This window comes from Papaver somniferum, chromosome 5 (genome assembly GCF_003573695.1).
Source record: "Papaver somniferum cultivar HN1 chromosome 5, ASM357369v1, whole genome shotgun sequence".
Taxonomy (NCBI): domain Eukaryota; kingdom Viridiplantae; phylum Streptophyta; class Magnoliopsida; order Ranunculales; family Papaveraceae; genus Papaver; species Papaver somniferum.
Genome location: NC_039362.1, coordinates 166,289,772 through 166,361,860, shown reverse-complemented (window position 1 = coordinate 166,361,860; position 72,089 = coordinate 166,289,772). Strand labels below are relative to the sequence as shown.

The following is a 72,089-nucleotide window of genomic DNA, read 5'->3' as shown; positions in this document are numbered from 1 at the left end:
CCAGACTTTTGTGTAAGTTACTATCGATTTCCATCACCTGGATCAATCGTTTGATCTGATCACCCGTTTATATCGTAAATCAGGAAATCAATTATATGCTTAATTTGTGGGAGGCATATTTGGTTTAAATTATTCAATTGAGTTGAAGCAACTCTTAGTTGTGGGTGATATCAGCTAAGGGAATCAATTGCAGATAGTCTTGCGAGATTCAAGAGGCATAAGGAGCGTGACTGTACCTTAATCGGTGGATTTCCTTTAAGGGCTCAATTACATTTCAGATTGAAGTTAATTGGTAGTAGGCTAGTGCCTGAAGCGGCTTAATACAGTTTGGTGTTGAATCTGCACTAGGTCCCGGGGTTTTTCCTGCATTTGCGGTTTCCTCGTTAACAAATTTTCTGGTGTTTGTGTTATTTTTCTTTTCCGCGTTATATTGTTTATCTTTATAATTGAAATATCACAGGTTGTGCATTGATCAATCACAGTAGCTAAGTCCAAACTTGTTAGTTGTAAAAGACTTGATTGATCCTTGAAAATTGGTCTTTGGTACCGTTCAAGAACTCTCTTTGTAGTTAGGTTCACAGATCCAATTCTGTAAACGTTCTAACAACAAGAGAGAGGGATATAATTCTAGGTACTTTCTTTGATTGAGTTTTTACTCTCGCAGTTGTGTTGATTTTTTCCATACATATTGCCTAATAAAAAGTTGATGGTGTATCTTGGTACCCCCTGCCTTTTCAAAAAGAGCTACATCAACCACGAATGTTCCAAAATGATGTCTTTGTTTTTTCACATCCCCTGTTTGATTTGGTTTCTATTATGAGTTCTCAAAATTGAGTGTTTGTAATCGATTAAGCAATCACCGTAAACAGGTAGAGAAGCTTTCCCATGACCAGAATGTAGTGTCTGCTTATGAACGACTTGATCATTTCTAATCAATATAGTTATTAATGTTGGTTTTTAATCTCTTACATATTTAGGTTACACAACTTTGGATTCTGCATGTGATGATTATGATTTTTGTGAATTTCATCATTCCAGACGCAGATTGGTTTTGGTTTATTCAACTTTATTTTAAATTGAGGGGTTTTGCATTGTACAAATATTACTGTGGGGTTGTTTTTCAGTGTTTTATACAATTACTAATTATTCCGTGTAATGCATTGTTCTTCTCACAACATTTGATATACAATAGTAACTATGTCTCTTTCTTGCTCTTGCTTTCCAAAATTTGATTACAAATAGAGCTAATATGTGAATTTTAGTTGTATGTGTGCGAATGCTCTTGGAATCTAATTATCTGATTGCATACCATGTACTTGCGTAAGTGCCTAGCAGAAACTTTTAATCATGTTTGATAATTTTAGGTGCCGAAATTGGAAACTCTGAGATGCAAATTCATGTTTCTTTTTCTTGGAAATTGGACTTCACCCTGTTACAATGTTATTAAAGCCTCCTCCAATCTTTAAGTCTTGATTACTTTATTCATAATAGAATTGTGGATGCCAGCTAGTATAATGATATCAAATTTTGTTAATAAGGAAGCCTTTCTATAAGAATGAGGTGATGTTAATATGGTAGGGGCAAGCTAAATATTCCATATCGTAACGCTACAATCACAGACCAATCTCGAACTGTGAACGAGAAGATTTAAACATTTTTTGTGTGGATATTCATTCTCTTCTGCTCCACAGGTCATACTACTAATTGTGCGTTGGTGGTGTCTTTTAATGTTAAATGTTGTCTTAGTTATAGTTTGTGAACGTGCAAGGATCCTTAAGAATTGAAAGAATCGTCGAATATTTAAAGTATGGACTGGAATGAACAAATAGGGAGGGATTTGAAAAAGTTTATCATGTTGACCATAGATGCTGACTTAGTTATAGATTTTCCATGTGGAGATTAATTTTTTTTCCCATGTTGGAGAAGTGTTAAATGATTAATGTTATGTCAAACTCGACTACTAGCGTCAACATTATCTTTCCCATAAATTAGTGCAAAGATTCCGCAAATTGGAGTTCAGGGATTGTACAGGGCTTCCATACCAGCTACATACTTAGTCAATTTTCAAGGTTAGGTTCTCATCTTTATGTTACATCACACGAGATAGCTTAGACTACTTTGTAATTTTTAACAGACACGAGCAGGACAAGTAAGTTAAATATATTTTGAAGTCTTGAGACAGAATGGCACTCGCATTGTGCATGGGTTGCTGATTCGGGTTCCATGCACTCGGAGCTGGAAGATTCTAGATCAACACCTTGATTGAGTGAAATAAGAGTTAGTTGCTTCGAAGTCAGCTAGAAACATCTGCGAGGAACCCATCTTTATATTGCTGAACCATTGAATTTGCAAGGAGCATTCATGTTTGAAGGTGTGGTTTTGTATTTTGGATTTCTTAGTACTTGAACTTTTTAAATAGTCATTTCGAATAATTTTCCATTTTGTAGTGTTTATCATATACTATATCAGTATCGTATATATGTCGATAGAAAATGTTTTTATTAGTATGTATATCGATAGAAAATGTTTATATTATGGTATGTGGTAATTTTCTTGCTTGAACAGTAGTGAATGTGGCGAGTCATCTGGTGGTTGGTTATTCACCAATAACCAGGACATCTTGATTGAAGGTGGTAAAGGCATGAGAAAGGTTTGCATCATACTTAGCCCTTATCATTTTAATCTCTTATTCGATGTTTTTGGATTTTAATAGTTAATTTCCCACGTCCTTTTTTTTGGGGAGGGGGAGGGGGGTGGTTTACGACAAATTATAATTCTTTTTCGATCTTTTTTCTTTCCTTAGGAAACATTAAAGATCCTACAGGAGAACTTCAGAAATCACTCATCAAGAAGCGATCACATGTCGAAGAACATGATGTAAAATAAAATATATTTCAATCTTCCTACGAACAAGATCTGGAAGACGCAACATTGGAGAATGAGATTACGTTGTTCATAGGTCACTGCATTAATGAAGATGTTGAAGGGTAAACCTGTAAATCTCTTACATCTTTCTTATCAAATCATTATTAGTTTGGTTTTCGTATATCGTCATGCTTTGGAATTTTCTCATGGTTAAGGCAATAAATTCTTAAGAATTAAATTTTTTTAATGAATGGCTGGGATGGACTCAATGATACAGGGGTTTCAGTTTTGTCTCGGCGAGAGCAACTAGATATGATACCCAATGTATAAACCTAAGCTTGCCTGTCCAGTTTTCAGAGCTTACTTAATGCCAAGCAAAAAACAACAATGTTTTAATATTATTGATTGATAGATTATGGAATATTTTTTTCTATTATAATAAAATAACTAAATTATAATGTCTTTTACATAGCAGGCAAGCGAGCAACAAGCTGCGCCGCAAGTTCTTTTTGGATTGCAAAACCTATCATTTTTAAAAACAAACTCTCACGAACTGGGAGTCATGGAATTATTGTGCATGACTTTCTGGACTCTTTTGAGAAGTCCAACCACCTCTGGAGCCAAATAACTGAAAGTGTCAAAAGCAAAGGGGATAAAAGCATGTCCATTATCAATATACGCCTTCTCATGCTTTGCTATCTTACCTGAGGCATCTCTCAGCGCCGCTTGGCCAACTGTAAAGGTGCCATGTCCAATGCCCACTAATGGGGAAATACCCGTGAGGTCAACACATGCATGTTTGCCATTAGCCCATCCAAAAATAAGAACGTCAGCTGGCTTAAGTGTAGATATCCCTTCAAGTGGGCTAGTCAAAAAATTGACAGCCGCTTCTTTCTTTACTGAAATGCCAGATCTCCACAATACATCATACAACGTATCCCTCACATGATCATGTTTATATTTAAAACCAGGATCTACCTTGCAATGGACTACATGTTCCCCGAACATGTCCAAACATCCTGTGATGCAAGCAGGACAATGTGTATCCGAAGGGTACTGAGGAATCATTAACATGTATTTAAGGATGGACCGGTACTCCATGGGTGACATCTTCTGCCCAAGTCCCTCAATCGGTATAGCAAGAAGAAATCCTGGGCATGTGCTGCTTGCAGGCAACCAAAGACCGCTTTCTGTATATCCGAGAGCTCATAGAATCTATCAATATCTTTAACGACTTTACCAAAAAGAGCACTCGCCAGGTTACTTCGTGCTTTAGGGGGGGCGGTGTCCTTATTGGTGAAGCTGGTAAAGTCATAGTCAGGAAGAGTCACTTGTAGTGTCTTCAAAGCCTTATGAAAATTGTCATCCATGGCTTCTACTCCACTGCTCCTTAAAATGTGATCTTGTAGTCCCCAGGATTGTACACGCGATGCTAGAAAATCATATTGCGACGCCTCCTTAACAGTGTATAAACCAAGACCTCCATATCTAATAGGCAGGGTAGATAACCTCCATCGGAGCTCCCCAAAAAAGACCTCCGCAAACCACAATGCCTCCACCACCTCTCTCAAGCCTTTATCAAGGATATCTACTGCAGCTGTAGTATATTCTGGGAAGCAAATACGAAGCCCAAAGAGCAACTTGGAGATGCCCATACAAGCACGTAATAGTAGCAATTCACTCCGAGGATCACGGAGCTTAGATAAAATCTGCATCAAATCCACTGCCTTTTCTGCTCTTCGAATAACAAGGTCTTGCACAAACCCAACATCAAGGTTGACCGTACCACCCAATAACTTGATCACCTTATCCGGCCTTGAAATTTCAGCAGGAAACCACCCATCTCTCCGGTCATCACAAGAGGACCAGAAAATTTCCGTTTTCCAAATATTCAAAATAAGTCCCATCTCAGGCCCATATGTCTGAACAACTGCAAGTGCTTTTGCCACTTCTGTAGTGCCACCAATAATAGTGCCATCATCAAGATACCAATCCTGTAAGGATAGCGTACACTGTTCATTTATCTTTGTTATAAGCCGATGAAGCACCAAAGCGAATAACAATGGACCTAGAGGGTTTCCTTGTTGCACTCCTATAGACGAATAAATATAATAATTTCCCACATACAGTCTTGCAGGTTGGCCATACAAGTATTATGGAATGAAAAGTTTAATTTGTTTGAAACAGAATGCACTCTCATTGCGCGGGCATCTTTGCTAGTAGAGATATAAAATCTTTACCAATTCTGATTTCAAGTAGAGTTCTCTTAGCATTGTGTGCACTTTTTTATTACTAAAAGCAAACCTAACGCATATTATCTGTTTGTTAAAATGCGGCAAAAATTCATCATAAATTTCAGTGTTCTGTGATACCACCAATAAAGTTGAGGTTAAAATTCAGGTACCTATTTTAATCTTTTTTTTTTTATCTTTTAGGTTTCCCTTTCAAAAAAATTTGGTTTGATTTAGATGTGCATGTTGAAAATACGGGGGTACTAAAATACACCACCAACTTTTTCTTATGCCACCTGCATGGACTAAACTCAAATACAATTCCGAGAATTGCAACTTAATGAATCTCAATCAGGAATTATATCAAGGGTTTATATTTATTTCTCTCATAATCAATATGTAAGCGGAGACAAGTCCGTGAACCTAATTATACAGTGAGAGTACTTGGACGATTCCAAAGATCAATATCCAAGATCAATCAAGTCGTATCCAACAATTACGATGGACATATCTACTTTGATTGATTTTCGTACAACCTTATATTTCAATTATAAAGATAAACAATATAATACGGAAAAATAAATAGCACTAACACTATAAATTTTGTTAACGAGGAAATCACAAATGCAGAAAAAACCCGAGACGTTGTCCAGATTTGAACACCAAATTGTATCAAACCACTACAGATTCTAGCCTACTATCAAAACTTCAAACTGGAATGTAGTTGACACCGAATCAACCATCACCTAAATTCAGTTACAGTCGCGCTCCTTACGCCTCTTGAATCTTGCAAGACTATGCGCAATTGATTCCCTTTGCTGACGTCCTTTACAGCCTAAGAGTTGCTTCAACTCAAATGAAGACTTTAAACCAATCTGCCTCCCACATATAAGCCTATATGTGATTTCTGTTCTGATCAAAGATTAAGGTGAGATAGGAAATCGTTTACAATAGACAAAGTCTAGCAAACCTCGAAATCCAATACTTACGACTCCCAGAAAGCAACCTATATTATTATTCACCTCACAAGTAAAGCCTATTCCGATTTCAACAAAGAATCGTTATATAGGAATATACCTGTGGAATCACAAAGTCTGAGACGAAGAAACTTTGCGATTTCTATATATCTTTCCTAATCGGAGTGAGACTCAACAATCAGTAGCAAGATCAGGATACACTAACTATCAAGATAAAGATAGTCGGACCTGGTTTTACGAATCCCTAAGCGAAGTTTTTTTAGTCGTTAAACCTAAAAAGGTTTAAAGAAGAGGACGACTCTAGTTTACAACTATGACATACAAGAAACGTGTCGAGGATTCAAAGATCCATGTTGCTTGAGTTTCTCCTTATATAAACTTTCAAAGCAAAGGTTGCTTTAGATTTAAGCTAAGGTAGATTTAGAATTAATCAATCAATATCCACCGTTATATGAATATTTGATTTGAGATTAACACAACAAAAGTATACACTCTGGTTTGGATGAATCATAACCGAATCGTGTACAATGACTTGTTCATGAAAGGTTAGCCGAAACTATCCTAACAAGCTATAAGCTTAACCATTTTCATATAACACTTTAAGACTTTAATTTTGAGTCACAACCATAGGTTATAATGTGATCAAATATGTCTAGATGTGTTTTTTAGAGAGTTGTTCAACTGCGATTATCTCATAGAAATGACTATAATGGATCTGAAAATATTCGACAGGGTAAGTACGTGTACCTACTTCTAGTTTGTGAGTTATTTTATCATTGTACGTGTATCGGGTTTGTATACCCTTAAGACAAAAACGATTTCAAGAGTTCACAAACTTTTTCGGTATGCATACTAGGTATGTGTACCAACCTGAGTTCACAAGTTCACAAATTTTTTTGGGTTTGCATACTTGGTATGTGTATCAAAAGTCGTTGCCAAACTATATCTACGTCGGTACATGTATTGGGTACTTGTACTGCGGCTTCAGACCTAAATGTAACAGTTTGTGCCAGTATATAAGTTGGTACGTGTATTGTCTTGTATCCATATATAGTAGTTCTATATCTCTATAATAATCAGTTTGAAACATTCCCAAATAACATCAACATATCACTGTTCCAGTCTATTTTCAAATGATCCAGGTTATTTTCAAATGATTAACTTGAATCATAATTTAGGTCATAAACAATAAATTGTTCTTAACCAAATTCATCGAGTTTTAAACAAATGTTCATAAGCTTAGTCAACATATTTTGAGAATAATTAATCAAGATAAACTTCACTCGTAATTTTTGTTGTACATGTAAAGTCCACTTTAGTCATGCTACATAGTCTTATATATAGAAAGGTGAAAACTTGAGTAATAGGTGGTTCAGTATTCACTCACCTTTTGTTGATGAAGTTCTCCAAAAGCTTCGGTTGATCTTCTCCTTCAAACAATAAAACACAGTGATATCAAGTACCCAACTAAAAACTTCTATCCTAATCTAAAGCTTGACTAAATGTAGACTAGAAATCAAGATATAATTTTGATCAACTAAATTTTAAAACAAGCTTGATATAACAACACTTGTGAGTTTGAACGAGAAAGCTCTAACATATGTGGTGAGGTGGTTTATTATGAGACTTATAAGTGATACATGGGGTTGGAATTTCAATATCTGTGAAGTTTCTTTTCAAGTTTAGGGTCTAAGCGGCTATCTTGAAACATCAAATTAGACATGGTATTTAACATATATATAATGTGAAAGTTTGAATAGAGGTGGTGTATGCATGTGATTTTTTGAGCTCAATTTTAGTTCAAGTAGAGATATCTTAGCATTGTGTTCATTTTTTCGTTGTTTTTAGAGAGCAAACACAACTCATTTTAACTGTTTTAGAAATGTCAATAACAAATTCAACACAAATTTTCACTCCATTATTATGGTATCTATATTTTTTCTCTCTCTATATATATATGTCTTTTCTTTTCTGTTTTCCTAATCGTATTCCGTTTTATTGGAATTTTTGTCACCTACCAAGATGAATTATGTTTCAGACCCAGTGTGAATGGTTCGGTTGTTAGCAAACTCTTACATATTATGCAAAACCACATAGATCAACTGATTAATCAGAATACTATCTTCTTCTTTTTTTTTTGCGAAAGAAAAAGAAGCAAATTTGATTAAAAGATAGGCTTCACAAAGTGTGAAAGCTATCAAAGCAAAATGCAAACATGGCTAAAAATAGCTCATGCCAATACAACATTCCAATTACAAATTATGGTGCTCAAGGAGATGCCATCAAAGATTTTTGTGTGTCTAACCCAATTAAATAGACTACATTTCAGTGCAATCACAAGTTGATTCCAGTTTCTTCTCCTAGTACCATATAAACGATTGTTTGTTTCACCCCAAATTGTCCACCAAATGGAAAAAGGAAGCAAACCCCACAGTTTGTGCTTCATCTTCTTACCTTTATTGTTTGGCCATTCCCATAAAGTTGCCTTCACAGAATCTGCAAAAACCCAATCAACTTCAAAGCTACTGATGAAGTAGTTCCACAATTTATAAGTTTCCTTACAATGTAGATTTAGATGCATGTTAGTTCTTTCTCAGTGTTGCAGAATAGGCAGTTACTATGATCTGATTTCCCAGCTTTCCGCAAATATATAGTCAAGAGTAGGAACACCATTATTATAGCATAGAGACCACACTAAGAAGGAAACTTTTAATGGTATTTTAGAGTTCCATAACTGCTTACGAGGAAAAACAAGATAACCATCAACATCCAGAGATTTATAGCAATTTGCAACAAAAAATTCACCTCCCTCTGCAATCCATTGTCTCTCATCCTCCTCACCAGCATTACCAGATATAATAGCAGGATCACCCAACAGCTGTAGCAAAAGGACCACCTCCCCTAATTCCAGCTCATTCAAGTTTCTGGAGAAATTCAAAGACCAAGATGTTTCTGTAGAAATACACTCCATAACATAAGCATTCTTCTTTCTTGATAATTTGTATAAGGAATTAAAAGAAACTAGCAGAGATGCATCTCCAATCCATTTGTCTTTCTAGAATAACACTCTACTACCATTTTGAACTGTAAAGAGCAGTTCTGAGCAATATGATCTCTAGCCTTGAGAATATCTGACCATGAGTTGTGTTTGGTAGACATAGTAGAGGTGCTTGGCAAAAAATAATAGGGATTACCACCAAATGTTTGATGGATAATCTGTCTCCACAAGCTCTTCTTTCAGATCCATACCTCCAAATCCATTTACAGTGTAGAGCTTTGTTAACAAGCTTGAGCTTCTTGACACCAATACCCCCTCTATTCTTAGGTGGATTAGCTTTTTTCGTTCAAGAGACCCAACTTTCGCAGAAGAACCCCAAATGAAATCCCTCATAGTTTTCTCAATTTCTTTCATAACTGAAACATGCATTTGATACATAGATAGATAATAAACTGGCAGACTTGCTAAAAAATTTAACTGAAAGCTGTCTTTTCCAGCAGAACATTCAAGAAATTAGAGTTGGATGAATAATTGGAGGTCTGATTACATGCTAACTGGATGGGTCATTAATAAGGATTTAGAGAAAAGAAGATTACAAAGAAGGAAGTGGAAATGGTGTGCCGTCTTCCAAGACTTAGCTCACCCCTGAGTATATTAGGAATATTCAGTATTGTCAAAGTCAAGTCAATTGACTTTGACTATAGAGGTCAAACTATATTTGTCTAAGACACATTGAATATGTCTGAATATCTTCTGTAGGAGATTATCTTGTATTCTTCTTACACATTCAATACAACAATAATTGTTTTCTCTTCGTCTCTTTCTTCTCTGAAAACATTCTTCATTATCAGGAGAAGTATATCAATTCTCATGGTATCAGACTGGTAATCGATCCTCATAAAATTTAAACTCAACAAGTTTTAGCTTTTGGGTAATAATCATTCAATAAGTTTTTCCAAATTCTTTTTAGGGTTTCAATCAAAAATTTATGGTCTCAACAAGATCTGGAAATCATACAAAGAAACTGAAAATTCATAACACCCAATTCAACAACAACAACAAGAACATCAACAATAATTCAGTAATTCAAAATCTGCATCAAGAAAAATTTTCAAATCAAGAAATTATGCCGACTTCCGCTGGAACTGGTAATTTTTGTTCTTTACCTTTTAACAACATCACCAATTTTGTGTCCATGAAATTAGATGGATCGAATTAGTTATTATGGTGTGACCAATGTGAAGGAGTTTTGATCTCCACTGATCTTTTTGGATATGTTAATGGTGAGTTAGTTGAACCACCATAGAAGTTAATTGTTGATGGGGTTGAAACCATTAATCCAGCATGGGTTTCTTGGAGAAAGTTAGACAGGTTTGTTTCCACATGTCTTAAAGCAACATTTACTGAAATTATTAGTGGTGATGTTCTTGGTCTTGGCACTTCAAAAGAGATAAGGGATTTCTTGCATACTAGCTTCAGAACTCAGTATCTTGCTAGGAAAAACATTTTAAGAACTCAATTACATGGAATTATAAAGGGTAATCAATCAGTTGTAGTATATCTTCAAAAGATAAAGTCAATTGATGATTCTTCGGCTGCAATTGGAGAAAAGGTTAATGATGCAGACTTAATGATGTTTGTCATGAATGGTTTAGGTCCTGAATATGATGTGTTTGTTATATCCTCACAGAACAGAGAAACACCATATAGTTTTGGTGAACTAAAAGCAAAACTCTTGTCCCATGAACAGTTTTTGAGTGAAAGACAACATCATCATACTACTGTGTATGATGCACAAAATGTTACTGCTAAACATTCAAGAAATAATTCAAATGGTCATAACAGAAGAAATGGTAATGGAAATGATGGAAACTATAGGCCTAGTCAGTATCAACATGGTTCTAGTTAAAATGGATCTACTGGTTCAAGCTCTAATTCTAATGGAAGACCTTACATTGACTATTCAAAAATGTTCTGTCAGATATGTAAGAAAAAGGGTCACTTGGCTACCAGATGCTTCTTTAGGTATCATCCACCACCAAATGGAGCTTCACATACTTCTAATCAAGCACATTATGCACATTCAAATACTGGTGCAAGTGGTTCAATTAGTGTTTTTAACAACTCAAGTTCTACTCAACAAGCTTTTACAGGCCTTCATGTTAATATTGTTGCCCTTAATGATGAGCCATCTACTTCTAATACTGTGTGGATTACTGATAGTGGTGCTTCAACTCATATGATTGGAGACAGGGTTTTGCTTCAAAATACTTCTGATTACAAAGGCAAGGAGCATGTTCATATTGGCAATGGTAAGAAACTGTCCATTTCTCTTACTGGTAGTACAGTTGTTAATACTTCAAACACTAGTTTTAGGCTAGACAATGTTTTACATGTTCCTGAGATGAGACACAATTTATTATCAGTAGATAAATTTATCAGAGATAATGATTGCTATATCACTTTTGATCCTTATGGTTATGAAATACGAGCTTGAAGGATCATGTTCTGTTAGCACAAGGAAAGATGATAAATAATTTGTATCCCATTACCTCTACTATGATGCAGTTTGATTTTTCATTTCTTGTAGCTTCTTTAAATATTTGGTATAGTAGGCTTGGTCATCCATCTTTAAAAATTATTCAAAGTCTTAATTCTCATAAAAACATTGTTCTTAAAAATTCTAATTCTTCTTCTTCATTATGTCATCCTTGTCAACTTGCAAAAAGCAAGAGATTGCCTTTTAAATTATCTTTATCACATGCTTCTTCTCCACTTGCTTTAGTTCATTGTGATGAGTGGGGTCCTGCTCCTATCACCTCATTGGCAGGATATAGATACTATATTATGTTTGTTGATAATCTTAGCAGATTTCATTGGATTTATCCAATGCAGCTTAAAAATGAGTCTTTACAATGCTTTGAACATTTCAAAAACTTAACTGAGAATCTTTTTAAAACAAAAATAGTTGATTTTCAAACTGATGGTGCTAGTGAGCTAGTTAAAGGCCTTTTTAAAACTTTTTTGGAAACATCTGGCATTCAAATAAGAATCTCTTGTCCTAAAACTACAGAACAGAATGGTCTTGCTGAGAGAAAGCATAGACACATTACTGAAATGGGTAATACTTTGCTTTTTACTGCTTCTTTCCCTAAAGAATACTAGTATGATGCATTCTTAGCAGCTATTTATTTGATAAATATAACTCCTACTCCAATTCTTAATAATCAATCTCCTTATCAAGTTTTATACAATGAATGTCAAGATTATTCTTTTTTAAGAGTTTTTGGATGTATCTGCTATCCTTTTTTGGGTCGTTCTAGAACTGACAAATTGTCTCCTAAATCAGTGAAGTGCATCTTTATAGGATATAGTACTTTGCACAAAGGGTAGAAGTGCTATAATCCTGATAATAAGAAAACTTATATTTCAAGACATGTTATTTTTGCAGCAAATGAATTTTATTTTTCTCCTACTCTTGAATACTCTTCTTCTTATTCTCCAGTCATATCTGACATTTCTTCTTGATCCTGTCTTGAGCCTCTTCCTTCTTCTACTATAGTCACAAGATCAAAAAGTGGTATTTAAAAACCCACATCTTTTCCTGATCATGTTTTACATCATTCTATTACTCATCCACTTCCTACTTCTTTTTCATCTTTACTCCAAACTCCTTCTGCTCCAACAAGTTTTAAAACTTCTATTCAAATACCTGATTGGCAAGTTTCTATGAAAGATGAAAATGAGGCACTGCAAAGAAATGGTACATGGTATTTAGTTGATCCAGAACCACACATGAATATTTTAGGTTGTAAATGGGTATACATGGTTAAATTGAATTCAGATGGTATTGTTGACAAATTAAAATCTAGATTGGTGGCACAAGGTTATAACCAGCAGGATGATATAGACTATGGTGAAACATCTAGTCCTGTAGTTAAGTCAACAACAGTCAGAGTTGTTTTGTGTACTGCTATTAATAAGGACTGGCCAATAAGGCAATTGGATGTGTCTAATGCATTTTTGCATGTTGATTTAACTGAAAATGTATACATGAAGCAACCACCTGGGTTTGTCAGTAAAGAATTTCCTCATAAAGTTTTTCATTTGAAGAAAAGCTTGTATGGCCTGAAACAAGCACCAAGAGCTTGGTTTCAAAAATTTAGTTCTGCTTTGATTTCTTTTGGATTTGTTAGAACTGTGTCAGATTTCTCTATGTTTGCTTATTTTACTGGATCAGAAATGATGGTGCTCTTATTATATGTCGATGACATTATATTAACTGGTTCATCAAATGCTCTTCTTGATAACTTGGTTCAGTTTTTTGGGTTCATCTTTTGCAATGAAGCAATTAGGTGATTTGCACTATTTCTTAGGCTTAGAAGCTATAAGAACATCAGATGCTATTGAGCTGACATATAAGAAATACACATTTGAGTTTTTATCCAAGGCTAAAATGACAGAATGTAATCCATGCACTACTCCTGTGGCTAAAGGTCCTATAATTTCAGTTACAGATGGTATTCTTTTGGCAGATGTTTCAGAATATATGACTATAGTAGGGATGCTTCAGTATCTATGTTTAACAAGACCTGATATTTGTTTTGGGGTTAATTTTGTAAACCAGTTCATGCATGCTCCTACTGACTTACATATGCAGTTAGTGAAAAGAATACTAAGATATCTTAAAGGTACACTTGGCTATGGTATTACTTTGAAGAAGGGAGATGTTGAAACATTAACAGCTTATATAGATTCAAATTGGGGAAACTGTCCTGAGACTGCAAGATCAACATGGGGTTATGCTGTATTTTTAGGTTCTTCTTTGGTTTCTTGGTCTAGTAAGAAGCAGACCACAGTATCTAGATCAACAACTGAGGCAGAGTATAAGTGTCTTTCAGCTGCTACTGCTGAACTGAAATGGTTATCTTCATTGTCTAGTGAGCTACATATTTCATTAAAGCTGCCAATTACTCTGTATTGTGACAACACTAGTGCCATATACTTGTCAGCTAATCCAGTTTCTCATTACAGGACAAAACATATAAAGATACATTATCATGCTGTCAGGGAGCTTATTGCAGATGGTTTTCTCATTGTTCAGCATATAGCATCAGAACAGAATCTTGCTGATTTGTTTACAAAAGGTTTATGTGCTCCTGTATTTTCTTCACTACTTCAGCAACTACTTGGTTCTTCTCCTTCTGAAACTACAATATGTGAAGACTCAACCTCTTTTTCTACTGATGATACTTCAGTTGAGAACTGTCAGCTTGCCGTGTCTTGCAATTCACTTTTAGATGCTTGTGTTGATGTCTTGTAATAAGTAGATGTTTGTTATATTTTTCTTTTTTTTTTTCAAACTGATAAGTGCCTGCAATTATCAGTTTGAGGGGGGCTATTAGGAATATTCTGTATTGTCAAAGTCAAGTCAATTGACTTTGACTATAGAGGTCAAACTGTCTTTGTCTAAGACACATCAAATATGTCTGAATAGCTTCTGTAGGAGATTATCTTGTATTCTTCTTACACATTCAATACAACAATAATTGTTTTCTCTTCATCTCTTTTTTCTCTGAAAACATTTTTCATTATCACGAGAAGTGTATATCAATTCTCAGGGTCCAAGTTTTCCGCCATTCAAATCGATTCTCTTGACAGAGTATCCTACATTTCTTAACTATGATTGAGATAAGTTAAAAATAAAACAAATTCAAATAAGCTCTAATATTGATCGCTTATTCCCGGGTTATCATCCCACTGCCCAAAATTCATGATGTAAATCCAGCTTCCTGCTTAGAATGCACTGAACAAATGAATGATCTCTCGACTCCTCAAAAAAAATAAAAGAAAGAAAGAAAAGAACAAGAGAACACATATTTCGACCTCTTCAAACACAAGCTCTGGCTCTGACCAGTCAAATTTAGAAAGAAAATGGTACGACTTACGTCACCCATTCATAACTAACTTTCTGTTGATGGACGCCACAAATCTCTCTCCACCTCTGAAATCACATCCCATTCCTCCCAATCCAATTTCACACCTACACCCATCTTAATCAAAACAGCCGAAACAAAACAAAAATATTACAAAATTATCCATCATTTTTGTGTGCTATGTTTAAGGGTAGATTAGGAATACACAGTCCAACAAAAAGAAAAAATTTAGGCAAAAATACACGCACACCTAACTAACAAGAAAATGGTTACCTTAAAACTTTTAAGCTTAAACCAGAATTAGCCTTTTCTTGATTTTTTTTTTTTCCTTGATTCTCATAAAACTTCAAAAAAGCTGGAGTTCAGAAGAGAAACCGAGAGGACCTCATAACAACCATGAATGATCGACTTCGATCAATGGACTTGTTCCTTTCGGTTCTTCTCTGTATCTTCTTCTTCTTCGTCATTACAACAACATCAGCTCAACCTGTTTCTGGTCCACCTCCACAAACATTTACCCCAGTTGATAATTTCTTGATTGATTGTGGAGCAACAAATGTACACACGTCACCTGATGGAAGAATTTTCAAGTCAGATGCGCAGTCTTCGAGTTACGTTTCTGCGAAAGATGTTAAACAAATTTCAACACCTTCAAATGACAATGTACCATCACCAATATATTTAACAGCTAGAATATTTACAGAAGAAACAACATATAGTTTTACAATGTCAAGACCTGGTTGGCATTGGATTCGTTTACATTTCTTTCCCATGAACAATTCGGAATTCGACTTGACAAAATCTTCATTTTCTGTTGCCACTGATGAATTAGTTCTTCTGCATAGTTTCTGTATTGACAATTCTACACAATGGGCAATGAAGGAGTACATTGTTAACGTTACTAAGGAACAATTGAATATAAATTTTTCACCAATGAAGAATTCTTTTGCATACATTAACGCCATTGAAGTTGTTTCTGCACCTGACATTCTCATTTCTGATCTGGGTTCTACTATAATTCCTGTTGGAGATTATTCAGGTCTTTCGACGAAGTCATATCAAACCGTTTATCGTCTTAACATGGGTGGTCCTAGAATTACACCGTCGAATGATACATTAGGCCGTTTCTGGGATCCTGATACACCATATTTGAAAGCTAGAGCATTGGCTAAACATGTTTCTGTATCTCCTGGTATCATTAAGTACCCAGCAGATGTTTCTCCATTGATTGCGCCGAATTGGATTTATTCTACGGCCGTAGAGATGGCCGATTCCCGTCTGTCTCATCCTAATTTCAACGTTACTTGGGGTTTTGAGATTGATCCAGCATTTGGGTATATGATAAGGTTGCATTTTTGTGACATAGTTAGTAAATCACTAAATGATCTTTATTTCAATGTTTATATTAACGGGTACATGGCGATTTCCGGATTGGATTTATCCAGCTTGGTGGAAGATTTAGCCACTCCTTATTTCAGAGATTTCGTCGCAAATGCATCCGATTTATCTGACATGCTTCGGATTGAAATTGGTCCGTTTAAACAAAGCACAGGCGCTGTCAATGCGATTATTAACGGTGTGGAAGTTTTTAAATTGAGCAATTCAGTGGGAAGTTTTGATGGTGAATTTGGTGTTCATGGTGCCAAAAATGATTCTGCGCGGAAGACGGTTGCAGCAGTTGGATTTGGATTGATGTTCGGCGCATTTGTTGGCCTTGGTGCAATGGTTCTCAAGTGGTACAAGAGACCTCATGACTGGGAGAGAAGCAAAAGTTTCTCTTCATGGTTGCTTCCTCTTCATGCAGGAAACTCAACCTTCATGACCAGCAAACACTCCATTGGATCCAATACTAAGAGCGGCTACAATTTTTACTCCTCCACCATGGGTTTGGGCAGATATTTTTCATTCGCCGAGTTACAGGAAGCAACTAAGAACTTCGATCAAAACGCGGTTATTGGTGTTGGTGGATTCGGAAATGTCTATATTGGTGATCTTGATGACGGTACCAAAGTCGCCGTTAAACGTGGGAACCCACAATCCGAACAGGGTATGCACTTGTACGCCATCTATGAGTTTGGCATTTTTTACATAGTTACCTGCATTCTTGCATCTGATTAACATTAGTGAGTTTTAAATGTTGCAGGTATTACGGAGTTCCAGACAGAGATTCAAATGTTATCGAAACTCCGTCACCGTCATTTGGTGTCTTTAATTGGCTACTGTGACGAGAATGAAGAGATGATACTAGTTTACGAGTACATGTCTAACGGTCCGTTGAGAGATCATTTGTATGGAAAAGACATGACGCCACTTTCATGGAAACAAAGACTAGAAATATGCATTGGATCAGCTCGTGGATTACATTATCTTCATACAGGTGCAGCTCAAGGAATCATTCATCGTGACGTAAAAACAACTAACATTTTACTAGACGAGAATTTCGTCGCTAAGATGTCTGACTTTGGTTTATCGAAGAATGCACCAACAATGGAGCAAGGGCATGTAAGTACAGCAGTTAAAGGAAGTTTCGGGTACTTGGATCCAGAATACTTCAGAAGACAACAACTTACGGATAAATCCGACGTTTATTCGTTTGGTGTTGTATTATTCGAAGTCTTATGTGCAAGGCCGGCCATTAATCCCCAGCTTCCAAGGGAACAAGTTAACTTAGCTGAATGGGCCATGCAATGGAAAAGAAAAGGTTTGCTTGACAAGATTGTTGATCCTGTTATAGCAAATACGATTAGTCCTGATTCCATGAAAAAGTTTGCTGAAGCAGCTGAGAAATGTTTAGCTGAATATGGAGTTGACAGGCCTTCTATGGGAGACGTTCTATGGAATTTGGAGTACGCGTTACAATTGCAGGAATCATTTTTACAACAAAATGCTGAAGAAGAAAACAAAGCTGCTGTTGCACCAAGTGGTGGATCATCTTTGATTGATGATCCACCTCATCCGTTAGCTACAGAAGAAGAAATGAGAAGAGAAAATCCCCCACAAGTTAATGCAGCAGTTGCTGAACATTCTGGAACGGCTATGTTCTCGCAAATATCTGAAATTAGTGGTCGATGATAATTCAATTGAAAATGCGAAAAATTCCAACCATATACACAAACTTCCTGTCCACGGTTGTAGGTACATGAGTTTTGTTGTGACATATGTACTGTGTTGTTGTTTTCATACATATAGGACAATAGCGTTACGTGAAAAGTTTTCAACCAATTTTTTCTTCTGAATATTTACCATAGGTTCATGCGACTCTCTCTTTCAGTGTTTGTTTCGATCTCGTTCTCACTCTAAACTAAATATAAATATGCATATTATTCTATAGTATATAGACTCTATATTGTTACTTCCATACTTCATTTGTTTCATAGTTTCCAGTCATTTTTGTAAATTTTAGTTTGATGTAATTAAAGGTGTTGTTGGGGTAATTAAAATATGCCGATCCAGAGCTCTTTAGGCCTACATGTTTCAACCTGTTATCATGACAATAAGTTTAGAGCTATAGTGGAGGAGTTTCATAACAAGGAGAAACGATCTGTTGTTCAAGATCAATCACTCTTTGAAAGAGGTAACTCACTATGAACAGAAGCTCAATCTGTGGAAAAATACCTTGTGTGATCTTGAAGCAGAGCTTAGTTAGCTGATATATCTGAAGATGTAAAGAATTGAAATTATTAATGGGTTCTTGAATAATGAGAAGGGATTCTCCGCAAAAGCTCTTTGAGATGAGTGGATGTTTATAGCCTTGAATTTTTTTCTTATTGTTTAAGGAGGAACAATAGCTTTTGGAGTAGTTTTTATGTGATTGAGTTAACTCCTTATACTGAAACGTTAATAAGCAACAAAAGCTGAAGACAAGATTAGGGATTGAGTAGTTTTAGGTGACTATGTCCCTGCAAACGTTAATAAGCAACAAAAGCTGAAGACAAGATTAGGGATTGAGTAGTTTTATGTGATTGAGTTAACTCCTTATCCAGAATACTTCAGAAGACAACAACTTACGGATAAATCTGAACAGTAACAATGTTTGTACAAAAAAAATAAAACGGCATATCGCCTGCCCACTACGATACGATTTAAACAGATTTCAAGGCAGTGTAGAATTATCACTTTTTTTACAGAAAAATAAAAGCTCATATTGCACGGCCCCTGCGATAGGATCTAGACACATTTTCAAGGCAGTGAGGTTGCTCTAGAACTTCTTCAAACTTGTAACACCCGCCCACGGTGCCTTCCTTGGCGCCCTCGTGGATGTGGATCTCATGGTCTCCTGTGGCTCATAGGGAACTCTGGTAGCAGGACCCTGCAAAATAGTATCATAGTCACTACTACAAATTTCCAGGAATATATGAGTTCAAGAATACTAATAAAAAGAAAGGACAACACCCAGAAAATTTACCAGACCTTGTCAATGAAGGATTGGAAGATCCTAGCAGTCTTGAACTGCAAAAAATGAGTTTTCTTCAATTCAGGAACAGAGAATAACAAAGAAAGAGAGAGAGATGAAGGGAGGGAGGAGTAGTTCCTACAGTATGTTCCTGGTTCCTTGACTTGTCAGTTTCAGCGGCTGTTGTGTTTAACGCGGTTGTAGTCCTAGGTTCACCAATAGATTCAGCAACTTGATCCTGCAGAATCAAAATTCGTATAAAAACAAATACACCCAAATAATTTATACCCAAAATTGTCACATGCACATAGTGGCATCACCTTATTTGATAGCATAGCTGGAGCTTGAAAGTTGAAATCATCATCATCACTTGAACTAAGCAAGCTTTTTTCTTCATCACTCGAGTCTTCCAAGAACAAAAGCTTAAACTCATTCTGAGCAAATTATATGGAACCAATAAAAATCAAAAAATCAAGTTATATGAACAAATTATCTGGAACCCTAAAGTTCAAATTTTTACACTGGAATCGGAAAATCACCTTTCTCTCTGTGGTCCAATCCACCATTAACGACTCCAAGGAGTTAACTATCTCCAATTTCCTAGCTGCAGTCTGTGTTTTGTAACCCTACGAATGTACACACCAATTGGTTTGTATGAGTTCAAGAATAGTAATGATGTTCTCTAGCACCAAAAAACGTTTGGAAATTTGAATCCAACCCATAAATCTGTATGTGTCCTACGAACAAAGAAGATTGAGAATTAAGGATACTGACATAGTGTTAAAATTGTCCCTGTTCAATTATGTTTAGTAATCTTGTCGAAATGGATACAAGAAACGTTTATTTGAATGGTTACCACTTACTGAATCCAAATCTGCGAGGGGTTTATTTATTGTGCATAACAAAAAGGTCCCAAAAGAAGAATATGATACAATCGAAGTAAAATCATACAAAAAAACAACGAATAGTAACAAAAAAAAGGAACACACCGAGAAAATTTACCATACCTTATTGTGAATGTAGGAATGGAAGATCCTAGCAGTCTTGAACTGTAAAAAATGAGTTTTCTCCAATTCAGGAATAAAGAATAAAAAAAAAGAGAGAGGAAGGGAGGGAGGAGTAGTTCCTACAATATGTTCCTGGTTCCTTGATCCTGGAACAAACAAAATTTGCCATACCTTCTTGTCAATGTAGGAATTGTCAGTTTCAGCGGCTGTTGTGTTTAATACGGTTGTAGTCCTAATTTCACCAGTAGATTCAGCAACTTGATCCTGCAGAAAAATCCAAAAATCAAAATTTTTTATTTAACCCTAAAATTGAAAATTTCACCTTTCTCTCTGTGGTCCAATCCACCATTAACGACTCTAACGAGTTAACTATCTCCAATTTCCTAGCTACAGTCTGAGTTATGTAACCCTACGAATTTCCACACCAATTGGCTTCTATGAGTTCAAAAGAAAAGAAAAACACCAAGAAAAATTACCAGACCTTCTTATCAATATAGGAATGGAACAGAGAATTCTTGAACAGAAAACAAACGAGTTTTAACTCAGGAGCAGAGAATAACAAAGAAAGAGAGAGAGAGAGGGAGGGAGGAGGAATTCTTACTATGATTTCTTGGTTTCTTGAAATGCTGTATTCTTCCGCCATTATTAAAGAATGCAGTATCGTCTGAATTCGCTTTTAGTATACTTTCTTTTACTTAACTTGGTAGTAAGAATTGAAGGGGAGTACAGAGTTGATATAAGTAGTAAAAATACGGTCACGACTTTAGGGTTTTCCAGGCTGGAATTACCTGGATGTGATGATGAGCTGGCTTAGAGACACGTCAGACTAGATGTGTGACTAGATGTGTTCTGCGATCCCCTGAAGAAATAGAAGAACAAATTCACTAGTGGGCACATTTAATACCCGATTTAGGAGGCTCCAGAGCTGGGGGTCTTGTAAAAGAAAAAACTTGGCGCAGTTATATATATATATACCTAATCGCTGAACCCACACAAATTATAGGAAACCCATAATGGTAAGCTTGCTAATTGCTTCAGTAGCACCATGTAGACACCCAGCAGTACTCAAAGACTTGGTTAACAGCTGAGGCACTCATGCGAGGGTAAGCAGTGTTAGCTGGGATAACAAGTATATGAGGAAGGCAAGTAACGGAACACTAAAACAACAAATATCAAAAAGTTTTTGCAAATGTAGAAATCCTGCAGTTAGGGAAGTATAACAACACTTTGGAATTGCTGTCCCCCAAAAAACAAAAAACACTTGAAATTGCAATTAGCAAAACCATCAAATTCCTACCAACGCCTCCGTGCCTTAAGTGGTATAGCTGATAGCCATAACCATAAGGTCACCAGTTCAAGGCATGGTGCGTGCTGAGAGAAGAAGAAAACCACCAAATTCCTCGTGAACACGTTGTAACTCAGAAACCCCAAATCATTAGAGACCATCAGTTAACTGGCAGTATAATCACAAAATCATCGGTAATGGAGGACTACCAATTTGAGAAACTGAAACCGGAAAGCTCATACTGAACACTTGGGATTTCGAAAAATTGGAGAAAGCACCATGAGCATAAATCTACCACTTAGGGTAATAAATGAGTTGCAGAAATCCAGATCCTTGGCCAAGTATTTCATGCCGAAAGTCGAACTCTTATCTACATGAAAAATCCAGTACTGTCGAACAATTCAACAGATAAAATGCAATTACAAAGAAACATGATATAGCTGGTGGAACTTATCTGAAATCAATATCTAGTCCCAGTCTTCACCAATTCGACGAGAAAACCCAGAAATACTGAATGAAAAATTCTTCTTAGTAAATCCTCCATTTGAAACAAAGCTTCAACGATTTCACATTCGTCGAGTTTAACAGCATAAATGCATTTCATCCCTCCAAACAAAAACCAAAATCACAATTACAGTAAATCAAAATACAAAATCAAATTCAAAAGCATTAAGAGAAGTGAAGAATCCATGGATTACTACCATAATGAAGCAATCATGGAAGAGTAATCGAACAAGTGCAGGAGCAACAGTAGATTGATTGTTATAAAGTTGAAGAACGGCAGATCTTATAATCGTCTCGGCATCAGGAGACATGAAGTGCGGTAAAAATCAAATTCAAGAGACTGATTAACAAATAAAGTGAAAGTTGAGAAAGTTTGTCACTGATTTTTCTGATGTTCTCTAATCTGGGATGCGAAAAAGTTTATCACTGATTTGATTTCCACGTTTATTGTCAAAGTTGTAATGAAATGAGATATTTTGATACTTAGAGAACCAATGGTAGCACTGCCCCAAAAACCGTATCCGGATGCTCCCTACAACTCAGCTAATAAATTTCTCAGCTTCTCTAGTATGCCACCTCCAATTTTACTTTCCTCGAAACTCATTAGTACCCCTATTTATAGCTATATCAGCTACCACCTTAGTATCAAATGACATAGATCCAGGTCCAGCTATTCGAATTAAAAACCCAAAATGTCATCTCCCATTTTAAAATAATATTTTTTTTTAATATCAATATCATTACCAAAAATAACAGCGACAATCAAATGAGATTTCTCTAAACTTTCGTAGATTTTTTTATTTGAGTGACTCTATGAGATTCTCTTAAAATATAGAGATTTCTAGTAATTTTTTAGAGAATATTTTAGAGATTCTTTATGTCTTGTAGAAAAAAAATACGAAATTTGCAAAGAGTCTCTCTGATTTATAGAGACAAAACATGTATAATATGTAACTAAAAATTCAAAACATCTACCGATTTTGTTATGACACACTTTATAATGTTAATAAAAATACCAAAAATACCTAGCAAAATATGTGTTCATTGCCAAAATAAATCTCACAATTGTTCTATGTCAAAGTTTTCAGTCATAAACAGAAAAACACTCTTTTTTCTTCTTCTACAGATAGTACTACTTTATGTCAAATTAAAGAGTATTTGGATCGTTGTAGTGGTGATTTTCCTATTCGATATCTTGGTGTACCGCTTCTATCAACTCATTTGTCTGATCAGGATTGTCTTCCTTTAATTGCCGAGGTCACAAAGAGAGCTAAATCTTGGAAGGCGAAGTCTCTTACATATTCTGGTAGGTTCTTATTGATTAAAGTAGTATTGGCCGGGATGATTTTTTTCCGTCTCTCTTGTTTTGTACTGCCTAAGAGAGCTTTCAAAGAGCAGAATTCCATATGCAAAATATTACTATGGGCTTGTGCTGATTTGGGGAAGAAATACCATCCAATTTGTTGGGATATGGTTTGTATACCTATACAAGAGGGTGATTTAGGTGTGAGAAATTTAGAGATTACTAACTCTGCAGCTAATCTTAGACATTTGTGGGACTTAATCAGTGGCAAGGAGAATATTTGGACCAATTGGATTCACAAGAACCTTATTAAAAATAAAAACTTTTCGTTGTTTTCTATTCCACAAGAATCTTCCTAGTGTTGGAGAAGGATTCTTGAGCAACATGAGACTGCTACGAATCTAACTGTCCACATTATTGGTAATGATAACAAGGTTAAGTTCTTCACTGACTTATGGCATCCTAAAGATTACAAAGACTTCATTGGTTTGTGAGACCCTTTTACGGTTTAAGCGACTACAAAGACTTCATTGGGATTTGTGAAGCCAGGTCCAGTTATCTTTATCTTGATAACTAGAGTATCCTGATGTTGTTCCATTGTTGAGCTGCTCACTTGAACAAGATAGATAGTAATCATCAAAGTTCTCTTCGTACCAGACTATTTTAATTCCACAAGTTTTATACTTGTGAGGTGAATAATAATCTAGGCTGCACTTCGAGTTATATAAGTCCGAATTTTGAGGTTAGCTAGACTTTGCCTATTGCTATCGATTTCCAATCACCTTGATCAAAATCTTTTTGATCGTTAAGGAATCACATATAGGCTTAATATGTGGGAGGCAGATTGGTTTAAAGTCTTAAATTGAGTTGAAGCAACTCTTAGTTGATGTGACGTCAACTAAGGGAATCAATTACGCAGAGTCCTACTGGGATTCAAGAGGCATAAGGAATGCGACTGTAACTGAATCGCTGGGAGGGTTTAATTCGGTCTCAACTATATTCCGGTCCGAAGTTAGTGTATGAACTATTTGACGATTACTTATCTCTTAACTCAAAATAAGCAATTGATTAAATCAACAAACTAATTCGGTTGGCCACCTAAATGATCGCTGTCGTAGGCGTTAAAAATAAATTACACTTTCTCACTACTCAAAATATATAATATAGCAAGGGTAAGAAAGGATCGTTCCCACAGACTAAGGTTATCAAATTGTTTCGGTTTCCTATAAATACCAATAGGGGGTTTTCTGGTTTTTATGTACTAAAATAAAATAAAAGCAAACAAAGAAATAAACACGCAAATCAAGGATATAGAGATATTGGTTAAGGATTTCGTTTTCTTTCACTAACATGCTTTCTAACAATAACTAGAATTGATATTTAATCTCTCTTTTATCAAAGGCCCTAAGATACCTTGATCGCAAGTATATCCCGCAAATCTCCTGTTTTCATCAACAAACACATTAAAAGATGCGAGTATGAATTCTACCTTAGAGAACAAACTAACGTGTAAAACCACTAATCAAGTTTAATTCCCTAGATGCATAAAGTTCTATGAAATCAGGCCAATCAAAGCAATCGAACGTGTAAAAGCACTAATCCGATTTAACAAAGGTTATAACTCACTTGTGACTACTAAGATGTATCACTACAAGCAATAATCACAATTATGCTACTTGTAATCAGGAATCTATCGCTTTTGCGTATAATAAATCCTAATCTAGCAATAGAGATGAAAACCAAACTCAATTGATTCTAGACTCAACCAAACAAACATTCAAATCATGTAACAATATCATCAATGAATCATAAACGATAATATGAAGACAAAACTAATTTATTGAACAAAAACCCATATTTGAAAATCCAACTAACCCATAACCAATGATAAAATTAAATACTCAGGGTAAAGGAGTTCATCACAAGAAGAAAAAGAAAAACTTTCATGTTTCTAAACCCTAGAACCAAGTAGAAGAAGAGATATATCCAAATAACCGTGGGTTTCTCCCTTTTAAACCTTCCCTGCAATATTCTTCAGTTCTAATTCTCGGCTAAACCTCCAGCCCATAATCACAACTGCCAGCCATTCGGGCCTCAAATAAATCATAAGCCCATTGAATATTTGGACTTTGGCATGTCAGTTCCAGAGAACTGACATCCTATTTTCTTGTTAAACCACTTCCTTCAACTTCCGGCCAACTCCCCTGCTGATTTAGCTACTTGCGGTTCCAGCTCCGAAGCACCGCTGTCTTCTTCAGTTCAGTTCAAATGCACCAAAACTACCTCCATAGCTGCAACTGTCACAACCAAGTACCTGTCCTGACATGCATATAATTTGCATCTTCACCTCCGTCCACAGCAAAACCCATTTGCACCAGCAGCACACCACTCTACAGCAGCTCACAATCTTTGTTCTCCAACTGCAGCTGCAACTCCTAGTCTCCCTGCATATTTCTGCATCCACAGCAGCTTCACTCATTCACTGTGACATCTTAATTCAATACATCCTTCCAATCCAGTTTAAACACCTACAGTACTCCATATCTTCTCAACACCATTAACTCAGGCCCTTGCCATTGGCACTAACAGCATCATTCCATCGGCAATTCAGCTCCCTAACATACATTCCATAATACTAAACACCTGCAACTTCAGTTGCACCAGTTGCATTGCTACAATCCATTTTCTTCATCTAATCTCTGCACCATGGCCTGTAGCCTTATCAACCAGCATAACCCATTTCATATCTTCTCCGCCACAGCTTAGCTACACCCGTGGCTCAACAATTCTAGCACTGTGACATCACAACCAACTGCAGTTCATATCACCATCAATTTCAGCTCCATTCCTCTTTCCCATAGACCTGCGACAGCATCAGTGCACCACCTCCTGAGTTTACATCTCAAACTTCCACCAGATTCACAGTACTATTTCTAACTGCAGCTGCTCATTTACTTGCAATTTCAGTTGCAAGACTCACTCTAACACAGCCATCACTGCTATCCCTTGTTCTGCACTACCACTGCAACCACCCAACTCAAGCTACATGCATTGCAGAGCCATGGCAGCAACAACGTTACATCCATTGCATCTGTCTCATCACCAGCACCAGTCTCTCTATCTTGTAACAACCCAGAACTCATAGTCCTGAGCTCATCTCCATTCAGTTAACCTCCTGCACTGCAATACAGCCCACAAAACCCATATGCAATACCACTTTCCTTGGCTTGACCATCTCTGAATTCTCCAGTACCAGCTCAAACAAACCCATTACTTTCAGCTCCGTAAGCTCAACCACCAACACCTCAGCTGCAGCCACCACTGCTCATTCTGCAGATTTTCGACCTAACAACACCAATGCATCATTTCTTGCAGCAACAACCACTTCTTGCTCCTCATTCATAAGCTGCAAGTAACAAACTGCAGCTGCAATCCATTTCCTGTACCCCCTAACTTGAACTGCAAACATTTCAGCATCACTGCATCCATTCCTGCATTCATTCGTTCAAAATTCTGAGTAATACATCACCAAAGAATCATCTAGGCCAATTCCTAAGTCGTGCGAAAACTATCCCAAAAGCGTGACTCCAAACTCATATATCCCATGGCCAACTCTTGCATCCAACACATACCCCCTCCGCGATTCAATGAAACTTTATGATCCACATTCTAATTTCTGAAATCCGGCAACCGGAACTAGTACCACCGGCTCGCCATTTTCGCTCACTTTTCGCATTGATGCTGCAGTCTTGTTCAGCTCATTCCAACCACATACCATCTCCACCGAGTCTTCCCTGCCACACTAAACACAGCACCAGAACCTCAGTCACAGCCCTGATGGCTGTTCACATCATCATCTTCTTTTCAGCTCATCTTGACTGCAGTCCAACTCATACCCATTCTACAGCTCAGTAACTTCAGTTCAGCTGCAGTTACACTTCACAGCTCAGGCAAGCTCCATTCTCATTCGAACTGCACTTGATTCGACTCCAACTGCTCATACTTGTAATTGTAGCTCCAATCACAAGCACACCAGCCATCCTTCTACTACACTACCTGCAATCACAGACCTGCTCATACATTCATCTTAAGTCACTGCTCCAGCTTGCTGCCATCGCCTGCATCTTGCTCAATACTACCATTTCCTGGTCAGGCAGTACACACGCAACCTAGCTGCTAAATCCTTCATCACCTGAATCCGCAATTAAACCTCCATCCAGCTGTAACTCAACAGCTACAAACACTCTCTGCATTCCAGAACCACCATAACCCATTGCTCCAATTCCATACTGCAAAATACAGAACTCCATAGCACATTCATACAGCTGCACTCAACATCATCACCTAGCTGTTCTAACCCCTTTCTTGTTCTTCGATTGCAAATGTCAAAACCCTTATTTCTTCATTGTTCTCAAGACCCCATCTCAGATTTGTTCTATGTCTCCTTCTCTGTAACACCATGCATCAAACAAACTCATCTTCGATCTCAATCCAACCCTTCTTCATCTGAAATTCACATGACCAATCATTTGAACCACAACCACGGAAACCCTTTAAATCTTCTCAAATAAGCCACCATATCGGTTCTCTCTTATCAAAAATTCATACAAACCAAATCTTCTTCCTGTTCTTCTCAGCATCAACAAACCACCATCTTCTTAGATATCCACCGGAACTCATCAATCCAACAATCTGAGATCTCTTCACTTCCAACAGCAGCAGAAAGTCTTCTCTTCTATTCCTCCATCTCATTCCACCCTCTACATCTTGACTACACACCCTAAACCTCCATCTCTTGTTCTGCTGCTGAAGAAATTGGGGAAGAATTGATTGAGAAACTGATTCCCCCAATTTTAGGTTTTGTGTAGTAAAACTGGAATGCTATCAACACCCATGGGTGTTTTTAGCAATTATACATAGACTCCAACATATTGCCTCCTATCCTCCACTGTGATCCAGATAGCATTTGGCTCTGAAATGACCTCTTTGCCCTTCTTTCTCCAATCGAGTGATTTCTCCTTTTCTTGAATTCTTCCACCAGCGACAGCCGTCTCTTACTTCTCAGATTCACTTCTTCCCTTCAATGTCTCTTCATCACTAAAGTTGTCGTGCTTTTCAGAAAGAATTTTGCATCACTAAAGCCGACATACTTTTCAGATAGAGATGAAGAAATAAAACCAAATAACGAGAAATAATCCGTCTCTAACAGCAGTTGCACATGAAATGATACTTTTGCCCTGTTTCTTCTTCTTTTGTTCCAAATGACTCCAAAGTACCTAAATACTCAAAAACAAATATAAGATACATAATTCACAAGAAAACTTAGCAAAGAAAACATAAACAATAGATAAATATCAAGGTGTTTTAGACACCTATCAAATTCCCCTATACTTAGACTTTGCTAGTCCTCGAGCAAATCAAACAAAATAATTCTAAAACATACATACAACCCCGTGTCGCCGAGGATACGGTTACTCTTAGCATGAACAACAGGCCTTTGAACCCCTAGGTGTCCCTAGTGGACGAGTTATAGTCTCGTGAAGGTTTACAAGAGGTTTGCTTACGAAACCTATTTTTCCAACTCCATCAACCATTAAAAAATCCATGAATGAATCCAAAATGGTTGCAAGACGAGGTACCTTGTTATGAATCCAAATTAATATATATATAAATAAGCTCTGTTAAGAAAGTCGAACAAGCCACAATCTCGGAAACTAATAAACCACAATTACAAATGAATAGATAAAGAAGATGGAAATAAATATAGATGGTTGCGATGTTTACTAAAGTGGTCGATGTTTCCCATATATGTCTGAAGGTCACCGCCAATGATGAACCTATGAATCCTATTGGATTGAGCTACTGGTCTGAATTCTAATATCAACACACTGACATATACAAGGGAACCAACAGTCAATAAACTTAATCTAGATCGACTCACTGGCATATACAAGGGAACCAGGAGTCGATTTTATTGCACCATAACATTTTTTTTTTTTACATCATGATTGGATCTTGTGGATCCAAGCGCATGTTTATTGTCAGCAAATTACACGCTTGCTTAGGCGACGAAGACAGAGAGAACACACACATATTTCTTTATCCAAGTATCAAATTTATTCCGTTTGGTCAATTGGTCGGTCTCTTTTTTTTTTTTTTGTATTAACTCAATCACACTATTTCATCCTAACAACAATAACAATTCGATGTTAGTGAACCACCAAATCACATAGATATAACATAAAGTTTGCAAAAATAAAAATAGAAAGTGATATGGTGATATTCCGAGAAATGGTAACAACTTTCATATTATTTCTAACACTTGAATAATTTTGTCCCTTGTAGTTAATGAGTTCCTCAACTCCCGCAACCAAAAAGGTTTCATCCACATATATTGGTAGTGTCATCCTAAAGGCACATATTTCTATGTTTGAAGTATCATTTTTTTTTCATTTTTCAGTTTTCTATTATTATTATTATTATTTTTTTAATAAAAAGCATCAAACTCTAAAAACATATAAATGATCCTCCACACTTAAACTTTACATTGTCCTCAATGTAAATTAACTCATCCAAAGTGAAGTTCAAGGTGGGAAATTACGCAAATAATATGCAAAAACAAAGATAAAAATACTTAAAAAAAATAAAAAGATAAAGGTAAAGATACAAAATCGGTGGGTTGCCTCCCACTTAGCGCTTGGTTTAAAGTCGTCAGCCCGACTTGCAAGACCGATTCCCCATACACCAATAACCTGAAAAGTTGAGGATCCTTCCATAAAACATGTTTTACAAACACTAGCTTCGCACACATATTAGTAATATAAAACAGAAACGAAGCTATTAATCGATAAAAGTTTCCCCCACACTTATTCTTGTCCACACTTGGAGTGGATACAAAATATAGAATTCGGGAACTTTCATAGTTTCTTATTCACAAACATGCATAGCATGAGAATCAAATGTTTCCAATGGCGGATATCGAGAAACAAAGTCATTCAACAATGTTTTCGAAGCACATACATTCAAACCAATAAGAGATAAAGGAGAAGAAACAATATGCAAAGTGTTAGACAAACCTTGCACAATCTCTTGTATTACGGAATCCTCTTCATCCTTGAAAAACTCAAGTGAGTTATTCACCTCTTTTATATCATGATCTTCTATCAAACCTTGCAACCATTCTTCGTCCATATCTGCCTTAACCAAAGTCTCGACATAAACATCATCATTACAATCCTTTGCAAGCTCAATTGGGTCTTCCACAATATTGGTCATATCCGTTTCATTCTCAATACACTCTTCTTTATTGTAAGGCACATATGCTACTGCGGATTCAAGTCTCTCCATAAGGAAAATTTTAAGAACACGCATTGCATCATCCTCAAGCTCTACCTTTTGAATAGGTTCTTGATCATTATTAAGATCAATGCTTGAGTAAGCTGCACTAGTGTCATCATATTCCTTTTCATCTTCACCTTGATCGCAAAAAGACTCTATTGTACATTCTTCGGGGATGTCACCATAAATTGGTTCAAGCGTTGTACTTTCATAGTCATCGTCACTATCATAGTTGACATAAGATTGGCTACCACTTCCCAAAGATTGGTCTTTCGCAGAATTTTGCATGTCCTCTTTGTATTCTTCAATGCCTTGTCTTAAAATGGAAACACCTTTTTGAAGCTCTTGGAGTGATCCATCCAAATTTTGAAAATAGTGTTCCATTTGTTGGTAAAGCTCGTTCGACAAGGAAAAAGTAGAATCACTTACTTCAGTATTGGTAGGACAATTATCTTCCCTTTGAACGGGTGAATGATCATAACTACGATCAGAAATTCGGCCAAACATATTATGAGCATATTCGGTCGACGAAATTGGTTCCACGCTTGGTTGTCTACAAACTGACTTCATGCCCACCATAAATTGTTGCATATCATATACCAAACTCGAAGAAATATGAATAGGAGTACAACTAGTCTCCCCTCCTTGTGGTTGCTCACTTACATACCTACCGTAAGAAGGTTGGTATGTATGAGAATAACTCAAAGGGTACGTCGAATATTGACCATAACCAAAGGATTGGTTTTGATTGTATTCCCCATAAGGGTGATAGTTGTCATAATGTTGTTGAGGTTGATAACCGTACCCATTGTTCCAATATGCTCCGTCCATAGAAATTGGTACCTGAAACAAGAGTTCTCAAAACTATGTCAAAATCAGAAAATAATAAAACAAAAAGAAGAAACAAAACTAAAAACAAAAATAAGAAACCAAAAACAAGTGACAACCGCTGCCTACCCGGCAGCGGCGCCAAAATTTGATCGATGTCGTAGGCGTCAAAAATAAATTACACTTTCTCACTACTCAAAATATATAATATAGCAAGGGTAAGAAATGATCGTTCCCACAGAGAGGACTCAGGTTGTCAAATTGTTTCGGTTTCCTATAAATACCAATGAAAGGTTTTCTGATTTTTATGTACTAAAATAAAATAAAAGCAAACAAAAAAATAAACACGCAAATCAAGGATATAAATATATTGGTTAAGGATGTCGTTTTCTTTCACTAACATGCTTTCTAACAATAACTACAATTGATATCTCTTTTATCAAAGACCCTAAGATACCTTGATCGCAAGTATATCCCGCAAATCTCCTATTTTCATCAACAAACACATTAAAAGATGCGAGTATGAATTCTACCTTAGAGAACAACCTAACGTGTAAAAACACTAATCAAGTTTAATTCCCTAGATGCATTAAGTTCTATGAAATCATGCCAATCAAAGCAATCGAACGTGTAAAAGCACTAATCGGATTTAACAAAGGTTATGAATCACTTGTGACTACTAAGATGTATCACTACAAGCAATAATCACAATTATGCTACTTGTAATCAGGAATCTATCGCTTTTGCGTATAATAAATCCTAATCTAGCAATAGAGATGAAAACCAAACTCAATTGATTCTAGACTCAACCAAACAAACATTCAAATCATGTAACAATATCATCAATGAATCATAAACGATAATATGAAGACAAAACTAATTTATTGAATAAAAACCCATATTTGAAAATCCAACTAACCCATAACCAATGATAAAATTAAATACTCATGTTAAAGGAGTTCATCACAAGAAGAAAAAGAAAAACTTTCATGTTTCTAAACCCTAAAACCAAGTAGAAGAAGAGATATATCCAAATAACCGTGGGTTTCTCCCTTTTAAACCTTCCCTGCAATATTCTTCAGTTCTAATTCTCGGCTAAACCTCCAGCCCATAATCACAACTGCCAGCCATTCGGGCCTCAAATAAATCATAAGCCCATTGAATATTTGGACTTTGGCACGTCAGTTCCAGAGAACTGACATCCTATTTTCTTGTTAAACCACTTCCTTCAACTTCCGGCCAACTCCCCTGCTGATTTAGCTACTTGCGGTTCCAGCTCCGAAGCACCGCTGTCTTCTTCAGTTCAGTTCAAATGCACCAAAACTACCTCCATAGCTGCAACTGTCACAACCAAGTACCTGTCCTGACATGCATATAATTTGCATCTTCACTTCCGTCCACAGCAAAACCCATTTGCACCAGCAGCACACCACTCTACAGCAGCTCACAATCTTTGTTCTCCAACTGCAGCTGCAACTCCTAGTCTCCCTGCATATTTCTGCATCCACAGCAGCTTCACTCGTTCACTGTGACATCTTAATTCAATACATCCTTCCAATCCAGTTTAAACACCTACAGTACTCCATATCTTCTCAACACCATTAACTCAGGCCCTTGCCATTGGCACTAACAGCATCATTCCAGTGGCAATTCAGCTCCCTAACATACATTCCATAATACTAAACACCTGCAACTTCAGTTGCACCAGTTGCATTGCTACAATCCATTTTCTTCATCTAATCTCTGCACCATGGCCTGTAGCCTTATCAACCAGCATAACCCATTTCATATCTTCTCCGCCACAGCTTAGCTACACCCGTGGCTCAACAATTCTAGCACTGTGACATCACAACCAACTGCAGTTCATATCACCATCAATTTCAGCTCCATTCCTCTTTCCCATAGACCTGCGACAGCATCAGTGCACCACCTCCTGAGTTTACATCTCAAACTTCCACCAGATTCACAGTACTATTTCTAACTGCAGCTGCTCATTTACTTGCAATTTCAGTTGCAAGACTCACTCTAACACAGCCATCACTGCTATCCCTTGTTCTGCACTACCACTGCAACCACCCAACTCAAGCTACATGCATTGCAGAGCCATGGCAGCAACAACGTTACATCCATTGCATCTGTCTCATCACCAGCACCAGTCTCTCTATCTTGTAACAACCCAGAACTCATAGTCCTGAGCTCATCTCCATTCAGTTAACCTCCTGCACTGCAATACAGCCCACAAAACCCATATGCAATACCACTTTCCTTGGCTTGACCATCTCTGAATTCTCCAGTACCAGCTCAAACAAACCCATTACTTTCAGCTCCGTAAGCTCAACCACCAACACCTCAGTTGCAGCCACCACTGCTCATTCTGCAGATTTTCGACCTAACAACACCAATGCATCATTTCTTGCAGCAACAACCACTTCTTGCTCCTCATTCATAAGCTGCAAGTAACAAACTGCAGCTGCAATCCATTTCCTGTACCCCCTAACTTGAACTGCAAACATTTCAGCATCACTGCATCCATTCCTGCATTCATTCGTTCAAAATTCTGAGTAATACATCACCAAAGAATCATCTAGGCCAATTCCTAAGTCGTGCGAAAACTATCCCAAAAGCGTGACTCCAAACTCATATATCCCATGGCCAACTCTTGCATCCAACACATACCCCCTCCGCGATTCAATGAAACTTTATGATCCACATTCTAATTTCTGAAATCCGGCAACCGGAACTAGTACCACCGGCTCGCCATTTTCGCTCACTTTTCGCATTGATGCTGCAGTCTTGTTCAGCTCATTCCAACCACATACCATCTCCACCGAGTCTTCCCTGCCACACTAAACACAGCACCAGAACCTCAGTCACAGCCCTGATGGCTGTTCACATCATCATCTTCTTTTCAGCTCATCTTGACTGCAGTCCAACTCATACCCATTCTACAGCTCAGTAACTTCAGTTCAGCTGCAGTTACACTTCACAGCTCAGGCAAGCTCCATTCTCATTCGAACTGCACTTGATTCGACTCCAACTGCTCATACTTGTAATTGTAGCTCCAATCACAAGCACACCAGCCATCCTTCTACTACACTACCTGCAATCACAGACCTGCTCATACATTCATCTTAAGTCACTGCTCCAGCTTGCTGCCATCGCCTGCATCTTGCTCAATACTACCATTTCCTGGTCAGGCAGTACACACGCAACCTAGCTGCTAAATCCTTCATCACCTGAATCCGCAATTAAACCTCCATCCAGCTGTAACTCAACAGCTACAAACACTCTCTGCATTCCAGAACCACCATAACCCATTGCTCCAATTCCATACTGCAAAATACAGAACTCCATAGCACATTCATACAGCTGCACTCAACATCATCACCTAGCTGTTCTAACCCCTTTCTTGTTCTTCGATTGCAAATGTCAAAACCCTTATTTCTTCATTGTTCTCAAGACCCCATCTCAGATTTGTTCTATGTCTCCTTCTCTGTAACACCATGCATCAAACAAACTCATCTTCGATCTCAATCCAACCCTTCTTCATCTGAAATTCACATGACCAATCATTTGAACCACAACCACGGAAACCCTTTAAATCTTCTCAAATAAGCCACCATATCGGTTCTCTCTTATCAAAAATTCATACAAACCAAATCTTCTTCCTGTTCTTCTCAGCATCAACAAACCACCATCTTCTTAGATATCCACCGGAACTCATCAATCCAACAATCTGAGATCTCTTCACTTCCAACAGCAGCAGAAAGTCTTCTCTTCTATTCCTCCATCTCATTCCACCCTCTACATCTTGACTACACACCCTAAACCTCCATCTCTTGTTCTGCTGCTGAAGAAATTGGGGAAGAATTGATTGAGAAACTGATTCCCCCAATTTTAGGTTTTGTGTAGTAAAACTGGAATGGCTATCAACACCCATGGGTGTTTTTAGCAACTATACATAGACTCCAACATATTGCCTCCTATCCTCCACCGTGATCCAGATAGCATTTGGCTCTGAAATGACCTCTTTGCCCTTCTTTCTCCAATCGAGTGATTTCTCATTTTTTTGAATTCTTCCACCAGCGACAGCCGTCTCTTGCTTATCAGATTCATTTCTTCTCTTCAATGTCTCTTCATCACTAAAGTTGTCGTGCTTTTCAGACAGAATTTTGCATCACTAAAACCGACATACTTTTCAGATAGAGATGAAGAAATAAAATCAAATAATGAGAAATAATCCGCCTCCAACAGCAGTTGCACATGCAATGATACTTTTGACCTGTTTCTTCTTCTTTTGTTCCAAATGAGTCCAAAGTACCTAAATACTCAAAAGCAAATATAAGATACAAAATTCACAAGAAAACTTAGCAAAGAAAGCATAAATAATAGATAAATATCAAGGTGTTTTAGACACCTATCACTAAACCATCTATCAATCAATCTTAAACATTCGTTATAGTATAAACAAGCAATAATCATGTGAAAAATTTCAAAATAGGTTCATACAATAACTCAAATCTTATCTAAACCTTAGAATTCATCCTCAATCAATTGGGTTTTTAGCTACTCGTGGATGTAGTAATATTAATTTTGTAGAAGTCTTCTTATATAGTACTCATGATATTTAGGTCTTAGAATCCTTTTGGAACCATGTTATCTTGATTTGGAAATCAAAAACGTGTCTTAGAAGTGGCCCCCGTCGAGCTACAATCTTCGTCTGTAACTTTTTTCTCCTACAATCAGACGATTAGGATATAACACACTAGGGGAGAGTTTTTTTATAAATTATATTTCGGGTTTTCAACTTTTGCTATTGGCACGCACTAGTTAAAACCAATTCAACCATTCTCTGGTAAAGGTTGCTTTTGTTGTTATTCTTTTGTTCTTGCGAGAGGATGACAACACACCGGGGAGAGTTTTTTATTTGAACTCGCGCTTAATAAAACATCTTTCTGGGGAGATGTGGCTGCGGAAATTGAGGGAACAAATTTGTTAGTTAATCGTTTTCCTGTTTAAGAAAAGCTTGTTTATATTGCATATATTTTGTTTTTGCTTAAATTTTTTTTGTTACAATTGATATGTTCCATTATATCGTTTATGTGATTCAATTATTTCCGGCTAAGAAAAGATTTTTGTTAGAGGGAGAGAAAAAAAAGATCCGAGGAGAGCGAAAATCGTAGTTGACCCGCTGACTGAAACTGATTTTGGAAAATTACCCGACTCTGAAAAAAATACCCTAATCAACCACACATTATTTTCCCACACAAATCAAAATGAATTAACCTAACCCAACCTTGTTTCTCTCTTCTTCCCATCACCGTTGCTGATACAGTAAAATCTAGAAAGAATAATCAATTCGCTTTAACTCTATGAATGTGAAATCCATGGAAGATCACTAATGGGTTGGTGACTAAACATTAGCTGCAATCTGTATACCAATGAAACATTAGCTGCGTAGCCTATTGCTCTATCTTCATCTATTTTATTTTCTTATCGAGAAAAAGCCATGAAAAGTGATCTGTTTTTTTTTTGGACAAGTTTTAATTTAATTGAGAGTCTGCACTAGGAATTAGTTATAGAATACAGTCGGAAACCAAACCCAATCAGAAGTAACCAATCGGTGAATTAAGCTACAATTGTTATTAAGTCCACCACATGCTAAAATGAAGTTTTCATGTTTCCATTGATTATCAAAGAAAATAGATTTCGAGTTCATGGTATGGAATGAAGAACGAAACCACGAGAGGGATATGTTAAACCGAGTTGACAACCATTGGTAACGTACGATATAGCAGAAGTGGGCGTCAGAGGTGATAGGAAAAAGAAGAACGAAACGACCAGAAGATTAGGTTAATTCATAATGTGTGATTGATTAGGGTATTTTTGTCCGAGTCGAGTAATTTTCTAAACTCAGTTTCACATAACGAGTCAACTACGATTTTCGCTCTCCTCGGATTTCTTTTTGCTCTCCCTCTAACAAAAATCTTAAGAAAAATTGTGTCAATTTATTTGGATTATTTTTTGGTATCTTCTTTATTGTTGAGTATCAAGTGTTTTTGCTTAGCGAAATTCGGTGCAATTGCGGTGCTATAAATGTTTATATTTGTTCAGTTGCTTCCGGTTAACAAAATAATTGTGCAAGTCAAATTATTTTAATTTGTATCTATTGTTTGTGGTTTAACAAAATACATGATCATTTGTTTAGTCCAATTGTTTCCGGATAAGAGAAACTAATTTAATTCTGATCTTAATTAGACTTATCAAATTGGAGGATTCGGTTATTCAAGTCTAATCGAATGTCTTGACAAGAAAAACTAGTTAACTAACCTAGTGCTTGTTTTGTCTAAAGGGAAAGGTCTAAGTTATTGTCTGAATAATTTGAGTCTGATGAGGAAAATAAAGTTAATTCTGATCTTTATTTTGGTCTTACCGAAACAAGCGATTGTGCGTACGCAATCGATTTAACAAGGGAATTGAGTATCTTAGGCGAATTGTTGAACTATGAGGGAAAATTGCTTCGGGAAATTGTTTCCTTGATAACATACTGAAACTAAATTACTTTGTAGTTTCAGTTTTAATATTGGTTATCTAAAGTGGTATGTGAAACCTTCGTGCTTAACTCTTATAGGTTATTTACAAGTCTTTCAGATTTGTAAGATCCTTTCGGTTTGTCCTTTATTTGCTCGAACCCGTGTCGTTTTGTGACATAATGGGGAGAAATATATGGATTAAACAAGTGATTTTTAATCTTTAGGAAAGGACAATTATGCTTAAACGTTATATCTAAAGAAAGAGTAAAGCATTGACTAAGGGGGAGAAACATATCATATTGTTGTATAATAATTCTTACTACAAAAGGGGAATAACAAAGATGTTCGGGTTGAATATTTACCTATCTTACCTTTATGGGAGTAAAAGATTTTGTTATTCAAATGTCAACAACGACATTTATTGATTGAATATATGCAGGTTATTGTGTTGTTGAAACTTGGAATCAAGCGTATGAAGAATGAGTTATTTTGTAATTCGTTTAACTGCATATGTAATAAGAGTTTTGTCATTCAAATTGACAAAGGGGGACATTGTCAGAGCATAGGTCGGTTGAACTCACCAAGCGTTGGTATGTCGAGTTTGGTTTTCATATTTTAGTATCAAAACTCATCTAGAGTTGCTTGATTAAATACTAGAGTCAACTTCGTTTAGGTTAGACTAGAAAGTCTAGGAATATTGAGACATACAAGTATTACTCCGAAGACCTGAAGAATGGGAATCATGACGAGTTACAGCCAGGAATATATGACAATAGTTACAAACCACTAACTACTTAGCATGAAATCATTTAATAGGTTCTTTAAAAGAATTTGAAGCATTTTCAGAATCTTCATCTTGTTTTTGCTGCCACAATCATATACTAATGTTCCATACTATGGGTATAAAACTTTGATAATGACGCTTCCATCAAAGTTTAATAGGTAGTTTTGGCGGTCACGATCATATACTATGGGTATAACACTTTGATAATGATGTTTTCATCAAATTCACGGGTATTCTTATATCATCTGTTTGATGTTAGAATCACACCTGTCTTACGAGAGAGCTAAAAGAATATCCCAGCATACCTAGACGTTCTCGGAAAAGACTGTGTGGCTCGTTGTGAAGGTATATCATAGCTAGACACTGAATTCCTTCTACGGACGTTGTTGCTAGCATATGTCGACTTTGCATTGGTTTCTTGTTTTTCTGATATATTATAAATACGGTTGTTCATGGTCGGTTTCGGCTCGGTTTCCAACCAAACCAATACCAATACCATCAGTTTCCAAAAAATATTACCATCACCGAACCATTAACCATACATTCGGTTTCTTAATGGTTTTAGCCGGTTTCGGTTTGTTCCACTGGGTTAATGGAAAACCGACTCAGAAAACTGACAATTCAAATCTTAAGAAAAAATAAAATCACAGTACAATTCTATAGATTCAAATCTTAGTAAACCTTAATACTAACACTAACATGTTACAGATTAGATTTCCTCAGACAAGGAGGGGGAGAAGAAAAACAAGGAGAAAATTAGATTATACTGGAGATCATGATTAATGATTTGATTTTTTAACAAATCTTGACATCATTAGGAAGAAGATAGTTCTCTTTTGTGAACTGATGAAGGGGAAGCGAACAAAAAAAAAATAGAACTGAAGTGAGGTTAAGAAATTGGTCGATGATACCTAGTACTGGGGTTAAGAAAAACGAAGGGTGTAGATTAAATCTTAGGTTTTAATCTAACGATCGAACATAACCGATTTTCCATTGGTTTTTGGTTCGGTTTTGGGGTCAAACCAAAACCAAACCAGTAATGCCAGTTTTCAAGTTTTTTTTACCATAACCAATCCATTAATAAATGGTTCAATTCGGTTTCTTCCTAATTGGGCTGGTTCGGTCCGGTTCCGACGAAAAACCAAAACCATGTTCAACACTAATTATAAATGTTCATGAAAAACTTTTAAACCTCTTGAGTTGGCGATTCCTGAAGGTTATGCTTATCAAGTTATGTACTAGATTCAATTCAAATAACCAATTATTTTCTGAAGTTTAAACAATCTATTAACTGCAAAATAATAAATTACACGGGTAATTTCCAATTCCCCGTACTCGGAGAAAGTTTTGCTGTCATGTTTTCACAGAAGTTCTCTTATTCTTTTCATAATTGTTTCTTATGTACGATTAGGTTCTTTTTAGGGGTTGAGACTGACACTTAAATGATGAATAATTCTTTTGCAGAAGCTAATGTTTTCATTTTCAACAACGAAGGATGATAAAGTTGATTTGCACTGGGAAAGCAGGAGAATCTCTTGAGTTTCCTCATGAAGAGTTTGCACTACCGAGAAGAAGTTAATGATTTCTTAGCCCCTTCTCACTAGTACAGAAATGGCCTTTATCCATGTCAGATATAAATTTCCCTGTCACGCCTTTTTGGTTTTGGCGTGTCTATAGGGTATACTTCTACCCTATATACACGCCATGTTCAATGGGCGTGTTAATATAAGTGCTTTCAGCCACGGCAGGGCTAGTAGTGTGTCAAAATATCAACCGTTTAGTCACGTTAACTTTAAATTTTTGATTGGGCGTGTTTATAGACCAGTCTATGACCACATTAGGTAGTTGTGGCGTGTCCAAAAGGTTAGTCACGCCATTTAAGGTGTGGTTTTAAAGTTGGTTCATTAGACACGCCAGTATATGTGTGTCCATAGTGTACGATTGATTGACACGCCAGTATATGCGTGTCCATAGAATACGATCTATAGACACGCCAGTATATGCGTGTCCATAATGTACGATTTATAGACACGCCAAATTCAAAGTGTGACCAAAAAATTCTTCTTTGGACACGCTAGTATATGTGTGCCCATAGTGTGCATTCTATAGACACGCCGGTTTTATAGCATGACTAAAAAGTTCGTTTTGAAAAAATTAATAAAAATATTTTCCCCATATCCGAATGCATGACCTCGAAGGAGTTAGGTAACGTATCAATCCACCAAGATGCCCATCTTTAGATGTTTAAAATTAGTGTTTTGAAAAAACTAAACTGGTTCAAATACTCAAGATTTTAATAAACACGCCAAATTCAAAGTGTGGCCAAAAAGTTTCTTTTTTGGATGCGCTATTATATGTGTGTCCATATTGTGCGTTCTATAGACACGCTGGTTTTATAGCGTGGCTAAAAAGTTCGTTTTGAAAAAATTAATAAAAAGTTTTTGCCCATATTCGAACACATGACCTCGAAGGAGTTAGGTAACATATCAATCCACCAAGTTGCCCATCTGTAGATGTTTATAATTAGTGTTTTGAAAAAACTAAACTGGTTCAACTACTCAACATTTTAATAAACACGCCAAATTCAAAATGTGGCCAAAAAGTTCCTTTTTTGGACACGCTATTATATGTGTGTCCATAGTGTGCGTTCTATAGACACGCCGATTTTATAGCGTGGCTAAAAAGTTCGTTTTGAAAAAATTAATAAAAAGCTTTTGCCCATATTCGAATGCATGACCTCGAAAGAGTTAGGTAACATATCAATTCACCAAGCTGCCCATCTTTAGTCGGCATAAAACAAAAAATGTCAATTAGACCAAAAAATAACGATCTCAAAGTTTGGTAACCTACCAACACCTCCCTTAATAGCAATTCTGATAGAAGTAAAGGCAATAATGAGGATTTTAGGTGTTGAAAATAGGTCTTGACAGGGTAATGATGTTCATTAGAGTGAAGGGGCATGGGTTTGAATGGGCGTGGTAAACAAAGAGACATGACGGTTAACTAAGCGCCATAAATGGAATTGAATAGACTCAAATGGGTATTTAATTAAGGGGGTAATTAGCAGAGGGGTTAATATTTTCATGGTAATTCTCTACAGAAGAAGAAAACTTTAGGTTTAGCAAATTAGTTTGAGAAAATGGCAGATTTTCCTGGCCAAAATCCATCAAACTCTGATGATAATCATCCCGTTTTTCCACCAGAAACGCCTGAATATTCCCAAGCCAAATCACTTCTCCATTCTTTGAGTGTGATTGAGTTACATAAATTGAGAGATGAAGCACAATCAGAGATTGATCGTCGTGTTCAAGAGCAATTACGTCAAAGAGAAGAAGAAGAAGTTGCTCGTATCCGAAAAGGGCGAAGAATCGAGGCTCTCTACACTGCATAGTTACCCAAATTCTTAGAATGGAAAAGTAGAAAAGATGAGGAAAAGGCAGAGAGGCATGCCAAAGCCCCAAGATATGGAAGTGCGACAGGGAGTGATTTCGAGGCTTCTGATGGATTTGAATATGTTGTGGAGGAAGTGAACACCAGTGACCTTGAATCTGATGCTGCAAAGGATAAACGCAAGATGGATGCTTATCATGATGGGAGATTGAAGAGCCGATTCGAGTATGAACTTTCCAATCCCAAAATCTTTGTACGCACCATGAGTGAAGGTGAGCCAAGCAAGGTAAGGGTAAGAAGACGAATTTCCATGGTAGATGATAAGGAAACTGAGAGTGACGAGGATGGAGAAGATGATGACAGTGATGAAGGATCGTCATCCAGTGGAACATCACCTGCTTCATCTGACAGTGATGATGGTGAACGTTATGAAGATGAAGGATGGGATACTGACAAAGATGATTGGTGGTAATCTCTTCAGAATTACCAGAAAAATCTAGTTTTTCAGGCTTTGAAAAAAGCTTGAAAACGATGAACAAGTTTTTAACAAAACAGTTTTTCTGGTAATTTTTTTCCTTCTTTCCTTTTTTGATGTTGGTGCAGATGGTGTGAAGCTTCTTCTTCTATTTTTGGTTGTAAATTCGGTCGGCTTTCTTCCTTTTTTGGTGGTGTTGAATTGAAAAGATGGAGTTATGCAGGGAACTTTTTTGGTTTAAATATGTAAGGTTTGAAGTGGTTATGGTTTTTTCAGGTATGTTACAATGTTCGGTAGTTGCTAGAATTTGGGAACAAGTAAAGTGGAATTCAACTTCTGGTTTGATATTTTGGTATTTTGAGACTGTGGTCGTTTGAGAATTAACTTATGAAATCTGGATGTAATGCTGAACTGAAACTTGGAAACTCTTAATGTAGCTTTTTATGAATTGGTTGTTTTTTATTTCAAGGATGTTTGAGTAAAGTTTGTACTTGTTTTTATTGGAATCAATATTATTTTGCAATGATTTTCTGTTTATGAGGGTAGTAAAAAATAACAAAGATCTTTTGCAATGATTTTCTGTTTATGAGGGTAGTAAGAAATAACAAAGATCTGTGGATGATATAACTGCTAATGAGAATCACAATGAGTAGAGATGATTGATGAACACTACTATGATTGTTGGTTAGAAGGAGAAATTCTGAACAATAATGATACACACACCGAAGGTGTGTACCACGATATGCACCGTAAAAAAATCCAAGGGCTGTTAGGGCATCCCTGGGGGAGATTTGCAGGGGGTGGGGCCAAAGGTGGGTTCCACCACCAAATATCCTCTCACACCAAAATCTCGATGCAGGTCACGGTGTAGGTTCTCGGTACACCAAACATTTCCGAATTCTGAAAACATGAACAAAGAAAATGATGCACGCGTCAGGATGATGTTGCGGAGCTCTCTCAGAGAAAAAGATTTTGCCCATACTCAAACGCATGACCTCGAAGGAGTAAGGTAACGTATCAATCCACCAAGATTCCCATCTTTAGATGTTTAAATTGTAAAATCATTGCAATTTAGACACAAAATCTTAATTCTTCCCTTCTCTTTGGTTCGATGGCTCATTTAAATCACTAAAATCATTGCAATTGCAACTGTATTCACCTCACTAATCATACACAGTTCACTCTCATCTCAAGAATCACAAGCTCCTCTGGCATCACTATCAGCATCACTAGCATTACAAGAATCACAAGAGTCACAAGCATCACTAGCATCACTTACAGCACATGAAACGAAAATTACACCCAAATCACTAGTTACTCTAACTTGGAAGCTGGTCACTCCCCTTCCATGGAAATCTCTCACCACAATTTCAGTATCTAAGTTCAATCTACTGAAGTTTTCTTTTCGTTGCTTGGGCTGAATCAATTTGGCTCTCTTTGGTTCTCCTTAAACTCCTTCATTGGATCGGTTTTCTCCCTCCATATATTTCACTAGTAATCAAAGGTTGTTTTTTCCTTGGAATGCTACTCGACATAAAAAACTAAAAAGGTTGCTTGATTCTTCTATGGGAAAACTGACTGAGAAACTGAAAGAAATGCTTCTCTTTATAGTTTTATTCTGGGAAGAGCAACAGTCTTCAAATCACAACCGTCAATCATCCGAGATGGCGCTGCGAACTATACTCCTAGAGATTGGACTTGGACGATGACACAATTTGGCAAGGCTACTGGCTACTCTCCTTGGCCTAGAAAAAGCAACTTCATCTCATTGGCTCATGCCCAGCGGCAACAAACACTTGGTGCTCATAAATTGACCACATATGCGGGTCGGACCCTATATAAAAATAAATGGATAATACCCGTGAATCTCGACTGCCTGAAGTCTCTAATTAGCATGGGGGGAATTTTTTTGACCATGTGACTCAGAGGCCTCTTCAGAGCATACCCACTCAGATGAAAGCTGATCCTAAAAGACTATTTTAGGCCCAATTCTAAAAGAAAATCTATGTGAAAGCCTAATACTATTACTACTAACCCTAACATGACAGAATATTAATTCAACAATCAGTATAGCCAAATACAAACTCATCCAACATTGCTAAAACCCTTCTGCATACAAACCCCACCATGATTTAAGAATCAATTTTTTTCAATGATCCATACATTCATTCTCTAGTTAACAGGAAATTCCAAACTGCTGACTTAAATTTGTACCAAATTTAGTACCATGATGATCATCATTACCAAAATAGTATAACCCAAAACCAAAAACAAAGGCTAAGAGTATATAATTTACACTAACCAATTCCTTGAACAAAAACCAAAAAATATTCCAACCTAATCATTCATCTATTAGCAAACACAAACAACTACATTCTATCACCTGGATCGTTTAGTCCTTGGAAATGGTTGCTCAGATGCATTCGTTTGAGAAGCAGGGACTGCTGTTGGTGTTGGTGCTTTCCTTCCAGTTCTACCCTTAATGTCGTCCGGATAGTAATCATCCCTGGATGTCTTTTACAGGTCAAGTTTATCTACCTTCGGAAATTTATACTCATTCCGACAAATAACTGCTGTACTGAATTCCTCGTCGACTTCATCACCATCATATTTCCAGCTTTGGGTAGGTGCACATAACACCGTAGACTTTTTTTTATTTTCCTGGTCTGGCACATAAAATACCTGCTTAGCTTGGGAGGATACAATGAAAGGATCATCCTGGAGTCCCAACTTATCAAGCTCAACCAAAATGTAGCCAAGTTTGTCTTTTGAGACCCCTTCTTTGGTAACCCATTTACACCTGAAAAGTGGCATTTTCAGCGTATGACATGTCAGCACCCATAACTCTTGTAAAACACCATAATAACCTGCCAGATTAAGGGTAATCCCCGTTTTTCTAATGTGCGTGTCAGTTGCCTGTACGTAAACCCCGCTATTCTGGTTAACGGAACCATCATGTGATTTTGTGCGAAACAAGTATCCAAATTGATGTGATATAATTCGTATGTCTCTACTTGTGCATTCGGTGGGATTGATAGCCACCTTAAGTCCTGATTGAAGTTTTCCCTAGAGTATGCCCACTCACTCTCAACCTGAAATACATTATAAGGATTAGCCTCCGTCTCAATGCAAAAGTTACATAGCAAAAGTGACATTTTCTGCAAACTCTTACCACTTTTTGTAACCATTTGGCGAACTCTTCACGATGTTTTTGATCTAGCTGTTTATCATTCATACCAGGATATTTCTCCTTCAAAATATTCTGGTGTCGGCTGGACATTGCAATGATTAATGTTATTATCTTTACAGAAATCCGGACACAGAATAAAAAACTAAATAAAAAATGAGGTTATTTGGTTAGATCTAGTTATACTTATTCAACGTAAGGATCAACTTCAGGCGAATTCCGCAATACATAGAAGTGCGCTTTATCAAACAGATCCTTATAAACACGAGGAAACTTAGGATTTGACATTGGTTTTCCCCTGAAAGAATAAGAATCTTCGCCAGTGTCAGATGTGTTGAGTTTGTCTGGTGGAATTCCGACTGTATCATTCATGCTTTTTTGGTGCTCACTGATAACCTCAATTGTCTCTTCCGCAAGGTTCCCTTCAGCAATGCTTCCTCCAGGTCTGTTTCTGTTTCGCAAATGCCCTTTAATAACCTTCATGCACCTTTCAAACGGATACATCCATTGAAAGAATACAGGACCACAAATTTGCACTTCCCTGGTAAGATGCACAGTTAAATGAACCATGATGTCGAAAAAGAATGGAGGAAAGTATTTCTCGAGAAAGCACAATGTCACAACGATATCCGACTGCAGTTTTTCTAGCTCTGCCACCTTGATTTCTTTGCTAGATATTGCCCTGAAAGAAACAAGACCTGATAATAGCATATCTTGTTGGATGCGGCATAATTGATTTAATCACAATGGGCAAAAAATGCTGCATTAGCATGTGATAATCATACGATTTTAGTCCGATAAGCTTTCGATCTTTTAGATTCACCAAGGTTGAAAAGTTTGAACAATACCCTTGTGGAAACTTTATCTCGGATAATGTTGCATAAAACTTGTCCTTTTCCTCTGGTCTTAATGAGTGACATGCTGCCTTTAGTATATATCCCCCTTTGCCATTTTCCCGAGGTTGCAACTCATCTCTAAAACCCATCTCCTTCAGGTCCATTCGAGCAACAAGGTGGTCTTTCGACTTAAATTCATTGTTCAACATGATACCTCCAGTAGGGGAGGATACGGAACCATATATTGAACTTTCTCAAGTAGGGCCTTTCGGTCTTCTTTTCCTTCCCCTTCCCCCTTTTTGTGTCGATGGTCTTTTCGATTCTCTTCATCTTTCCACCTCTTCCAGGGTTATCCTGCACGAATTCCACCACAGTGTTCTTCCGTCCCTTTCCCCATTTATTCTTTATAGACTTTACCTCATTGTATATTTCTGACGGGGTAATAAGTTCTGGAGCCTTTTCATTTTCTTCTTTTCCGTTGAATCCCTTTTGACGTCTGAATGGATGACCGTATGGTAGGTATCTTCTGTGCCCGGTATAAACCTCTTTTTTACAATGTTTTACCCTGACATAGTAAATATTTCTCCCACACACCTTACAGGCGTCTCGTCCCTGGTAGGGTCAACCACAGAGTGTACTGAGAGCCGGGTAATCATTTATTGTCCATAAAACAACCGCATGTAAAGTAAATATCTCATGTTTCAGCACATCAAAACATTCGAATCCCTCAAACAATTCCTTGAGATCCTCGACAAAAGGTTGTAACATAACGTCAATGTCCTTACAAGGCCCCCCATCGATAACTAATGACAGCATGGTGAACTTTCTCTTCATACACAACTCTGGCGGAAGGTTGTAAATCACTCTCAGAATTGGCCACACACTGTGCTGTTTTTTCATGCCTTTGTTTACGTCAACCCCGTCAGCCGAAATTCCTAGCCGCATATTTCGAGGATCATCACGAATTACGGGATATCTTTCATCTATATTTTTCCACGCTGGTGAGTCCGTCGGATGCTTTAAAACACCCTCTTCTTTCTTTCTGGTGTCGTGCCACAATAAATATTCGTCAATTCTCTTTGATTGAAACAACCGTTTCAGTCTTGGGATAATTTGGAAATACCACAAGAATTTTTCCGGAATTTTTTCATGCACCTCTTGGGTGGTGTCGTCAACTTTCCATCTTGATTCCCCACAGGTGGGACACTTGATGTGGTCCTATTAATCCTTCCTATAGAGAATGCAGTCATTGATGAATACATGTATCTTTACGTAACCTGAACCCAAAGCTCTCATCACCTTCTTAGCTTCATATGTACTTTTCATCATCTCATTTTCTGTAGGGAGCATGGATTTTAACAGTAGTAGAATTTCATCAAAGAACTTGTCGGAAGCTCCGTGCTTGCTCTTCAAGTTAAACAGTTCACACATTGCAGATATCTTTGTAAAATCCGCACATCCTTCGTATAGGAGTTTCCCAGCATCTTTGAGTATCCGTTGCATCTTCTCAGAATCCTTTTAAAAGTTATCTCCTAATAAAGCACTAACCATTTCTATAGTTTCTGCAGCATGTGTTGGTTCATCATAGTGCAGACCGTCGCTGCCATTACCATCCAGAAGTTCCCACCTTGATGACTCATGTCCTTCTCCGTGCTTAGTCCATACGGCATAATTTTGAATGAATCCAGAAGAATATAAATGAAACTTTACTTTACTTGCCTTACGCACGTAGAGGTTGAGACATTTCACACGTGGACATAGAAATTTAACTTTGCCATTGTCGTATGGTTTCTGTTTCCCATTCGCAATATCCTGTTGGTATGTATGCGTAGCAAACTTTATAAATGCATCGACTCCGTCTTGATAACGCCGTTCGGTTCTATCAGTATACATCCAAGATTTATCCATTACTCGGATCCATTATGAATTCTCAGGTACCTGGACGAAGAAAAAACTTGTCAACACCTTGTGAAAATGTTATTGCGGTCCGAATAAAACTACGAAATAATAAAACTTGTCACAAAGAGTAATCACAAATCACAATGTGAGTTCAGTTATCATATATGAATCATACAAATAATCAGAGGTTATCTACCTACATACAATTGGATGTGAAGACAATATTTACCATACTATGACCATTAGAGTTACAATCTCAGTTAACAAAGCAGTACTGAAAAGAATTACTTACACGGTCAATCCGATTAATCCGCAAAGCAAAACTGACAGGGGAATATATGGTTTATCCAGGAGATGAATCAGATGATCAAAGTAAACAACTTGTTTTATTTTCTAGGGGGAGGTTAGAAGATTTAAGTGGAGAACCATGAAATGATTTAAGACGAGAGAGATGAACACAGGGGGTAAATGGAGATTTGGAAATATCTTTACTAATAAATAATTTGGCAAAATATTTAAGTGCATATCGTAAATAATTTGGTAAAATAGGAAGGTAAAGATCCTTCAATTTGCATGCTGCACGTTCTATGTTTATAATTTTCTTAGTCAAATCTTGTTATCCTGCTGCATAATTTTCTTCTTTGACGGCTCTAGAAGACCGGAGTTAGATGCGATGCAATTAATATTCATTCCATACTGAAGATTTTTTTTGTTCGTACCCGAATTCAGAAAATAAATCAAAATGAATCAAAAAATAAATAAATCAAAATGATAGGTAAAAAGCGGAGTACGTGTTGCTGCAGTTGTTATAACGGTACTAAAGTAAAAAACTATCTTTGTATAAAGTGGAGTACGTGTTGGTGCAGTTGAAAAATAAAATCGTAAGAACTGGAAGAAGCTATGGCCCCAATTAGAATTAAGTGAACTAAAACACACTACTATATTTGTGTGTTCTGTCCAATTAGAATTAATATCTAAAACCAAAGCTTGATTCATCCAATTAACATAATAGGGTTGATCATTGATGGATTATTAAAGTTTGACAATCTGATTCAAAGATAACATGATTAAAGTTTGTGCCAGAGTAACAACTGCCAGCATAGCCTTACATTCCAGCTCATCATCTTCAACTCCTATCTTCATTCCTCTATTGAAGCATTATCCTTTCACCCGAATGCAGCTACCTGCACAATTTCTCACTATTAGCCCTATTCCACCTTGTAATGAATCTGACTTAAAAAAAGCCCTAGTCCAAACTGATGCTTCAAAAAAAAAAAATTAGTCCAAACCGAAACCATTAGCAATTTATTAATCTCATGTCTAGTAATTCCTGCACCAAAGGTAATATTATTTCATGCAGAAAACCAAGAGAGAATCTAGATCCTAAATGAACAATGTTGTACCATAATATTACTAACATTGATATTTAAAACCAAACAAATAGATCTAGCATAACCACATTCAAGGAATAGGTGATTACTGGATTCCACAGGATGATTACACAAACTGCAATGCAATTCAATATCATTTCCATATCTAGCTAGTTTATCTCTTATTGGGACTATATCTTTTAAGCACTTACAAACAAATAATTTAACTTCCACAAAGATTTCCATACATGTGGAGAAACAGAATTAGTACCTGCAAAAGTATTAGATGCACTAGACAACACATTATAGACACTCTTTACAGAGAATTGGCCTTTGGTATCTGGAAGACAAATAAGAGTATGGAGTCCAATTCACCCACCATTGATTTCTGGTGGTACTCCGTAGCTGGTGGTACTCCAAAAATATGAATACTATGAAGTAAACTATTTCATCAAATGTGAATGCTTCCCCCTTTTCCTCTAAGTAGCGCGCTTTAACGGCTTCGTGCTACAAAAACAACATACAAACTTATTTGGTTACATATAAATTGAAAAAAGTATTGTGCCGAATAAACCATAAAGATACGTACAAGTTGTAAAGGGGACAAGCTCAGATGGCTTGCGTGCCAGATCCGGTGTTTGATTTTAAAAAACCCAGATACCGCATCTAGGATGATGTTGTGCCTATCCTTGATTTGTTGAACACTTCTTCTTTTCGGGTTCCCATAATCTTGGCTAAATTTGTTATGTATCTTCGCCCAAAGGGTCTCAGTCGCGGAGCGATCTAGAACTCGACTTTCGGCTGCCCATGCTTTGGTGATTTCCAAATCTTCCGCGGAGTCAAACGATGCCATTTGTTCTATGTGGAGGTAGGGAATAAGTAGGTTCTCTAATAGGCTACAAGTAGAATGAACGTGTGCTTTTCGAACACCGAGTTTCAAATACGCCTTCTTCCCTGTTAAACCATTTGCTTAGCATGATAGAAATCCGTTGTGAAGTGAAGAAAAACAAAATCGATAGAATACAGTAACAAATTCTCCTTTACAGCTATATAACAACGCCGACCTAATCTACAATTTAAATTTTACTCCTTATAGCAACAAAAGCTAATTCCTAAACCCACTAACATCCACTAGTAACAGAAATTAACTCAACCTAAACCAAATTCCATAATTTCCGTCACAAAAATCACACAAAACATCAATTGTTTCAACCAATTAATACAAAGATATGAAAGACCTAAATTGGTTTATGATCATAAAAATATGAAAGACCTGAACAAAACAAAAGAAACCCTGACAATAAAAAACTCTTAAAATTCTTACTAAGATATAGAATCACAGCCAAGATCATAAAAAACTCTTAAAATTAACAGAACCCTAGGTTTACATAATACAGTAGAAAACGATTTTAGTTTTGGGAAAGGTATATACCTGAAACCCTAGCAATAGTAATTTCAAATTAATAAAATAAAAGCATCCCCCATTCATGAAATTAAACAAGTAAGTTTGAATTTAATCTGATAAGAGAAGGAAAGAATCCCTTACCTAGGGTTTCTCTATTTCGCCTCCTCCAGTCTTTCTCCCGCGCAAGCAAGAGAAGGAAATATTTTTTTTTTCTATTTTCGTTAAAGCACTTTAATTAACCAAAATGCCATTTTACCTAGGTTTATCACGTCATTATGACATTGTGGGTTAGAATAGGTGCCAATTAGACTAGGGTACGTGTTCGACTAAAGCTTTCTCTTGGGAATAGCCGTGACCCTATAAGAATATAGTTTATTCTCGAGAGAGAATAAACAAAGAAACCAAAGGGTCAGATAGCAAAAAATTCATAGATAGAATTTGTAGAGAGAGATTACTATTTTATGAATTTTTCTCAATCAAATCAATCAAAATGGCTAGTGATGATGATCAACACAGACCAAAGGGTAAAGCCCCCATGACTGAAGAGCAACTATTGAAAGAGTTAGAAGAGAAAGAAAAACGTGAAAGGCTATCAACCACTATGCAGATGATTGGGCAGATGACCAAGGATGATCTGGAGAAGGTACACAAGAGAGTAAATTACTTGTTATATGATATTGAAGTTCCGCCACCCTGGGAAGAGATGCATTCTGCAGCGGATGTAATCAAAGCAGAAGAGAAACCTTTTGAAAAACCGGTACATATTTTGCAAAACAAGCGTCATTTTGATCTTTCCAAAGATGAATAAGAGGAGGAGAAGTTCTGGGAAGTGCATGCTAAAAAGATGAGATTGGCTGAAAGGGCAGTAATGAAGAAAGAAAATGACAGTGATGCTTCCGAAGATGAAGAGCCTGCTATTTTTTTTGGGTATCGAAGTGATACCAAATCTGCTCTAAGAGTGAAGATTGAGGATTTTCGCGAATATGAGAGATTTGGGATTAATGATGCAGTGTTGGCCCAAAAGACCGATTTCGAAGCGGACGATGCAGATGAAGAAGAGGAGGAAGAGTGGTTTGATGAGGAGCAAGAGGGGTCTGGCGAGGAAGAAGAGGGGTCTGATGATTAGATATTTAATGTGGGTTGTAGTAATAGTGGTTATAAAATAGGGTTCTTTTCAGACTTGTGAAAGCAGATTTTTTTAGATTTAATAAAAATTATATACACAAAAATATTAACAATGGTGCAAGAGGTACTGGGGTTTAGGATTCCACCGAATTCATTTCTTAAGGTTCAAATAATGATTCTTTTAACAATTATAGCTCAGTAAATATATAAAATATATTGACTCTTATTTTTGCCAAGATAAATTCTCCAAATATTAGATGTAAATGTTAAGCATGAGGCATCAAATCATCTAAGCTAAGCATGCCGCATCAAATCAAATGACAACTAATTTTTTCAAATCATAATTTCAATTAAAATTAGTGCAAAAGTCATGAGAAGAATTAAATATAATTACCCAAGTGTGAAATAAGGCTTCCTCCATCACCCCAGTGTTGGGGTTTAGCTCATCATAGTAAAAATGCTCTCAAAATATTTCATTGATGCTCAAAAGTGTTTTACAATGAATAGAAATACAAGAAATTGATGTAAAACAGAACTCTGCGACCCACAGAAGGCGTCCAGAATCAATGACAGAGCTGAGGTGTTGTTGTCGTTGAAGAACTACGACCCACAGGCGACAGTCGATGTTGCTGTTGATAAACGACTGCTGCTGCGAGTCCGGTCTTCGTGTTCTTCAGGCGTGTTAATGGCAGCAGCAACAGCAGGTAACTTCTCTGCAACTCCTCCTGCGCCTCTCTGCTCGCCTCCAAACCTCCCCAAACTCTCGACAGCCTCTCTGTAGCACATTAGGAACATATTTATACGTAATTGAACCATTGAATCTCCTCCATTAATCCAAAAAATCTTCCCATTACTCGGCAGTGAATGAAAATATTCCCGATATTTTTTTCTTTAATTCTCTGATTTGTTACGGATTGTTCCATGTTTTATCTCTTCTCACGCGTCATCCTTGATCTGTAGGGATTGTTTCCAGCCAATAAAATCAACCCATGCACGTCTCTTCCATCCAAGAATTCCAAGAATAGAATATTTTTCTTATTTTAGAATATCTTCCCTGATTTGATTACCACCGGTTATCTAACCAATTTTGACCGAATCCAACACCCATACCAGCTCTATCTAGGCCCTAGGAACAAACCCATTTAATTTGGGCCATTGAATCTCCTTTAATCCCGTCCAAACTTCCAACCCTAAATCTGCCAGTTGATAACAATTTTTTCCCGCCAATTTTGTTTTTTTGAATTTGGGAAGAAGATGTCCTCCCCCTAACCAGAACTTGGGTGCGAATAGCAGCTGCCTTGGGGTGACCTGGGGGTGCCTCTTAGTAATTAGGTTACCCCTTATCCAAAAGCGAGAGTCCGAATAACACTTGTCCTCCGGGTGACAAAATCAACTTTTCGAGCAGAATTTTCCAAAAATGTTTATTTCCAAAAAATACCTACAAATACATAAAATAACAAAATTAGTACAAAATCGAGTGCCAATAATATATAGTATTGAGATCAAATTAGACACAAAAATGTGTCTATCATCTGATGATGAGGAAGATGGGCCTGATGATTCTGATTCCGAGTGATGGGTATGACAATGAGTAAGCCTTATCGACATTTGAATTCTTCTATAGAGAGATGGTGGATTTTTGGGTAAGTGCTCGAATGGAAATGATGATATAATGTTAAGAAAGAGCTATTATCAAAGTACAGAGAAGAATTCGAATGGATAGGGGTCTAATGCAAATGGTAAGTCACTGAATCATGTTTTCTTTTTTGGTTATGGAAATGGAGACTGAAAATGCAGGAGAATGTTATGTTTATTTTGCTTTTTTCTTTTTATTTTTGATATTTAGATTTTTTGTGGGTAAGATGGTGAAATACTTGTAAATGGGTATGTTTAAGTTTATGAACATGTAAATGTTGCTCAACACTGAATGAACAGAACGGTTGTAACTTTTTTAAATGCAATACGATGAAGTCAGCTTATTTATATTGTCCAATGATTGTGCATCGATAATGTTGGAGATGCAGGGTGTATTCTAGAAACTAAAACTACAATCAAAGAACTGGATCATGTACAAGACTTATATGTATTGGAAACAAATGCATACTGACAACAAGTCACTTTTAGTGTTTTTATATCCAGTCTAATTCACTTGACATAGAGGCATATACAAAGCTAGTCTTAATCTACAATCTGGCAAAGGGACAAATTATGAACATCCATATATGTTTGATCTTTATATCTTATGTCAAATACATGACTAGCAATAATTGGCTTGCGTTGGTTGCGTCGTATTCGACTTGCACATAATTGACATGAAAACTACTTGGTGAAGCCTTATGCACACCTAATTCAATTCTACAATCTGACAGTGAATACAAATCACAGTGACTCCTGAGATGCTGCTTCTCAAAACAGAATACAAGCTTTATTCACCAATGCTGACATCATACAACCAAATACTATGTCTGAGTTTAAGATCATCTGTCAACTGACATATAAAACTACTTGGTGGAGTATTAAATCATGCAATTGAGAGGTTCATAATCACCAATACATTCTCAAAACAGGATACAATTCACAACAACATAATAAACATAAAATCTGAAAGATATAGATGTTCATAATCACCATCAGAAATTGTACCATTCAAAATCAGTAGTGTGTAACCTCCAATTTGTAAAATAATTAAACCCCCAAATGAATGAATGAGAAATACCTTAGATGAAGATGACCAAGATTTGCATTTCCAAAATTATGAATCATTATCAATACTTCTATGAGAGATCGATTAAACTTAAATATAGGCCTGAATCGATCTTTCACAGAAGAATCAATTAATTCATTGTTGTTGATGAAGTTTCCTGTAGATGAATCTCTAAGAAACCCCCAAATGAATCTTACATGAAGATAACCCAGATTTGCATTTCCAAGATTATGAATCAGTGTCGATACTTCTATGAGAGATCGATTGAACTTAAATCTATCCTTAAATCGATGTTTCACAGAAGAGTTGTTCGATTCTTTCCAGTGTATAAGCTAACTGCCTTATACAAAGCTACCCCACAACAACAGGTATCTGAAAATCACTGAGAAAAAAGAGAAAAAAAAAACTAGGACTACAGGAGAATTATTGCAATGTAATCATGGGCCACCAAAAAAGCATTAAAAATCATATAGTGTATCTTTACCTTGTAAGGTCCCCTTAATTGAAGTAGAAACCTATGATATCATGGTAGTTGGTTTCTTCCTTGTATGCCCATCATACTAAGCCTCACACTCTCGCACCCGATATCCAAATTTATGGAAGCCTTGGTTAATACTTTCACCTGCAAGGAATCCAGAACATGAAATAGATATAATGAAGACACTTCCATATTTGAATGTTATTCCAATTTCATAAGATAAACAAAGGGTGATACCAATTTCTGTTGAAGCATATTATAATGAAGCAGAAATAGATAATGTGCAGGGTAACTAGCGGATACAATTATAACTAAGAAGATTGGTCCATTAAATATGTTGATGCCAAGTTTGATATAACTAAGAAGATTGGTCCATTGAAACGAAGAAGTGACTCTAATATACATAGGACTACCCTTATTTAGTGCCCATAAAGTGCTTCTATCCTAGAGAAAGGTTGTCACTGAAGTGCATGATCCTGATACATTAACCTATATTTCTCAATCCATCTCATTCTTGTACCTTGTTAAGAGTTCATATCACCTTTCGTAGTTCTCTGTTTGAAAATGATTTTAAGAGAAAAACAAATGCACTAAGTAACAAATCGAGACCCGCCTTAATTTATAATCCTAATCAAATACTATTAATTCAACATGTTTAAACTAAACAATTGCAGCCATTTGTCTAAACCATAAACTTTCTTTGATGAAAAAAGGGAAAATAAAAATTAATGAGAAATCAACAATAATGGACCACAGTTCATATCAGTATAGCAAAGAAGGTTTACCGGAATGGTGATCACTATCCGTTGGTATTAACTCATGAATCAGCACCAGCAGAACACGCGAAGTGCCTTTGTAGAGGAAGTGAACCTGCACATGTAAAAAGCATTCACCAAACAATTACTTATCGTTTTCAAAGGAAACCAATACAATTCAAAATTTTCAATAATAATCACTCAATGAGAAATGAGAGCCTAATAACTATGCGGGAAATTAGTTGATGCCCCAGTTTTGGGTCATCCTTCCACAAAAACATGAACAACTTTGGGTTTACACATGAAAGTAGAAACCTGCAAAATGAAAATACATCCCCCGGAAAATGTAAAAGTTATACCAAATTATCATATGCGACCCATTAATCTTACCTCAAATTGTTCTTCAATCAGATTTTTTTACCCAAATATGAAGTTTGCAATCTTCGATTAGGAAAAAATTAATTGGGATCTCCTGAAAAAAATGGTTTATGATTTACGCAAAGTAATCATCGTGGAATTAATTCAATGAATTCACCCAGTCTTCGATTAGAAAGCAGAGGACGAACTTGGTGATGGTGGTGGTGGTTCATTCAATTCACTCAACTTTGAATTTAGGGTTACAGGTTGGAGAAGATTGAATATTCAATCAACCAAATCCAAACTTTGTACTCTAAGTCGAAATTGAGTGATGGAGATTTTAGGGTGTGAAATTGATGAAGATGAAACTGGATTTCGACGAAAAAGAAAGGAATCGAGAGAGATTTCCGCTGCTGTTCGTTTGTGAGAAAGAATAGATCATGTCTCAGGCGTTGTTGACATAGTGTTGGTAGTTGCCCATGCTAGCTACAGTTCAAGATATGGCCCATCTGTTAACTAATTAGAATTAAATAAATATACACAATTGTGCAGGGACATATTATGTTTTACCATTTTTTGATTTTAATTGTTGGTCAGGGACTTGAGATATGGCATGATACATGAGCCAAACCATGCTGCAGTTCAAGATATGGCCCATCTGTTCTGATTAATCAAATCAACATATTGCAGTACACCAGTGTCACATAATGCCTGTCAACAGGTGCTGGCTCTTCCGGATCTGCAAACGCGTAAACCCTGGTAAATCGTGCATGATCAAAAAGTGCTTTTGTCTTTGAATTTTACAAAAAATCAATTATGATTGTAGTAATAATGTAGTAGGAAAAATTTCTTCTGAGATTCAATAAGGAAGGACTATTTTGTTAAATAAGGAAGGAAAACTTTTAATTTTAACAAGTGTACAATCTCATTGACATGAATGCTTAACGTGTCAGGATATTTGGACATTTCTTTAGGGTTTCAGCAAGATTATAGGGGTTTAATTAGAACTGACAATCAGTAGTCTAATCCTAGAATCCTAATGCAATATTTTTCTACTGGGTTTGGCAAAATCCGCAAAATCGCACTTTCCATATATCACCTTGATTTTCGTTTGTTATATTCATGGTAAACATAACCCACCCACTATATTTATATTTGCATACTAGATATTTATAGAAAAAAAATAATATATTTAGCTAGATTTGGATCCTAGATATAAGAAATTAGATACCTCGTTCAGAAGTAAAAGAACGAAGGAATTTAGAGGATAAGTTCTAATGAGAAATGTGTTGTTCCTGCCAATGGTCTTGTTAATAATGATCCTCCTCCTCCGAAGGGCTTTGCTTCATGGGATGACTTTGTGGAAAGCATTGGTGATATACTAGAAAAGTATGTCGATGAAGAATGGGAATTAGTTCATATTAAGAAAATGATCCATGTTGAATATGATCCTCCTCCTATAAGGGTTTTGCTTCTTGGGATGCATTTGAGAAAATCTATGGTGAACATTTGGATAATGATTATAATGAATAAGAACATGGGAAGCAACCAAGACGAGCAAATTTATGGCTGAGCACTCGGCATAGACTAAATTCAAGTTTTTTACATTATTTTTAGAATGCTAATTTTGTTTGTGTAAGCAAAATTATGTAGCAGTCAAAGGCTACTATTCAATTGTGCTTTCAATTCTGATTTTTTTTTGGTTAAGTTTGTCAGATTTGGAATTATAATTTATGAAAAATTTGGCTATATTTTTCAACTCTGATACAAGACTCAGTACATATTCATGATCCTATCACTTTAACAGCAAAGCCATAACAAAATCATGGTTAACCCTAACTCTTCAGATCACTTTAACAGTACAAATCTCTAAGACAAGCCCCCTTAAACACATTACTAGTTCATTCTGTTTTATCATAAGATTGATACTCCAACAGATGAACAATGGACATAAATTAAACAACATATGCACTTGGAACCTAAACAAAATATTGCATCCGAAAATATTAAACATTCATAAAAAGTAAACTTACAAGCAACTTTACAAACAGACTAATTAAACATCAAAAAAAATAAAAAATAAGATACACTAATAACAAAAAAAACAATATATATATATATAACTAAACAAAAGGTGATGGATCAAGATGTGATTCAATACCATTCTTGCATAGCAGAACCATGAAAACAGAGGACTAGATCAGTTAGAATCCCCTTCTTCTTCACTGCTGCTGTCGACAATCGTAACCACATCTTTGTATGGCCAATCATCATCATCATCATCATCATCAACATCATCGTCTTCGTCTTCATCTTCATCCTCAAGTGCTGGTCCAAACCAAAAGAAGTGTTCTGGATCATCTAAATCATCATTATCATCCTCATCCTCAGAGTCATACTCATCATCCTCTTCATCGTCCTCCTCTTCTTCATCGTCAACAACATCATAATCATCATCCTCTTCATATCCAAAACAAGGAACAACCTTGCAACCAAAATAACCAACAATATCGTTGTCTTCATCATCAAGAAGAAGAAATCGGAAGGAAGTTACTACTATAGCAGTCATTTTCTATGGTTTGATACTAAAACTTTCAGTTTTTGATACTGAAACCCTAGGTTCAGTTTAGAGAGAGACTTGGAAAAGAAAAAGCCGAGTAATAGTACTCTCCTAGTCTACCTTGCTCGTGTTTTATACCGTGACACACGTTTTCACTTTACGATTCAACCTCTAGCTTAGCCACGTACAAGCATGATAACTTGGCTAGTGAACAAGTATAGCTTTGGAAAATAAATAAATACAATATAATATAAAATAAAAAAATTGGGTGAAAAATTAACATCAAGGAATTTAACTTGGAAAAAATATAAATTGGTTTACAAGCTCGTCCAAGAGTGACATCGGTAAAAATGGAAAACTAACATTAAGCAATTTTTCTCGGTGGAAATACCGGAAACTTAGATTTGGACGAAAAATTCTTGCTAAGATCATGACATCGAAATAAATAAAAATTGGTTTAGAAGCTCGTCCAAGAGTGACATCAGTAAAAATTGAAAATTACCATAGATCATGACATCGAAATATAAATTGGTTTACAAGCTCGTCCATGAGTGACATTGGTAAAAATAGAAAATTAAATCAATTTATCTCGGTGATCTCCGGAAACTTAGATTTGGATGAAATATACTTGATAAGATATCTTGACATCGAAATAAAAATCTGGGGTTTAGAAGCTTGTCCAAGAGTGACATCGGTAAAAATTTAAAATTACCATCAATCAATTTATCTTGGTGGAGATATTCCCCGTAAACTTAGATTTGGACGATAAATTTTACTTGCTAAGATTGTGACATCAAAATATAAATTGGTTTATAAGCTCGTCCAAGAGTGACATCGGTAAAAATAGAAAATTAAATCAATTTATCTCGGTGATCTCCAGAAAGTTAGATTTGGATAAAATATACTTGCTAAGATTTGTTGACATCGAAATTAAAATCAGGGGTTTAGAAGCTCATCCAAGAGTGGCATCGGTAAAAATGAAAAATTACCATCAATCAATTTATCTCGGTGGAGATATGCTAGAAACTTAGATTTGGACGATAATCACTTGCTAAGATCGTGACATCGAAATAAAAAATGGTTTACAAGCTCGTTCAAGAGTGACATCGGAAAAAATAGAAAATTACCAACAATCAATTTATCTTGGTGGAAATACTCTCGGAAACTTAGATTTGGATGAACTATACTCTCTATGATCGTGATATCGAAATAAAAATTGGTTTAGATGAATAAGCCATGTCCAAGAGTGACATTGGTAAAAAACTTGGATATCGAGTCTTGTCGACGAAGCCAGTTATAGTCGTTTGTGAATTCATAATGCCGACCAATCCAATAAACTAGTTACACTTGATAACCTAAGATCCCCAAACATCCTTGCCAATATTATCGGCTGTTCGGTCCGATACGACCAATAATGCGATATTATCAGATATTCATATGTATGTATCACTGATATTTCATGTTTCTTCCATATTAAAGGAACAAACATGATAAAATCCTATATTATCGGCCAGTATTTTTAAAAATAAATACCGATCGATTCTTTTAATACAAATTTAATTGTAAGAGCTAGCTAGAATTGCTTTTAAAAATATGAATTGGGATTTTAATCAAAAAAAATTGCACCAAAAAACATTTATGATCTTCCGAGGCACTAGCTAGTACTATATTATTAATTTATTAGTTTGCTTTTAATAATATGTGAATTGGGAGTAAAATAGTGCAATGTAGTTGACTAAGTAGTAAAGAAAAGATACTACTATATATCCAAGGAACTAGTAACAAAGGAATTAGCTAGTACAATAATAAGTACTCCATCTTAGATGTTAAGCAGTAAACAATAGAGATGTTAAGCAGTAAACAACAACAACAACAACAAAAATCGAAAATATCTTGAAGGGAAATCAAATTTCAAAAACGGTAGTGAGGCACAGTGGTTCACTTTAGTTATAGTAAGTTTGAGGTCGGAGGTTCGAAACTCTCTAGGCCTTTTTATTTTTCTTTAAAATTTAGGCATTATGTGGCACAATGCTGATTTATTTTGCTTGAGTTATTTTGTTTTTGGCCAGGACTCAGGGACCAGGGTATTGAGATATGGCATGATGCCTGAAACAAATCATGCTGCAGTTCAAGATATGGCTCATCTATTAACTGATTAACAAATCAAATAATTATGCCAAATATACACAAGTGTGCTGATTTTATTTGGCTTATTGACCTTATGTTTGACCATTTTTTGTACACCTAACAAATCTCATCAATGTTAAGCCATTTCAGGTGTGAACACTGCCATTATAGATGAAGTACACCATCGCCACATCATGTCTCTCAACATGTGCTGGCGCTGCAGTATCTACCAAAAAATCAAATATGATAATTAGTGTTTGGTTGAACTGTCTACCAATCCCTTAATGAAAGATTTATTAGATATTGACAATCGGAAGAGTCTGCAATTAGGCTAATGGGGGTATACCAAATTAGTGGGGGACGTACCATCCCCAAGGCAAAACCAGTTTTCTCTTATGATTTTGGAACCCACCCCCCACTAATTTGGTACACTCCCATTAGCAATGTTTGAGTGCGGGAGTTATTATGATGGGTTTAGAACTTGTTGCGCATGCCTTTGAATAAGCGTGAATTGCTAAGGGACTAGACGTTCCACCGAATGCCTTAAATGACTATTAATTTCATCTTCTCTACAAAAGGAAATTAAACAGAGAATTTCCAAAACATACAAAATCATCCTAAATTAGGCAAGGAAATTAAGAAAAGAAAACATAGATTAGAGATAATGGGTGATCTAGGAGGAAACAATGCTAACGGAGATAATCAGCCTTATGCACCTTTTAACTTCGCCAAGAAAGTTTCCAAGACTCTGTCTACTAGAGAGTTGGAGAATTTGAGGGATCTTCTGCAAAAAGAGATTGACAAGAGAAATAGTCTGATTGAGTTCAAAAGAGTTCGTCAGGAAAATGCTCCACTGTATGAACAATGGAAGGGGAATAGAATTGCAATAGATGTGAGGAAAGATAGAGAAAGAGAGGAGAGAGTTGAGGGGACAAGGAGCAAATTTGTTTGGAGAAAGACCCGCAGAACAACCTCAAGTGATTCTGAAGAGAAAGAGAATGATTTTGAGAGAAGTGATGATCATGATAGAAATTCTGAGACAGAGAAACAAAGGAGGAAGAGAGAAAAGAAGATTGAGGATGCATGGTATGAAAGGTTCTTAGAAGAAAAAGCAATCCCTAGTATTTTTGCAAGAACCATGAGTGAGAGATTGAATGTTGATTCTGATGGAGAAACAATTGATGGTGTTGATGAGAATGGTAAACCAGTTGAGGTTGGAGATTTGGAGGAAGAGAATGAAGATGATGAAGGAAGTGAAGATGCAGGTGATGGAGGTTATGTAAGTGCAACTGAAACAGGCAGTCAGTATAGTAATGATTACAGCGATCATGAGATGGGCATTGACGACGACGACGATAGCAGTCAGCAGAGCAATGAGAACAACGGTGATGATTCTGAATAATCATCCCTGGAACATCAACAAGATTTCGATGGGAAAACTTCTATTTTGCGAAATCGGATTAAGAGTTTCTTCGTGAAAATTCAAAAATATCTTGTAGGCGTTTGCTGATCATTTTGCTCATTGTTGATTTTCCTCATATTGCTGAATCTGCCGACAGATGTTTTCTTGTGGTTATGTTGCTATTCGGATGTTTTTCTTTTTTTTGGAACAAATGGGATTTTTTTGATACTGTTATGCAGATGGTAACTGCTAACAGTTTTAAGGTGTTAAAAGTTTTAAGGTTTAATGGTTTTAAGGTGTTTGCAGGGGGTAACAGTTTTAGTTTGTTTGTAATTAAGGTGTGTGTTTGTAGGGGGGGGGGGGTAACAGTCTAGTTTTTATTGGTATGAATAGTTAATCTATCAGATGTTTGAGGGAATTGCAGACTAGGTTTTTGGGTCATGTTTTGATGTGGATCTTGTGAATGGGTTTGATTGTAATGGAACTACTTAGGAGTTAGGGTCTTTTTGTAAATCTGGTGGGTTTGACTAGGTATTTGTAAATCTGGTTAATAAAATTGCAATTTCGGTTTCTTTTAGTGTTGATTTGAATATAGTGGGTTACATTTGGTATGCTGGAGATGTCTTTGTGATTTCTAATGAAAGGAATAATGGTATGTTAAACTATGGTATGTTGAAATGTATTATATGATCTATGAATTTACTAAAGCATTATCTGAATTTTATCCAGAACTAGAATCCTGGTACAAGGTAAGGGAACATATTGCGAATCCTAATTATATCCGCTTTTCATCTAAAGGGCATAAACTGTTTCTCAAAACATACTACAATCTTGATTCACTATTGGTAACAATATCCTACACCCAAACACTATAACTGAGTCTAATTTTATCAACAAAAGGTATAACAAGCTGTAGATCATATGTCAAAGCCGTAATAACTTGACTCAAGGTTGAGTCCTGTGAAACCTACATGATTCCACTGACCCACAAAAATACTTGGTGCTGGTGGAAGCACATACACATCTAATTCTAATCTACAATGTATTCTGACCACTGAATTGTGTTGACTCAATGAGTTAATTAAAAATGATTGATTAACAAACAAATATCAAGCAAAGAATTTAAAGAACCAATATTTTTATAAAACTAAACGAAGCAAAATAATACCAACATCCTCAATATTTAAAAAAAATTAATTAAAATAAACAATTTTTAAAAACAAAAACCACATTATTCAAAAGTTTCTTTGATAATCTGCTCAACTAAAACCATCGCATCTGGATCTGGTACTCGTGTTGCGGCGTTAGCAGGCTGTGCTAGAACTTCAAGTACCTTTTGCTCTAGATGTGTCTCCATGGGTATTTCTGGTGTGCCAGACACAGTTTCACCAACAGGCTCATTCGAAGGAATGGGAGCATGGACACCATCCATTTCAACAGAAGCAGAAGCATGGACACCATCCATTTTAACAGAAGCAAAAGCAGGAAGAGTAAGATTGTCAACATGAGCTTGAACTTCAGCTAACATGGGTATGCCAGGAACTTTACACACGCCATCAATAGTTATGGTGATCCTTAGATTTTTAGGTACATCCATTACTATCCTTGGAGTTGTTTTAATCCTCTTATTGGAACTCATTTTCTTCCTCTAATATATCAATCTATCTTTTATGCTGGTGGGGTATATATATATATGTATAAAAAACTCTAATTTTTTCTAGGTTAGGAGCATTATCTCCAATTACCTAATTTAGTTGTATTCCGCATATCACTCAAATAAACAAAATATAACAGTTTCCATATCGATAAATATATGCTCATATACGCGTAAAACACCACATTGATTTTAGTTATATATGATTTATCTAAATACGGAAAAATAGCACGAAAAAATTGCGTAAACAGAACCATGTTGATTGAGTATATGGGGTATATGCTTTATCTTACAGTAGATCATAATCATGTACTCTTCGCTAATGTGCATGCCTTGGCTACACTCTTGCCAAATCTGTAGGTATCTGAAGTATCTGTCTCCATAATTCGCCATGCCTAATCTTCTCTGAAAAAATTTCTATTTTTGGTGTAATTCCCTCGGTAATTCACACCTACTCAAAGCCATGCGCAACAATTCCGTCCATCCAAGCGCTATAACCATGCCCAAATTCTCTTTTGGCTTTCGTATATTGGTCAACACCATAAATTACAGCTATGATTGGCAATAGCAATATATATCGGGATCATTTTTTTTTTCAAAAGTTTTTTTTTTCTTTTGAAGGAATTTTCAAAAGTCAAAAGATTAATATACTATGGTCATAACCATAATTTTTAAATTTGCAATGGACACATAAATAGAATGTTGATAAACTGGAATAAATCTCACCCAAACACGTGAAAATATCCGTTTCTTGTTTGGATCGTGAATTTTTAAAGAAAGCATGCTGATTACGGATGCGACCATTGACCAAATGGTGTAATGGTTCGCACCCCTCTAAGCGAATAGATTTTGAAACCCCAAAAGACGTGATACATTTTTAAACCAAAAGATGTGAAAATTCCAACAGATGTGTTGTGTGGGGACACATATTGTATCCATTGGATGTGTATATAAGCTTTACTCCTATCTGCTAATAGCATTCAAGAAAAACAAAATCCTAAATATTTCTACATTTAAAAAAAAAGTATATCACCAGTAATAGTAATGGAAATATTACCGGATTTAACTCCCGAGATACTACACCTCCTCCCAAGTACAGAAAGTATTTTGGCAAGCAAATGTGTATGCAAAAAATGGAATTCTGTCCTTGCAGACAAAAGAATTGGACTCGTTTTCGTTTTCACTAAAAAAGTGAGAGAAAAAAATGTTACGCAACTCTTCTACAGAGAAGAAATTGAGGAGGAAGATTACTACACGATGATGAGAGATTTCAATCAGATATTATTTGGAAACAATGGTACCTGGAATATTTTCCAGTCCTACGATGAAAACATGTCACACCCAATCGTTGGATCTTGTAATGGTCTGGTATGTTTTTATGTTTCACACCATGGAATACAAGATCCTATTTATATAATGAATCCATCAACGGGTGAGTACCTCCATCTGCCACAAATATGCGATCCAACACCAATGCCAAAAATTAGTTGGGATCCACGATACGTCGTAGGGGATTTCTGCTACTATGAACATACCGGTGAATACAAAGTAGTTCGAATTCAAGTGGGCGGTAAAGTGGACGTACACACACTAGGAGACAACATGGGATGGAGGAACATCGGGGAATTTCCTTTTACTTTTCGGGATTCAGGTGTGTACGCACGTGGTTGTATTTTTGGATAAATCATTATATTTATAACAATGATCAAATAATATCTTTCAATTTGACATTCCAGTCACATTCACTACCCCGCATCATATTTATGAGAATGGTGGTTTCAGTATTCTAAGACTTGGAATGGTCTTGTCTGGAGTTCGCCTTTTATTTTACAACATTCACGAATATCCGGATTGATTTTTGGGCACCCATTTCCGATAATCATATTCATGCACGGGCACCCGGTGTAGAATGGAATTGGGTACTTAATAGGAGAATTGTCTTGGAAGAGCCTTTGAATCCATGGTGGCCGCATTATATGCTGATAGCCTTGGGAAATAACAACGACATCCTATTGCAAAACAACTGCTGTTTAGCGCATTATAATGAACTCACCAAAACTTTGACAGAAATTAGGGAGACAAGGTGTCCGGTAAAGGTTAGAGTTATTCCACACATGAGGAGCACCGTCTCGTTGAGAAATTTTGTAGGACAATCAGAAACATGTACTGACGAAGTCCATGCCACAAACATATTCCGTGTGTAGTGTTTTTGTTTTGATCGGAGTAATGTAGTTTGGTTTTTCATATATATATATATAATAGTACTATTTCTCATCTTTGATTTTTTTTTTCTTATCTTGTCTGGACTAAAAGTTGTTTTTGAAATTTGAAGAATCGAACTTGGTCTTATTTTGGGTAATAATGGTTTTTTTTTATTTAATGGAGTTGATGCTTTTAAACATATTCCCAACGAGTTTAGAGGGATACTTTCTTTTTATGGTGGTCAATTTGGTATAGAGGGAGGCATTTCTCTATTTTAGTTGTATTTGCGAATCTACAGGGAGACATAAAAGTAAATCCGAGAGAAGAAAAATGTAAAAAGAAGTGAGAATTTGAGATGCAAAATGTATAATTGATTGATGGATAAATCAATGATGATATTCTTGAAAATGCAAACAAATGAAAAAGCTTTTGTAACTGATGGGGATTTGATAAGTGGAAAACAAAATGTTGATTACGTGACGGGATTCTTTGACAGACGAATTATAGATTTGAAACTGGTGTTTGACACCAAAACACAAAACCAGAACATAAATGGGCAAAACAAATTAGAGACATGTAACACATCATTTTAATTTCCAGAATTGTGTTATTACATTTTTTTTATTAATAAATAAATAATAAATAGAAGAAATACTTATCAATAATAAACCTATTTTGGCAATCTAGTCTCTTTTTGAATCATGAACTTCAAAATGCCATGTCCTAGTAGTCGTTAATATCACGAAAAAATTTGATCTTGAAGCCGATCAACTCGCTCTTGAAGTATATTCACCTGTTGTTAGAGACCAAAAAAATCACGATCAAAGGGACAACAACATCTACTCTCCTCATGCACCAATTCCACACAATGCTCATCGACAGCAAATGCAATAATCTCACGCAAACGCCAATAATCTACATGCTTCCTCATGCAGATTATGAACACGCCGAGTCTAGGCTGAAGAACTCGTACATCGTAGTCTGAGATCTTAAAATCTTCTTCTAGGGTTCTTCTTAATGAATTGTACTCAACAGTTTTAGGACCCATAGCAATAAATTGGTAGCAATATTTTGTGCAGTTCATTCTGATCGAAAAGGAAGAGCGATTCGCAGGAGAATAAAAAATCCTTGTGTTGACAATTAGATATGGTGGCCGAATTTTTATTTATTTATTAAGTTCTATATGTTCAGAAACTACATCCGATTAAAAAGGAAATTAGATAAAGATCTTATATTCATTCCATATACATATCTCATTATTTATTTTCTTCCATATTTATAGTGATATGGAAACTGAAATATTTGATGTACTTGTAAGGAGGTAAGGAATACCAAACACCTAATTTGTTTAACATAAAAATGTAGGGGCTAAAAGAGAGATACATAAATTAAGGTACCATTAGCCCGTATTTGTAGTGGTAAATACACTTTTGTATTTTAGGGATAGTTCCCGGTTTCTATTATCAATCAATGCCGTTGTATTAAGATGTTGTTGTGATGTGTATTCTAATTCCAGGAGGTAAGCATTACTGGTGCATAAGTAGCTGTAATGAGAATCGCAGCTAGTTTCTGCTATTATGCGTGATTTTTCAAAGTAGTCATTCGTATTCAAAACTTGTGCTTTCTATGTATCCAGTTCTTTACTCATAGATTGAGTTTGACAATGCAACCAACAACTCCAAAACCATTCAATCATACACAAGAGAACGGTCATTAAACAAGAAAATTAATCCTAAATCTGAAAGTCATTAAGCAAGTCCAACACCATTCAATCATTAACATCAAAACAGTTATTAATATTATGAAAACATGAAAATTAATCCTAAATCCGAAACGTAGATTCCAAAAAACAAAACAAGATTCAGTCGTCCACAATATATTGTTAGACCCCTCTTAATTCCAATTTTCTCTGTACTTTGACGATACCTATTTCTTCAAAATACTAACTTGTGTAACCATTTGTACTCTGTACGTAACATCATTTCCATTAAAGCAACTTAACCCAAAAAATCCACCAGCTATAAGAAAATTGGAATTGTTAGAGTCGACTCTTACTTGTTTCCGTCCATCACTCGGAGTCGTAATCCGACCTTTCCCTCTCCGGTCCCATATCAGTTTCAAAATCAGTCACTATGTTGAGTATGACCTCATTTTCATGTGATGTTCGTGATAGGTACGCCTTATACTCATCCTCCATACTGACTTCATTCACAGGGTGGTCTGTATAATCCTTATATATTCCAGCATAAATTGATGCTCTTCTATCCCTAATCCTTCTCATTAAAAACACACTTTCTCTCCTTTCCCTTTTCTGCAACAGCTGCAAAAATTCTTCTGGGTATTCTTCATCTTTTACTTTCTCTATGCTTGTCTTCTTTGTCTCTCCATTTTCTGCCTCACATACTGATTTTTCATGATCAAACTCATTCCACAATAGATCCATATCATTGTCTTGGTTATTGTTCTGCAAACCTAATTCTTCCCCTTCTCTCATATTCCTCGCCTATTCTTTCTTCTTCTTTTTATTCAATCTTATTGCTTTCGATATATGGTACTCTGCTTTCTCTACTTGCTCTAAATTCATTTCACATACTGCTAATTTGAACCTCATCATCACTTCCTTTCTCTTCAAGCACTCCTCCTTATCAACTTCTTCCGCTGTCATTGGGGTCTTTCCTTTTGATGGTTTGGAACCACTCCTTTTTCTGTGTTATTCGGAGCCATTGTTATCTATAAAACTTTTTTTCTTTTTCTCCTCTCTTGGCTTTTTCATCTCTCTGGAAAATAATGAATATAATCCCAAATTCCTCTCTCATTTATTTTCTTTTTTTTTTCTTTTTTCTTCTCAGACCTATTCCCAAGAGACGCATACAACGGTTGAATTCAAATAAATTATAACACCCTACTAAAATGTCATGTCCTTTCAGACCTACTTCATGACGTGGTTATCCTTTAGATTTTGTTCCCTTTTAAATAAAAATCCAGTTATAGGTTTAAGCTATAACCGCTTATAAGAGCATCTCCGATGAGACTTTGCAAAATTCCTATATTTAAGGCCACATAGGATTTTTAGTGTTTTAATACGAAAACCTTCTCCAACGGAAATCTCAAAGATGAATGTGAGGATGACGTGTGAGGTAGTTATTCAAACATCCTCTAATCCATCCTCGGGTTTTAGAGGTTCACTTGGAGGATTTAAACATCTTAATCATCAAAATCTAAGGTAGGTAAATAAGGAGTTAATTGTTTAAACTTTAAATCAATGGTGTAAAATATTTTCAAAATGTTATGGTTGGAGACGAATTTGTTTTCACTTCCATAAATTCGGGAAATCTGATCTCACATCCCTAAAAAATTGGTTACACATAGGATGTACATCAAGTTTCCATTGGAGATGCTCTAATATAACGTGCAAATATGCGTTACTTTCCTGCTCATTAAGGACACAACCATTCAAATAATGCCTGCTCATAAAGGACGCGACCATTCGCCAACAGGTGTATTGGATGTTTATATAAGCTTTACTCATACCTGCTTAAAGCATTCTACAATATTAAGAAAATCCTAAAATCTTGTAATTTTATTTTTTTTGATAATCTTTCATGAGATTAATAGTGATGGATATGTTGCCGCAATTAACTACCAAGATACTACAGCACCTCCAGACTGCAGAAAGCATTTTAGCAAGCAAATGTGTTTCCAAAGAGTGGAATACTATCCTCGGGGACAAAAGAATTTGACTCCTTTTTGGTGTCACACCGAGAATAGGGAAAGAAGTTACTCAACTCTTTTATAGAGAGGATGATTTCATCCCGATCACAACAACCAACAATCACGACGCCCCGAATGATGAAACCCATGAAGATTTGACTAAGTTGCACCCAATAGTTGGATCTTGCAATGGTCTGGTATGTTTTTATGTTTCACACCACGGCATACAAGATCCTATATATGTTATGAATCCAGAAACTTGTGAGCACCTACATCTGCCACAACGTATATTAGACTTCTTAGAGCATCCTTGAATAGAGAGTTTCCTAAAGAGATGTTCAATTTCCAAAGCATCTTTTTAAGGCTTGCCTCGAGAACCATACATGAAGAATGATCTTCAGTATTTTCTTTGAAATTACATTCTCTTACTACACCAAGAAGAACATTAACATGTTTTTTCAACCGATTAAATCTATCAGCTTGGATTCTAACAAGATTTAGAATCAGTTCACTCTCTTATGCTGTTTCCCTTTCATTGGTAGAGATAAACTCTTTTGAAGGGTAATTGGAATAACACATGTCATGTCTGTCTGTCTCGTCAAAACACTAGGTTCGTCTATATTTGAGATTGACGAATCTTTCTCTTTAATAGATACAATCGAGGCAAAACTTTTATTTCTGGTGATGCGTTTATCAGAGATAATACTCTTGTCCATAGAGTCAGATCGCTACAAACACATACTTATAAGGTCTTTAAACGTGTTTGCCTGCTCTGATACCAATTGAAAAAACGGGGGTACAACAACCACACCCAATATTTCGCTTAGCAATCTGTATGGACTAACTCCAATATACTTTTAAGAGAATCAACTAGATAGTCAAACTCAATCTTAGTAAAAGTATATCAAAGAGTTATATCTCACTTTGTCGATGCAATACTTACTCAAGCAAATAAAAATCTGCGATTCTAATTGAATACAAGAGAAAACACTTGAACGGTACCAAATACCAATGTTCAAGGACCAATTAATTTTCAATCAACAACCAAAGGTTGGATTTCCCAATTGATTGATTCAAACGCACAACCTGTGATATTTCAACTATATAACAAAATATAATACGGAAAAGAAATAACACAGACACCAGAAGTTTTGTTAACGAGAAAACCGCAAATGTAGAAAACCCCCGGGACCTAGTCCATATTGAACACACACTATATTAAGCTGCTACAGATACTAGCCTACTAAAAACTAACTTCGGTCTGGACTGTAGTTGAACCCCAATCAATCTCACACTGATCCAAGGTACAATTGCGCTCCGTACGTGTCTGATCCCAGCAGGATACTACGCACTTGATTCCCTTAGCTGATCTCACCCACAACTAAGAGTTGCTACGACCCAAAGTCGAAGACTTTAATAAACAGATCTGTATCACACAGAAAAGTCTACGGTAATAGATAAATCTGTCTC

General features: G+C 36.3%; 4 protein-coding genes across 7 annotated transcripts; 3 read left to right on the top strand and 1 right to left on the bottom strand.

Annotated features, from left to right (window-relative positions):
• The first annotated feature begins 10,197 nt into the window (after positions 1-10,197).
• LOC113279998 lies at positions 10,198-10,980 on the top strand. The gene is made up of 2 exons (XM_026528629.1): positions 10,198-10,219; positions 10,415-10,980. Exons 1-2 carry the CDS (start codon positions 10,198-10,200, stop codon positions 10,978-10,980), a joined length of 588 nt encoding a protein of 195 aa, XP_026384414.1.
• A 4,224-nt stretch (positions 10,981-15,204) lies between these two features.
• Positions 15,205-18,351, top strand: LOC113283544 (probable receptor-like protein kinase At4g39110). Its single transcript, XM_026532848.1, has 2 exons — positions 15,205-17,054; positions 17,151-18,351. Exons 1-2 carry the CDS (start codon positions 15,404-15,406, stop codon positions 18,077-18,079), a joined length of 2,580 nt encoding a protein of 859 aa, XP_026388633.1. The 5' UTR covers positions 15,205-15,403; the 3' UTR covers positions 18,080-18,351.
• A 593-nt stretch (positions 18,352-18,944) lies between these two features.
• Positions 18,945-22,773, bottom strand: LOC113283543. 4 transcript variants are annotated; one of them, XM_026532844.1, is made up of 11 exons: positions 22,394-22,773; positions 21,383-22,298; positions 21,196-21,266; positions 21,009-21,106; positions 20,579-20,671; positions 20,408-20,449; positions 19,940-20,026; positions 19,721-19,834; positions 19,543-19,638; positions 19,418-19,456; positions 18,945-19,316 (listed from the first exon to the last, which is right to left on the bottom strand). In XM_026532844.1, exons 4-11 carry the CDS (start codon positions 21,048-21,050, stop codon positions 19,206-19,208), a joined length of 624 nt encoding a protein of 207 aa, XP_026388629.1. In that variant the 5' UTR covers positions 21,051-21,106; positions 21,196-21,266; positions 21,383-22,298; positions 22,394-22,773; the 3' UTR covers positions 18,945-19,205. The 4 variants fall into 4 exon arrangements, with proteins under 4 accessions (XP_026388629.1, XP_026388630.1, XP_026388631.1 ...); XM_026532845.1 differs by having other exon boundaries at positions 21,009-21,101; XM_026532846.1 differs by having other exon boundaries at positions 21,009-21,071.
• Positions 22,774-42,121: 19,348 nt separating this feature from the next.
• On the top strand, positions 42,122-42,844 carry LOC113279997 (transcription initiation factor TFIID subunit 11-like). Its single transcript, XM_026528627.1, has 2 exons — positions 42,122-42,329; positions 42,390-42,844. Exons 1-2 carry the CDS (start codon positions 42,122-42,124, stop codon positions 42,842-42,844), a joined length of 663 nt encoding a protein of 220 aa, XP_026384412.1.
• The last annotated feature ends 29,245 nt before the right edge of the window (positions 42,845-72,089 follow it).

Bases quoted from the DNA above. Each gene is read 5' to 3' on its own strand.
- LOC113283544 (XM_026532848.1), top strand. From the start codon at position 15,404: ATGAATGATCGACTTCGATCAATGGACTTGTTCCTTTCGGTTCTTCTC. The intron at 17,055-17,150 runs GTATGCACTTGT...TAAATGTTGCAG, and splicing joins GAACCCACAATCCGAACAGG to GTATTACGGAGTTCCAGACA.
- LOC113279998 (XM_026528629.1), top strand. From the start codon at position 10,198: ATGCCGACTTCCGCTGGAACTG. The intron at 10,220-10,414 runs GTAATTTTTGTT...CCATTAATCCAG, and splicing joins GCCGACTTCCGCTGGAACTG to CATGGGTTTCTTGGAGAAAG.
- LOC113283543 (XM_026532843.1), bottom strand. From the start codon at position 21,050: ATGGCGGAAGAATACAGCATTTCAAGAAACCAAGAAATCATA. The intron at 19,835-19,939 runs GTGATTTTCCGA...TAATTTGCTCAG, and splicing joins ATTGGACCACAGAGAGAAAG to AATGAGTTTAAGCTTTTGTT. The intron at 19,639-19,720 runs GTGATGCCACTA...TTGATTCTGCAG, and splicing joins CAGCTATGCTATCAAATAAG to GATCAAGTTGCTGAATCTAT.
- LOC113279997 (XM_026528627.1), top strand. From the start codon at position 42,122: ATGGCAGATTTTCCTGGCCAAAATCCATCAAACTCTGATGATAATCAT. The intron at 42,330-42,389 runs GTATCCGAAAAG...CCAAATTCTTAG, and splicing joins AGAAGAAGAAGAAGTTGCTC to AATGGAAAAGTAGAAAAGAT.